Source organism: Eucalyptus grandis, chromosome 11 (assembly GCF_016545825.1).
Source record: "Eucalyptus grandis isolate ANBG69807.140 chromosome 11, ASM1654582v1, whole genome shotgun sequence".
NCBI classification, from domain to species: Eukaryota; Viridiplantae; Streptophyta; class Magnoliopsida; order Myrtales; family Myrtaceae; genus Eucalyptus; species Eucalyptus grandis.
The window spans coordinates 20,243,534-20,315,622 of NC_052622.1; the positions used below are offsets into that span (position 1 = coordinate 20,243,534).

The 72,089-nt window shown below is 41.6% G+C and overlaps 1 protein-coding gene, 1 long non-coding RNA gene and 2 pseudogenes across 2 annotated transcripts; all 4 read left to right on the forward strand.

Annotated features, from left to right (window-relative positions):
- Positions 1 to 1,147: 1,147 nt before the first annotated feature.
- LOC120286423 lies at positions 1,148 to 5,998 on the forward strand (annotated as a pseudogene).
- Positions 5,999 to 18,949: 12,951 nt separating this feature from the next.
- On the forward strand, positions 18,950 to 19,645 carry LOC104427466 (annotated as a pseudogene).
- A 39,321-nt stretch (positions 19,646 to 58,966) lies between these two features.
- LOC104427468 (tropinone reductase-like 1) lies at positions 58,967 to 60,399 on the forward strand. The gene is made up of 2 exons (XM_010040561.3): positions 58,967 to 59,112; positions 59,293 to 60,399. The coding sequence occupies exons 1-2, from the start codon at positions 59,006 to 59,008 to the stop codon at positions 60,113 to 60,115; spliced, it is 930 nt and encodes a 309-aa protein (XP_010038863.2). The 5' UTR covers positions 58,967 to 59,005; the 3' UTR covers positions 60,116 to 60,399.
- Positions 60,400 to 64,389: 3,990 nt separating this feature from the next.
- On the forward strand, positions 64,390 to 65,490 carry LOC120290031. The gene is made up of 2 exons (XR_005547906.1): positions 64,390 to 64,609; positions 64,725 to 65,490. It is a non-coding gene; the product is annotated as an uncharacterized LOC120290031 (long non-coding RNA).
- Positions 65,491 to 72,089: the final 6,599 nt, after the last annotated feature.

Consider the following 72,089-nt stretch of genomic DNA (forward strand, 5'->3'; position numbering starts at 1 on the left):
TTCTAATAAATTCTTTTACAAGTTTATGTCTTCAAAATCCTATGCTGCATGACACATCAACAAATCAACGAGTTTGGACATTATATTCATGATGCGCGCTCTAATTGTGAAAAGTAGAAGGAAAAAATGAACTTTAATAAAAAAACGTAGTAGGTATAAACTGTGGTTGCACAATAACAAAAACACGTCACATGTACATTCTCAAATCCTGGTAAACTCACCAAAAATTGAAATTCCCTACTTTGCTATCCTCTCACGTGGTAGACAAATTTTAAAATTTTTGTCTTCTAGAAGATAAATATCACTCATTTGAATAATATCGACGTGGGGATCGTGAGTAGAACCCATATTGTATATGTTACACACAAAACAAAGCTTTTTCCAACTGTACTTCTCTCCCAATGAAATTCATCTTATGGGGAATATTTATTTCTCACGGGTCTAAAGAGGCAATAAAATGTCGAGATTTGTGCCAAAAGTCAATGATGTTGATATGGATCATTGACAAATACCAAACTAAATACTAAGCCAGATATCAAATCTTCAAAAAGATGTCACGAGATGCTTCCCAATGCTTCTTAATCAACATAATACCACATGCTTCCAAACGTGCCGACCTTGACTGATGGAATACAATCTCTCTTGGAAATGAAGTTCCATGTGCGCGCGCATGACCATCAGACCAAGCTACATACATCGCTGCACAACTGCCACTTCCACATGTTGCCTGCGCATCTTAGAACGTAAGTAACGATTATTTTGATGTAAGCACCCTGATCTCATGATGATGCACGAACAGAAAGTCGTCTTGGAGAGAAATAATTAAAAACTGCAGTTGCACACGTGTAGGGAAGAAGCATCATTTTACATCTACTTCGCAAATGCAGCCTTTGTTTTTACCTTCAGAGCACGATTTCCTTGATTCTTTTTTTCTTTTTTTGTTCAGCGAGACTTCTTGTTGACAGATATCCCCTCTGTCAAACTATTACACATGAAATTGAGCAATTCGTAAGAGATTAAGCTAAATCACCTTCATCTCCTATATAAAAAGAGGCCTCGAGAAGCACCAAAAGCCATCCCTCATATTTATATTCATACTCTCACCTCCACCTTCTATATAAAGAGAGGCCTCGAGGAGCACCAAAAGCCATCCCTCATATTTATATTCAGTCTCTCTCTCTCTCTCTCTCTCTCTCTCTCTCTCTCTCTCTCTCTCTCTCTCTCTCTCTCTCGACATGGCTTCGGCGGAAACTCCATTTAAAAGGTATTGAATTCTGATGTTTTTCAATGTTTGTTTGTGGACATGTATATTTATGTGATTGTGCATGGTTATATCTTGACATTCATCCATGCACATGTACAGATTGCATGTTTTGCTCGTCTCCTTTGCAAAATTTTGATCGTTGACCAGATCATCCTATAAGCATATGTAGCCAGTAAAAGAGAAATCACATCTTCTACCTATGTAATTGATATTATCCAATGTATATATGTTTCCTTGATCACTTAATAATGCAAAACCTTCTAATCACGAGATTACTCGATAATATATAAAGGGAGATCAACTTTCCTTTGCATGGTTGGCATACCGAAAAGAGAAAAGCAAAAAGAGGTTTTACTTACAAAAAGAGGTTTTAACCCATGATCTTTATTGATGTCATTTCACCTACTTCCTATAGTCTTTTTACTTACATGTTTTACCTACCGATATTATTTGGAGACACGAGCGTGGAGATTGGGCTATTTATAGGCCCATCAAATATCCTACAAATCCCCCGAACCGGTTAAGCCTTTTGATATGTGGGTAACTCTAAATAAAAGTAGTTTGCACTCAATCAATAAGATTTGAATTGATGACCTTCAAATTTGATTTGCAAATCTTCTGATAAACTTGCAAAGCGACTGTACACATTTTTCACATACCAATTCTATGTATTGACATAAATAGATGATATATGTTCACATTGTCAAAATAAGAAATATTTCGTATTTTGTCAACTCTTTTCTTCATAGGCCACTTTTCATCACTCTCGAAATGAGTAGTTATACTTCTAGAAATTTAGCCAATATCCAAATCCATGGTGAATAGTATGCTTAGTGGAAAAGATAAAGTGAAATATTACACAATCGAGTTATATGCATATCATATATAAAAATTCTCTTATATGCTTTACACATATTCGACAACTTTTTGAGATGGTATTGTAATTTCTTTTTACTAAATTTAATTAATTATATCGTTTTGAGATAAGATGAGAGTTGCCATATATGAAATATAGGTTACTTGCTATATAATGATATTGGTTTCCCTAAATCGTATGGACACATGAAAACCGAGACGAAATGGTGGTTATGGCAACTGTGCTCTACTTGCCCAGACGTGTTTCATTTCTCTGCCTTTCTTTGGGAGGCAAAAATGACAGGGTTTGGTCTCTCTCTCTCTCTCTCTCTCTCTCTCTCTCTCTCTCTCTCTCTCTCTCTCTCTCTCTCTCATAAACGTAGGACGGGAAAAACACATTCATATGGCATATTCTCAAAAGTTGTCTAAGTGGCATCTCCTTTCTTAGGGGGGCAAAAGGACAAGGGTTGATATCTTGCATGAAAGCAGGAAGAGAAAGCATTCCTATGGCAATGAATCTGATGACCCTATTGTTGTCCCAGATCTTAAAAATAAGGAAGTACATCAATACTCATAGACGTATATAGTTATTGTTTGGAGTTTTTCTTTTTTGTTTTCGTTCCAATCCAAAGATGACATAGAAGACATGTTTGGATATCAGCAATAAAACCATCAGACTGTGGATGGAAGCTCCCTTCATTCTTTTTAACATCATTTGGCCAATTGGAATGAGGCGAAATGGAAATAGAAATTGAGAATGAAAATTGTTGAAGACATTGTTGCCCCCACATAATTGATCCTAATTTGGATACTAATTCTAATTGATGCTGATTAGTTCATTAATTGGGAATTAGAATATCATGTATTAGGGAATCGATTTTTTTTGTATATTCTTTTCCTTAATTAGTTGCTCCTATGTATTATAAGTAGGACACTAATTGTGCAATATTAAAGTGTTCGATGCCCCTAAATATTATCGATAGATAAAATATAAAAAGACTATAGGCAAGAGCAAAATGACTTTGCAAGTATAAGAGTTTTTGGGTTACATGAGAATCATAATTTATCGTGAGTCCCAAATTTTTAAATGAATAGCCTTATAAAATTTTCTAATTATTTATTATTTGATTTTTTATGGTTTATAATAAATTGTTACTTTCATAATGGGTTAAAAATTAACACCAAATCTTCTTTTTTTTTTTGTGGGGAATAATCAAACCCGATACCATCCATGTTCGGTTCTTCTCTGCTGTGGGGGGACATTTTGTTCACGAGTCGACCTGAGTAATCACCGTCATTTCATGAGGCAATCGAGAAGTTGGAGCCTTTTTTTTATTATTTATTATTATAAAAGTCAGATCTTGATTTGACTCGTTTGCAATGTAGGGGCCCATTTCCATACATAGAATCTTTAAACCTATAAAAACTAATGAAGATTTTACTAGAGCACGGATAACCACCCGGATTGACGTCGGCGCCATTTATGGAAGGTTGGATCTTCAAGATTTGACTTTTCCAATGGACGACTTTAGTCCCCTTTAAAATTGAAATTGACTTCGAAAATGATTTTCCTTTTTCATGTTTTTTCCTTCTTCCTTTAGGAGGAGAGAGAGAGAAAGAGAGATGACTGAGCTAAGCAAAATTTGTGCCCAAACGCGTTGGTCTTGTCACATGAAACAAGGGCATGGCACGAATGTATTTGATTCATGAACGACATAGTTAAGTAAACTCGTCAAACCATCTCGACACAAGCACGGCATGTCTAATAAAGCAGGTCATAATATATAACACAGTTAATACGGTTATTGAACAGGCATATTGTGGTGTCGGATGTCGGCATGACACAATGCATTAACTTATTCTTGTATATATGATACACATGTAAAACACATTTATATATGACAACCCATCTTAACATTTTCAATGTGTTCCTGAACAACATAAGTAATTTCTCTACCCATTGATCTAAATTGTATTGTTGAGTCATTAATTTTTCTTTATGTTTTATCACTTTTGCATCCCTATTAAAGTTTTATATTATCATTTATACTTCTTGATCCGGGTGTTATTCTTCATAAGCTTTTGAAGATAAATAAGTCTCAAATATGTATTAAACATGTTTAAACGTTTCTAGACAAATTGAATGGATCAAGCTCATAAGACATGATTTTTTTAATCACGTCATAAACTGGTTTTGCCAAACATTAGCCTACTTAAACTTGCCGTGTCGTGCAAACGAGTCATATCAAGAATTATTGCCAGCCTTACGATTGATCCACCATTCTAAAAATGCTACATAATATTGTATGTTTTGCATCTTTTTTACACATAATGTTGTATCATACAATGTCCAAGTAGAGATAGAGAGTTTTTCTTTTGATCCGAAAAAGAAAATAATACACCGAAAGGTATGGCCCCGTCCTATACTAGTGATAATAAATGAAGTTTGGTCACGCAAATATTATTTTTCTTTTTTGCTTTTTCTTTAGTTGAGGTGGGCATACATCACTTGGCATTCTCCCTATATATACATGCACCATTATATAGCCCCCCCATAATCAAATCTACAACCTTTATCTTCCTGCTTCTAATCGTCCTGTCGCTGCATATATTTCTAAAGAGATCAAGCATTTTGGCTATGGTGGAAAATTCGCGCAAAACGTATTTAACGTGGCATTTGCTGGAACGTGACCATCCATGCAGTTCGTCCTATCATGTTTACTGGCATTTGCTATATAGTCTCGATCATTTCATGCATGGAATGGGAACGGAGATTTTAGCGTATCTAGTTAGGGTTTTTGGTGCTGTGATAGAGATCTAGAATCTGTGGTTTCCCTTCCAGGTTAGAAGGCAAGGTCGCGATCATCACTGGCGGCGCGAGCGCAGCGACCCTCTTCCACCAGCACGGTGCATGGGTCGTTATCGCCGACATCCAGGATGAGCCGGGCCGGGCCCTGGCTGCGAAGCTGGGCCAGCGGGCATCCTATGCCCGCTGCGACGTTTCCATCGAGGCAGACGTGCGCGACCTCGTGGACGCCACTGTGGCCGAGCATGGCCAGCTCGACGTCATGTAAAACAATGCGGGGGTCCTCGACCACCCCTTCGGGGGCATCCTCGACACGTCCCTCGCCAACCTCGACCGCGTCCTCCGCGTCAACCTCTATGGGGCTTTCCATGGGGCGAAGCACGCGGCGCGGGTCATGGTGCTGCAGTGCCAGGGCTGCATCCTGTTCACGGGGAGCAACTGCACGGCAATTGCGGGGCTGGCGACGCACACGTATGCTGCGTCGAAGCAAGCAGTGGTGGGGCTGGCCCGGGGGCTGGCGGCAGAGCTTGGGGAGCACGGGATAAGGGTGAACTGCGTGTCGCCGCATGCGGTATCGAGGACTGGGATGTCAGGGCTGGGGAAGCTGAGCGAGGACGAGCTGGCGAGGATGGACGAGGGGTTGAAGGTGATCGGCAACCTAAAGGGGCGGGTGCTGGCCCCGGAGAGTGTGGCGAGGGCGGCGCTGTACCTGGCCAGCGACGAGGCGGACTACGTGAGCGGGCTCAACATGGTGGTGGGTGGCGGCTACAGCGTGGTCAACCCCTCTATGGCGATGGCTCGCGCTGCGCGCCGTTCGATTGGGAAGGTTGGTTTGAACGTGTGAGTTGCGCACGTGCGGTCGCCGGGGAAAGAGATTGTGGCCGTCGGTTGTGGGCTGAATAAGGAGGGATCTTGCCATCGTGCGCCCTTGGATTTGTGTTTGTCTATCATCTTTCTATTATGTTTTCAACCACTTTTAAGTGGAATATTTATAATATTAGATACAATAAGGCTACTATTATTTCTAGAGCATACTTTTGTAGAAATATAGCTTAATTCTACATATTGTGAAGTCGAGCTCGATATATATATTAGATTCTACAAAATGAACTGTATCCTTAAGATAGATGCGATTGTTGAATGAATCATATTAATTTTAGGCCCCATTTGATATATAGAAAATGAGGCAATAGGAATAAGAGAAAAGGGTCCGGAATGAATTTATAAGAAGTTGGAATGAAAATTAAATAAAAAAATCATTATATTTGGTGACACATCGAAATTAGAATATACTTTTCATGGTTTGTATTTTATTGTTCGAACAGTTGTATGTAGTAGCAAATAAGGTAAAGTGTACTTTACCCTATAAAATTTTGTAGACAGAAAAAATTACCAAAACCCAAGTTTAAAAAATAATAATCCACTTGTGTGCTTTCTATTTTTCATCTACTCCTTCCCTTTTGTCCTCACTCATTTCCACCTCCCCTCATGGTAATGGAAATGCAAGAATGCGGTAATTTTTGTAAGAGAATTGGATGGTAGAAAGTGATTGGAAATAGGGAAATTGTATATTGCTTTTACGCTTTAATATTGCACAATTAGTGTCCTAACTTAAGGAAAAAAAATATACAGAAAAAATCAATTCCCTAATACATGATATTCGAATTCCCAATTAATGAACTAATCAGCATCAATTAGAATTAGTATCCAAATTAGGATCAATTATGTGAGGCAACAATGTCTTCAAAAATTTTCATTCTCAATTTCTATTTCTATTTCGCCTCATTTCAATTGGCCAAATGATATAAAAAAGAACGGAGGGAGCTTCCATCCGCATTCCGATGGTTTTAATTCTTGATATCCAAACATGTCTTTTATATCATCATTGGATTGGAATGAAAAAAAAAATACTCAAACAATAACTACATACGTCTATGAATATAGATGTACTTCCTTATTTTTAAGATCTGGGACAGCAATAGGTCATCAGATTCATTGCCATAGGAATATTTTCTCATCCTGCCTTCGTGCAAGATATCAACCCTTGTCCTTTTGCCTCCCTAAGAAAGGAGAAGCCACTTAGACAACTTTTGAGAAAATGCCATATGAATGTGTTTTTCCCGTCCTACGTTTATGCGAGAGAGAGAGAGAGAGAGAGAGACCAAACCCTGTCATTTTTGCCTCCCAAAGAAAGGCAGAGAAATGAATTACGTCTGGGCAAGTAGAGCACAGTTGCCATAACCACCATTTCGTCTCGTTTTTCATGAGTGTCCATACGATATAGGGAAACCAATATCATTATATAGCAAGTAACCTATATTTCATATATGGCAAATCTCATCTTATCTCAAAATGATATAATTAATTAAATTTAGTAAAAAGAAATTACAATACCATCTCAAAAAGTAGTCAAATACATGTAAAGCATATAAGAGAATTTTTATATATGATATGCATATAACTCGATTGTGTCATATTTCACTTTATCTTTTCCACTAAGCATACTATTCACCATGGATTTGGATATTGTCTAAATTTCTAGAAATATAACTACTCATTTCTAGAGTGATGAAAAATGGCCTATGAAGAAAAAAGTTGACAAAATACGAAATATTTCTTATTCTAACAACATGAACATGTATAATCTGTTTACTTACCAAAAAAAAAAACATATATAATTTGTTTATGTCAACATATAGAATTGGTATGTGAAAAATGTATATAGTCACTTTGCAAGTTTATTGGAAGATTTGCAAATCAGATTTGAAGGTTATCAATTCAAATTTTGCTAACTGAGTGCAAACTGCTTTTATTCAGAGTCACCCGTGTTGGAGAAATCTTAGTGAAAGTGTTTTGAAGTTGACAAAACGTTTCCATCAGTCTAGTCTGAAGGTCTGCAGACTCTGTTAGTTAAAGTCTGAAGACTTCCGGACAGCCAGACTCAAGACTCAAAGTCTATCCTCATTGACAGTCTCTAATCCGTTGAAGAAAGGTTATCCAGAACTGGATGTTTTGTTCAGGATTTAACCTTATCATCTGGAGAAGATCTCGTGGCTGGAGAAAACGTATAAGAATCCTTTGATTGATCAAGATTGATTCAATGACTGAAGATTCGATGATTGTCTAAATATTATTGGAAGGTTCTACTTATGGAAACCGAGATCCCGATTGTATGGGCGAACGAGGATTGATGGGCTATCAACACGTTCCTTTAATAGCTCGAACAATCTTCCTAATTGATTCCATCCAACGGGTAGATTGGAGGAATTCCTTTGGTAAGTGCCAACGAGTATGATGGCATAAAGGAGTATATAAAGGAAGACGTTCTTAGTTGTTCGAAGGGTGCACGATAGAAGAATTCCAAAGTCTGAAGCTCCTATTTATTTAGATAAATCCTTTGAGCGAATACTTGTATACAAAAGAGAGTCTATATTTGTGAGAGACCTTGAGGAGGTGTGGTAGAACATCTACACTGTGGAATCAAGGCAAAGCTGTGCTATAACTTCTCTTTTGATCATAGTGAAATCCAGCCGGTGGGCTGTCAGTGCGGAAGAGTGGACGTAGGCTTGGAATAAGCCGAACCACTATAAATCCCGTGTTCAATTTTCTCTTCCTTACTCTCTCTACCTCGATCGTATTTCAATTTGTTAAGAATTGCTTCTGTATTTGAGACAAATTGTTTGTGCGCCTATTCACCCCCCCTCTAGGTGTTTATACTAGCAATATCAATTGGTATCAGAGCCTGTGTACTTACTTTATTTGAAGTGTTTTACTTCATAGTAAAAGATCCATGGCTAGTATGCTGGCACCCGGGCTGATGGAAGGTCAAAGCAATACCAGACCACCCTACTTTGATGGAAAGGATTACAACATCTGGAAGAACAAGATGAAAGCTTTCCTACGATCAAAGGATCCTCTGGAATGGGACGTTGTAGAAAAAGGAATTACTCCTACCACTGTATTAGTCTCTGAAAGAGGAAAAGAAACTGAAGAAACCAGCGGAATGTCTCAGGAAGAAATAACCAAGAGACAAACACTTGATGCAAAAGCAATTTACTCCTTATATTGTGCTTTATCACCAACTGAGTATAATAGAATATCTTCTTGTGGTACATCAAAAGAAGTTTGGGACAGATTGCATATCACCTATGAAGGAACAGATCGAGTGAAGGAAACAAGAATCAACATTCTTCTTGGTCAATACGAAGCCTTTAGAATGAAACCATGAGAAACTATATCTGACATGTTTAGTCGTTTTACAGATATTGTAAATGGTCTTGAAAATCAAGGTCAACCAACTTCTGATCCCATGAAGGTAAACAAGCTACTGCGTGGACTCTCCAGGGATTGGAATCACATAAAGACTTCGATAAGAGAGACGCAGAGAATTATGCCACTATCTGTTGACGAGCTGATTGGAACTCTTCAGTCCTATGAAGTGGAAAGGATCAATGAAGATGAAGATCCAAAAGGTAAGAAATCCATTGCATTAAAATCAAATGATGATTCGATGATACAGATTCTCAAGATGATATGGACGATGAGGAGCTTGCTCTCATGATAAGAAGATTCAGAAAACTAAATAGAAAAGGAAGAAGGTTCAACTCAAAGAAACAAAGCTTTCAAAGACAGCAAACCAAGTCTGTTGATGATGAGGAACCAAATAAAGATGTAGTCTGCTTTGAATGCAAGAAAAAGGGACACATTAGACCCAACTGTCCTCTTCTAAAGAAGAAGAAAGGAAAAGCTGAAAAATTTCGAAAAGCTCTCAAAGCTGAAACCTGGAGTGATACTGAGTGTGAAGAAAGTGATAATGAATATGCCAATCTATGTCTAATGGCACAATCAGACTCAAACTCTGGATCAGACTCAGGATCAGACTCAGACAGTGAATTTGAGGCAAGTAATTTTAAAATTCCTGTCAAAGTTTCTAAATACATTGATGAACTATGTTTGAGTCTTAAGACTTCTCTCAAAAGAATTTCCAAACTGAAAAAAGAAAATTCAGCTCTAAAACAAAAAAGAAAATGTTTTAGCAGAAAGAGTTAAAAGTCTAGACTTGTCTGTTTCCAATCTTAAAGAAAATGAAGAAAATCTTTTAAAAGAAAATGCTTTTTTAAAAACAGACTTATCAAATATATCAAAGAAATTTTCTATAGGGTCTGAAAAACTTGAGAAAATTCTTTCAGACAAAGACCTTATTTCAATAAGTCTGGTCTTGGTATGACAGAAGAAACAATTCCCTTGATTGATTTTCCTAAAGTAAAAGAAAGAATTAAGAAAAGGCTTTCAAGTGAGGTTTACAAAAATCACTTCAAGAAAGTTTTTGTAAAACCTGTAGGTAGAAATGCTCTTAGATGTTCTAAGTGCAACAGTCCGGATCACTTTGAAAAAGAGTGTCCTATGGTATGGAAACCTGTTAAGAAAGTATGGGCTAATACTGTTTATCTTACTAACACCAAAGGACCCAAGAAAATTTGGGTACCAAAGAAAGCTTGAGACTTTATTTTAAATGCAGGTCTCCGTCAAGAAACAGTAAAGTGGTATCTTGACAGCGGATGCTTAAGACACATGACGGAGACTCAAATTGCTTTATAAAGCTTGCTCAAGTAAATGGTGGAAAAGTTTCATTTGGAGGAAACAGCAAAGGAAGTATTGTGGGATTTGGAACCGTGAAAATTGGTACTCTCACAATAAGTAATGTTTCCTTAGTGGAAGGACTCAATTACAATCTTCTCAGCATTAGTCATTTGTGTGATACTGGTTTCAAGATCTTCTTTCAAGAAGGAACATGTTTTGGAATCAGTAAAGACTCTACTCAATCTTTCATGGGTCGAAGACATGGAAATATCTATCTTCTGGATGTGAAACCAAATGAATCGCAATGCCTTATCTCAATTCAAGACAAAGCAAGCTTATGGCACAAAAAGCTTGGTCATGTCAACATGAAGCAATTAGCCAAAATCTCATCAAAGCAGCTTGTTCGAGGTCTACCCAAATTTCCATACCAAAAGACTGATTCATGCACTCCATGTATTCTGGGAAAGCAGGTAAGAAATTCTTTTAAGCCAATAAATCATGTCTCTACTAATCATGTACTACAGTTGCTGCATATGGATCTCTTCGGACCAACCGAACTCGAGTATTGGGGGTAGGAAGTATTGCCTAGTAATTGTTGATGATTACTCTCGTTTTACTTGGGTATATTTCCTTTCAAGTAAGTCCGAAACATTTTCGTATTTTGAAAAATTTGCTAAAAAGGTTCAAAATGAAAAAGGATGTGTTATCTCTAGTATAAGAATAGATCATGGAGGTGAATTTGAAAATCAAGATTTTACAAAATTCTGTGATGTATCTGGCTTTAAGCATATGTTCTCCTCTCCATATACTCCTTAGCAAAATGGATTTGTGGAAAGAAAGAACAGATCTCTTCAAGAAATGGCTAGAACTCTTTTAATTGAAAGTAAAATTTCTTCTCGTTTTTGGGCTGAAGCTGTTTCAACAGCATGCTATATCATCAATAGAGTCTTCTTAAGATATATTCTTCGAAAACCCCTTATGAGTTATTCAAAGAAAAGAAGCCTATTGTTTCATACTTTCATGTATTTGGTTGCAAATGTTTTATACTGAAAAATGCAAAAGATCGAGTTGGTAAGTTTGAAGAAAGATCGATGAAGGTATCTTCCTTGGATATTCTACATCAAGCAAAGCCTTTAGAGTCTATAACAAGAAGAGCCAGTCTGTGGAGGAGTCAATGAATGTCAAATTTCAAGACTCAACACAAGATGAATCAAGTCGACTCATCAAGAAGAGTCTCGAACCTGCTCCGCATCTTCCAAAGCTTACAACTCAAGAAGCATCTCAGACTCTGGAAAACCAGAATAAGGATGTTCGTGAAGATTCAAACAAAGAGAGAGATCATCAATCAGACAAATCAACAAGTAACTGGAAGCATAAGTCCAGTCATCCCAAAGATCTTATAATCGGCGAAATGAATGAAGGTATTCGCACCAGATCCAAAAGGCGAGAAGAGTCTAGTGCTGTGGCACTCGTTTCTGAAATTGAACCAAAGAGCATAGAAGAAGCTTTGTCTGATGAAAGCTGGATTGAAGCTATGCAAGAAGAGCTCGAACAGTTCGGTATTAATGATGTCCGGGAATTGACATCCAAACCAAAAGGTAAAACTGTTATTGGAGCTAAATGGGTGTTCGAAACAAGATGAATGAGAAAGGAAAAGTCGTACGAAACAAAGCAAGACTCGTGGCCAAAGGATATACGCAAGAAGAAGGAATAGACTATGATGAGACTTACGCTCCAGTAGCAAGGTTAGAAGCTATTCGACTATTACTTGCGTTTGCTTGTTATAAGAATTTCAGGTTATTCCAAATAGACGTCAAAAGCGCCTTCCTAAATGGATTTATCCATGAGGAATTTTATGTGGAACAACCACCAGGGTTTGAAGACCCAAAGAAGCCGGTTCGGTCTTCGGACTGAAAAGGCTTTGTATGGTTTAAAGCAAGCACCTCGGGCTTGGTACGACAGTTAAGTAAGTTCCTAATACAAAATGGTTTTGTCAAAGGTAAAGTAGATACGACTTTATTTATCAAGAAGGAAAACAAAAGTTACTTACTTGTTCAAATATATGTGGATGATATTATTTTTGGATCCTTTAATGAAAGTCTCAGGCAAGAAATTTTCAAAGTCTATGCGGGATGAGTTTGAAATGAGTATGATGGGAGAGTTAACATTCTTTCTTGGTCTTCAAGTAAAACAATTGAAGGAAGGAACTTTTATTTATCAAGAAAAATATGTTAATGATCTTGTCAAAAGGTTTGGACAGGAAAAGTGTAAAAAGACCGACATACCAATGTCAAGTTCTTTAAAGATAGACAAAGATGGAGAAGGGAAGAAAGTTGATCAAAAGCTGTACATGAGCATTATTGGATCACTTCTTTATCTAAGTGCCTCTAGACCTGATATTTTGTTGAGTGTTTACATCTGTGCTAGGTTTCAATCAGATCCTAGAGAATCTCATCTCAATGCTACGAAACGCATCATTAAATACATCGCCTCATCATCAAGCATCGGTCTTTAGTATCCTAAGAAGGGAGACTTTAAACTTCTGGGATATTCAGACGCAGATCTGGCCGGTTGTAGAGTTGATAGAAAGAGCACTTCAGGAACTTGCTAGTTGCTTGGAAGCAGAACAGTGTCTTGGTTTTCAAGGAAACAAAGCACTGTGTCTCTTTCAACAACAGAAGCAGAGTATGTAGCTCTTGGAAGCTGCTGTTCGCAAATTCTATGGATAAAACAACAGCTAAGAGATTTTGAAATTGAAGACTCATGCACGGAGATTAATTGCGACAACACCAGCGCTATTAACCTCACTAAAAATCCAATTCTCCACTCAAGAGCAAAGCATATAGAGATTCGACATCACTTTATTAGAGATCATGTTCAAAATGGAGATGTTTCAATTCAATTTGTTGACTCAAAGAATCAACTGGCTGATATACTCACAAAGCCTTTGGAGAAAAATCAATTTGAGTCTATACGGACCAGACTTAACATTTTGAGGTATGAGGATATCAAAGTCTAAAGACTTTCAGACTCGGAGCTTACAAGACTTTATCTACGATCTTGGTTCGACCTTCGACCGTAAGTCTTTCTCTCTCCAATCTTATCTTGAAAATGTACGATCATCGACTTGTTTAAATTGTTGCTATATTTAATTAACGTAAATATTGCATCGATTCATTTTCAAAAGGGAAGTTATTTTTGAAATAGCTATTTTTGCGGATAAAGACAGTTATTTTGAAAAGGCATATTTTTATTTCCTTTGTGACGGTTCGTTTACCCTTCTTTTTAACCGAACGAGCACTGTCGATTTCTCTTCACTTTTCTATTCACTTTTTCTCTCAAAAACCCTAGAAAGCATCGATCCTCCATTCCCGTTTGTCTTCTTCACTCAATCTTAAAAAGTTGTCATCTTTTCTAGGAAAGTCAAGCAAGGAATCTTCCAAACACCGAGAAAGATGTCATCTTCGCGAAAGTCCTCAAGAATCGCAAGCGGGGACCACAGAGAATGAGTGAGGGGCCTACGCACTTCGATCTTACGAAGATGAAGTTACTCCCGGATCAGCAACCGAGCCCACAACATTCTCGGCAGCGTCATTCTCCACCATCTAGTCCTCAAGGCGTTGTTCATCAGCATCGGGAAGAAATCATCGAGGATGCGAGATCCCGTAAGAGTTCAAAAGCCCGCTTTTATTTACAAGCTATATCGTGCCTTAAAAGGAATTCGTACTCCTTTGAACTATGTTGATGAGTTTCTTAGAGACAAAGGATATAGGAACGAATATATCTTTCTACGAAAAATGGAAAGTTTGGGAATCGCTCGTAAAGGGGTGGCTGAGGAAACTCTTGCGAATATCCCAAGTGATCCTCGTGATCGGGGACCGAATCAGTAGATGGGAATGACGATGATAATCTGTTCAGTCTATTTCAACCGAAAATGGGTATTGCGGCTGAAATTCAAGGAAAAAGGGGAGATTTGTTCAGATCAAAGGAACAAAAAGATCTGTACTCAAAATTGCTGAAGCGTGGGGTAATAAACCCTAGGAGTGTGGACTTTGATTTTCTGGATGCTGTGAAAGTGAACTTGAGGGAAAAGTTCAGTTATCTTCAACTTGAAAAGTTCTGTTCTGACTCAACTGAGGCTTATGCTGAATTGACTGCATATTTCTATTCAAATCTTAGCTTTTTAGATGCGAATAGATTCTCCTTTAGCGTTAAAGAACAAGACTATGTTGTGGATATGAATATGCTGGCAGATGTGTTAGAAGTTGAGAGAGGCAGATATCAACCAATCAAAGTTTCCATTGCTCGGGCCACACTTGAACTGGTGAAAGACAGGAGAACGGATGAGAAGATCACCTACTCAAGGATGAATGCATTCAACATCTTGCTTCACAAGATTGTGATTAATTGCCTTCGGCCGAAATCAACTTCCAAAACTGATGTTTCAAGCTCTGAGGCAAAGTTGATGTATGCCATCCTTTGTGGAAAGAAGTTTTCTCTCCCTCATACTGTTATGTTTCATATGTATAGAGCAGTGATGAAGGACAGAGGTCAACTCTCTTACCCAAGCCTTGTTACGAAGTTATTCAGACATCTAAATATTCAGCCTCCGCAAATCTTTTGTGTTCGATCATGCGATCATATGGTGGTAGGACTGAAAATGGTGACCAAAATGCGTCTGAAGGAACTGAGCAAGGAATTGGAGAAATTCAAGGAGAAGACTCCTGCCAAATCTCATCAATTCTCTTCTGCTGCTAAGAGAAAAAGGAAGGAGCCCATGGCTGCTCCATCAAAGAGAAGAAGAGCTCTCCTCGTTGAGGATGAAGATGATGATGAAGACATCACCATCTCTGCAATGGCTTTGAAGAACTTAAGTCGTCCTGTTCCACAGAAAGAATCGGAACAGAAGACGAAAGAAGCAGAGGAGAAGGAAGAAGAAGGAAGAAGGAGAAGAAAAGAAGAAAGAGAAGCAACGCAAGAAGCAGAGGAAGAAAGACCTCAAGAAGAAAGAAGAGAAGAAGGAGAACCCGAGGAAATCTCTTCTCCACCCGTAGGCATGGAAACAGGGGGAGATCGGGAAAAGGAGTGACGTCTTCATATCCCGATGCAAGTGAAGGAGTCGAGTCCACTCACCCGCAGACCAAGAAGATGTTTATGCATCTCAATTTCCGGAGGAAGGTCATGAAGCTTCATCGCCAAACCTGCGAGATTATGCTGATCCACCATCGTCTGCTTTTACTCCATTAGATCGAGCCGAAGCAAGTACTCAGACTGATAGTGGAGCAGATTTTCGCAGAATCATGGATATTCTCTTGGAGATGAAAGGTCCGATTTATGCCTTGGGATGCGAAGTTCAAAGCTTGAAGAATGAAAGTCAAGCTTCTTCCTGTTCATTGAATGATAAGATGCAAGCCCTCTCTATTCAAAATCAGGCCAATGCCAAGAGTGAGGAGGTTGTACAGCTGAAGGAAGACTTTAAAAGGCTGGAAGGCATCGTTCAGTCTATGGAAGATATCCAGCTTGTCTACGTTCCCAAGCAATCTTAACTTCATCTCATCCTTTTTAATGATGACAAAAAGGGGGAGAGATGCAAGATTTGATTTGATTTCAAAAACTTTTCATTCATTAAACTTTTTGTTGGATTGTTTTGAGGTTTATGGTTTGAACCTGTTTGACTTTGTTTTGTGTCTGGATAAGAACTGCCTAGACTTGGACTTGACTTGATTGCTTCTATTAATCAATATTGATATCTTATGAATGGCTTAATCATATACTGGACTAACCTATTTTCTGTGGTTGCAGATTCTAGTGTTATTCTATTAGCCATTTATTTCTATAAGATATGCATATGTGTTTGAAAAATGTTTTGCAGGTCAAAGTTATCCAAATCTGAAGGAAGGTTTTGTCACCATCAAAAAGGGGGAAATTGTTGGAGAAATCTCAGTGAAAGTGTTTTGAAGTTGACAAAACGTTTCCATCGCCTAGTCCGAAAGTCCGGACTCGTTAGTTAAAGTCTGAAGACTTCCGGACAGCCAGACTCAAGACTCAAAGTCTATCCTCATTGACAGTCTCTAATCCATTGAAGAAAGGTTATCCAGAACTGGATGTTTTGTTCAGGATTTAACCTTATCATCTGGAGAAGATCTCGTGGCTGGAGAAGACGTATAAGAATCCTTTGATTGATCAAGATTGATTCAATGACTGAAGATTCGATGATTGTCTAAATATTATTGGAAGGTTCTACTTATGGAAACCGAGATCCTGATTGTATGGGCGAACATGATTGATGGGCTATCAACACGTTCCTTTAATAGCTCGAACAATCTTCCTAATTGATTCCGTCCAACGGGTAGATTGGAGGAATTCCTTTGGTAAGTGCCAACAGGTATGATGGCATAAAGGAGTATATAAGGAAGACGTTCTTAGTTGTTCGAAGGGTGCACGATAGAAGAATTCCAAAGTCTGAAGCTCCTATTTGTTTAGATAAATCCGTTGAGCGAATACTTGTATACAAAAGAGAGTCTATATTTGTGAGAGACCTTGAGGAGGTGTGGTAGAACATCTACACTGTGGAATCAAGGCAAAGCTGTGCTGTAACTTCTCTTTTGATCATAGTGAAATCCAGCCGGTGGGTTGTCAATGCGGAAGAGTGGACGTAGGTTTGGAATAAGCCGAACCACTATAAATCCTGTGTTCAATTTTCTCTTCCTTACTCTCTCTACCTCGATCGTATTTCAATTTGTTAAGAATTGCTTCTGTATTTGAGACAAATTGTTTGTGCGCCTATTCACCCCCCCTCTAGGTGTTTATACTAGCAATATCAACCCGCATGTCAAAAGACTTAACTAGTTTAGGGGATTTGTAGGGTATTTGACGGGGCCTATAAATAGCCCAATCTTCACGCTCGTGTCTCAAATGACTCTAATCGAGCACTTTGGTGATTTTAGGGATTATTCAAACCATGATGCCATCCATATATTTAGTTCTGTCTGCTGTGGGGGGTCATTGTTCATGAATCGACGTCATCGACATTCCATTCAAGGCAATCTAAAGTCAGATTTTTTACATGATTTGACTCGTTCGCAATGTAGTAGCCCATCCCCAATTATAAAATCGCTAAACCTAACGAAAATAAATGCTGATTTTACTAAAGTATGTATCTCACCACCCGGATTCAGGGATTGACGTCGACGCCATTTACGGAAGATTGGATCTTCAAAATTTGACTTTTCGAATGGGCGACATTAGTCCCCTTATAAATGGAAATTTACTTGGAAATGATTTCCCTTTTCCTGGTTTTCCCCGTCTTCCATTAGGAGCAAAGGGAGGGAGGGAGAGAGAGATGAATGAGCTAGCAACGGGTGAGGGGCTCTCATCTTATCCCAAAAACGACACGATTAATAAAGCGAGTGACTCGATACGACACGGTTAACATGGTTATCGAACGGACATGTTGTGTTGGGTGTTAGTACGGCATGATGCATTAGCTCATTTACAAATGTCCCATTTATACGGTACACACGTAAAACTTGTTTATAAATGATAACTCACGGCAACACTTTTCCGGACAAGATGAGTAATCTTGCTTCACATTGATCTAAAGTTTACTACTGAGTCAATTTTTCGTTATGTTTGATGACTTTTGTATCCCTAATAAAGTTTCGTTTTATCATTTATTCTTCTTGGGAGTTATTTTTCATAAGCTTTTGAAGATAAACAAGTCTCAAATATGCTTTAAACATGTTAAAACGCTTCTAATTGTATCGTATTAAAACAAATGACGTTTAACACATTAATTTCAACTCATAATTTGTGTTTGGTTGGATCAACAGGTTTAGACAGATCAACTTCATAAGACACGACTTATTTAATCATGTCATAAACGGGTCATGCCAAACATAAGCATATTTAAACGTGTCATGTTATGCAATCGAGTCACATGAAGAATTATTGCCTGCCTTACGATTGACCACCATTCTAAAAATGTCGTATCCTAGTGTATTTCGTGCGTCGTTTATACACATGACGTCGTATCGTACAATGCCCGTGTTGAGGGAGAGATTTATTTTATTCCAGTCTGAAAAAAAAAATACACACGGGCGTGTCCCCCTCCTATACTAGTGATGATAAATTAAGTTTGGTCACGCGAATATTACTTCTTCTTTTTTCTTCTTTTTTTTGTGTGCTTTTTGTCTTTTTCTTTTCTTTTTTTTTGTCAAACGCTTTTGCTTTTCTTTAGTTGAGTCGGGCAAATATCACTTGGTATTCTCCCTACGTATATACATGCGCCGCCGCATATTGGAGATTTGCCAAACAAACACCATAATCAAATCTACAACCTACATCTCCATCTTCAGGCTTCTAATAGTCTTGTCGCTGCACATATTTCCGAAGAGATCAAGCTTTTTGGCTATGGCAGAAAATTAGTGCAAGAGGTATTTAACATGGCATTGCTGGAACGTGACCATGCATGCAGTTCGTCCTTTTTACTGGCCTTTGCTATATAGTCTCTCGATTGTTTCGCGAATGGAATGGGAATGGAGATTTTAGCGTATCTAGTTAGGGCTTTTGGGTAATATAATAGAGATAGAGAAGCTCTGATTTTCCTTCCTGGTTAGATGGCAAGGTTGCAATCATCACCGGCGGCGCGAGCAGGACCAGCATGAGCACGGCAAGCCTCTTCCACCAACACGGCGCATTGGTCATGATTGCCGACATCCAGGACGAGCTCGGCCAGGCCCTAGCTGCGAAGCTGGGCCAGCAGGCCTCCTATGCCCGCTGCGATGTGTCCATCGAGGCCAATGTGCACGACCTCATGGATGCCACTGTGGCCAACCACGGTCGGCTTTTCATCTTGTACAACAACGCCGGGGTCCTCAACCGGCCTTTGGGGGCATCCTCAACACATCTCTCGCCAACCTCGACCGCGTCCTCCGCATCAACCTCTATGGGGCCTTCCATGAGGCAAAGCACGTGGCACGGGTCATGGTGCCGCAGCGCCAAGGCTACATCTTGTTCACGGGAGTAGGTGCACGGCAATCGTGGGGTTGGCGATGCACACGTACGCCGCATCAAAGCATGCAATGGTAGGGTTGGCCCGTGGCTGGCGGCGAAGCTTGGAGAGCATGAGATATGGGTGAATTATTGGAAGTTTGTTTGTAAAACAAACTAAGTGTGTTTTTCCTTGTCTCACATAGGAAAGTTAGGAAAATGTGAGCCGGTTAATAAGTGTAAGACTTCTTTAATGTGTTTGAAGAAAAAGATTTGGTGTGGGCAGACCCCAATATACCCGTGTGCGGATGCGTGATTATTAGATGCACTTTGGAAATTATGAAAATTTGAAATTTTATTTATTAAAAAAACTAATTTTTTGGGTAAAAAAACTATTATTTTTTATTATTTATATTATTCATAATTTTTATATATATTTTTATTATTCAGAATTTTTATATTTATTTCTTTTCAAGACAACCTTTGGAAATGATACTTGTTCAGTTTGCAACTTTTCCCGTTCATTTTCCAACTTCTTTCAAAGGGACACATTCGTTCATTTTGCAACTTCTTCCAAAATGATGTATTCGTTCACTTTGTAACCTTTCACGAAGAGTTGCCTATGTACTTCAAAACTGATTTGTGTGTGTGTATCAGTTTTTGGGTGAACGAGAAGAAAGTCATTTTTTGAGTCTTCTTTCCAAAACTATAGCCATTCTTTCGATTTTTTTTTAAAGAAACCCTGGAGAAATACTATAATTGTTATCTAGTATTATCATTTGAAACTTTGTTGTATCCCAAATGATATTTGCCGATGACCATTAGTAACATTGTGGGGTAAATAAATCCTTAAAGAAAATGATATCATGTTTCAAAATTCGACTTGATTGCTCTATTAATTCGAAATCATATTTTCCAACATGAACTCCGTGTCCCCTTATGTAGTCTTGAGGATGGGGACGTTAGGGCTGGGGAAGATGACGAGCTAGAGAGGATGGACGACTAGATGAGGGCGATGGGCAACGTGAAGGGGCAGGTGCTTGCGCCAAAGAGCGTGGCGAGGGCGGCACTATACCTGGCCAGCGACGAGGCGGCCTACGTGAGCTAGCTCAACATGGCGGTGGATGGCGGCTACAGCATGGTCAATCTGTCTTTGATGATGGCTCTTGCCGCGAGCTGCTCGAACGGGAAGCTCGGTTTGAACGCATGAATTGAGATCGTCGCTGTCGGTTGTGGGCTGAATAAGGAGGGATCGTGCAATTGTGCGCCCTTGGATGCGTTGTTGTTCTTGTTGTTCTTGTGGTGCTTTAGCTTCTCTTTTTGTCCTATTGCAAGTGTTGACACCTCAATTTTAATTAGGTTAATTTTATTTTATTAAGTTTTTATTTTATTTCGGATAAATAAGATAATTAAAAAAACCAAAAACAAACAAAACAAAGCGAAAACAAAAAATTGGCAGCCCCCCCTCTTTTTCTCCCTTTCGCCGGCCCAAGCCCAGTTTTTCTTTTTTCTCTGGCCCGGCCCCTCTCTTCCTTCTTCTTCCTTCTTCTTCTTCCTTCTTCTTCTTCCTTGCGCCTTCCTTCTCCACCTCTGTACTTCACGCGCACAGAAGACGACGACGCACACGAAGGACGGTCTACGGCCGAGGGGAGTAGGCCGACGTCGGCCGAAGAAGATAAGATCGCAAGCGCCATCAATGCCAAGCATGCTTCGCTGGATGAGCTCGGATGGGACGCCGGTTCAACCAAGAAGAACCGCTCGGTGTGCGAAGGGGACCGGCGGTCAAAGCTCCGTCGACCGAATTTCGTCGCCTATAAATAGAGGAGCACCTCCGTCGACGAACGGCATCGCAAGCTTGGAGATCTTCCCACTGAGAGACTTCGGGGGAGGAATCAACGAGCGAGTAAGAGAGAACTCGAGTTGTGAGCTCAGCCCACCCTCCACCGAGAGACTTCGGGGAAGGCCGGCGGCAAGCAACTCGAGAGGGTCGATCCGGCCGGTGAAGGCTCGGATCTGGCCTGAATGAGAGAGAATCAAGGCTGAGGAAGGTCCGTCCGAGAACCGCGTCGCAGATCCGAGGTAACCGAGCCCCTCCACGGCACCGAGCCCCCGACGCTGCTGCTGTGCTGAATCCCGCCGTCTCGAGTCTTGCCGTTTTCCCCCCCGACGTCGTCGCCGCGACTGAGGCGTGCCCCGACACCATCGCTACACCAAGCCGTCGCTCCTCGCCGTCACTGCTCACCACCCGACGAAGACATCCCCACAGCCGCCTTGCCATGCCCTTGTCGCGAATAGGTAATGGCCGTGCTCACCCGTGTTGTCGCTATTGCTCCGCCTTCCTCCCGAGAATCCGGTGGCCGTCCGTCGTCGCCAAAACCCTAGCCGCCGTCGCCGTCTCCCCCTCCGTAGTCCAATCATCGCTACCGTCGCTGTCGCCGTCTCCGCCGCCGTCATCCCCGCCGTTGTGCCTCAGCCCTCTCCCACCTCGGCGCCGTGATTCGGAAACCCTAGGGTTCCCGATTTTCCGGGTCGCGACCCGGGTTGTCGGGTCGGACCCGGATCGGGAACCGAGTAAGGATTCCGCAAATCCCGCGGGCGGGAGTCGGAGTCACGAATCGGAGCCGGGTCTGTAGGTTTCACCGGAGAGCGGGTCGTGGAGCGGGTCGTGGAGCGGGTCGTCGGGTCGGGTCGGGCGTCCCCGAACGCTCGGCCACGACACCGTTTCGATAAATAAAATAATTAAAAAACAAAAAAATCCGAGTCGGGCCCGAGTCGAACCCAACCCGCGGATCCGACCCGGGTCAGTTTTTATATTATTTTAATATAAAATAATATTTTAAATAAATAAATAATTTATTTACCAAAAATATTAAATAATATTTTATTTTCCGAAAAATCAAAAATATAAAAAATATTCCATATTTTCCAAAAATGCCAAAAATTCATGAAAAAGCAAAAAAAATTCAGAAAAAGCCAAAAAGACTTGTATTTTTCCAAAATACCCAAAAAAAAAAAATCCCAAAAAATCCTTTTTGTGTCCAAAAAATTAGAAAAAGACTAAAAAATATTTTTCCTCCCAAAAATGCATGGAAAATCCCTCAAAAATCCAAAAAGCCTTAGGGTTTAAACAAGATTAGGTACCGAAAGGGCATTAGTGATTAACTAGTGTAATCAAGTCCCCGATCCTAATTTCTCTGGTTGCGCAAGAGTGAGTATTTCTCCCGATACTTCACTTGGGTTTCTAATCAACCCACCCCAAATCGATTAGTGGCGACTCCAATTTAAAAATTGATTTACAAAGTTAAAAATCATACTATTAAAGTTGTGAATTGGTGGACTTGGGAGAGTCCGGGCTTAATAAATTCAGCCGAGCCATTAACCTCCTTAGGCGCTCGTACCCGAATGCAGGCGCCGAAAAGAAAAAAAGAGGTCACGACAGCTTGGCGACTCCGCTGGGGAGATTGAGGACTTAGGCCATTTTATCTTTGTTTAAATGCTTTGCTGACTTGGGTTTTTTTTTCTTTTGTGCAGGGTAATAGCTTAGAGTTTTTTTTATTCTGTTAAAATAAATTGTTTTGTGATTATAAACTGCTGTGCATCCTTAAATGTTTTAGCACTACACATGGCACACACAACCCGGCCGCCGGACCTGGGCCGCCATAGGATTTCTAGGATGGTGTTAAGAAAGATACGACCTCGAATGCGAGACTGCGATGTAGAGGTTGCCTTTCTTTTCCCCGAATTTCTTAGCCGAGGTTAGGAGGGTATGCTGCTAACGCGAGACTGCAACGGGCAGATATCCTTTTAATCTCACCAATCCTTCTCAGTTAGAAATCGAGCCGCACGTCCCATACGCATGTCTTTGTGCTTGCCATTTTTCTTTAAAAGCAAAATGATTTATTTATTGTTACTCAATCTTTTTATTTGGCCCATGGCAATTTAGGATAAGCTTTTCAAGTCCCAGTTTATATGCGATGGGGAAAGACGATATCTAGTTCATTCCTACTCCCAAGGCAGAGCTCTTCAGATGGTGGGGTCAATTAGATCAGTTTGCCCAAGAGCGTGTGAAGGCCAAAGTCGGTCATCTCCTATCGTTGATCCAAATCACTGTTTGCCCTGAAGTCATACAAGCCATGGCACATTTCTGGTGCCCGAAGACTGTTACTTTTATATTCAGTAAGTTTGAGCTAACCCCAACCCTGGAAGAATACAGCATCATCACTAGAATGCCTCTTGAGAAAAAGCTCGTCAAACCATCGACAGGCGCCCTCCCGTGGTGCGGGTTGGCGTGACTTTTAGGAGCTGAAATCCATGTTATGAGACAAATTCTTGAAAGCAACCATAATACATGCCTTCTAGAATTCGTGAATGCATGTTTTCAAAACCAGCCTATGACCCAAAAAAGTGAGATTTTCCTCCTGGCCTTTTTCGGACTCATCATTTTCCCTCATCAAAGAAATGCCATAAGTCCTAAGATGGCATGGATAGTTGATCAAATCTTGAGAGGGGGGAATTATGTCAACATGATTTTAACTGAAACATTCTTGTCCTTTAATCGTTTTAAAGACAACTTGGAGAAAATCATGCAAGCCTCTCCTGAAATTTTACAAGTCTAGTTCTTTTCTCACCTAAGCGAATTTCGAGACTTCATGCGATCGTCTGAAACAAATGCTTTCGAAAATCCGTTACAAAAATTTATGGTTCTAGGACCATACATTCCCAATCAAAGCTGTTTAAATTGGGTAAACTTTCTAAGAGACCCAGCTCTTGAGACATTCCAATGATGTGCTGGTTGGTTCTATGAAAAGAGAGCTCGCTTTGCTTTCATACGCACCCACCCAATTCCATTGCTCGGCCTCACCAGCGCCATTCCCTATTACCCGTATCGAGTAGCACGACAATATGGAGCCCTCCAGGAGATCCCAACGCTTTTCAAGAGGATGATCCCTTCAGTTCTTTTCAACACAAGCCGTGACTACGCAATCGAAATTTCTATTGCTGAGGAAACCTGGGACAAGTGCCATCACAAAAGGATCATGGTACCTGAAGGGCTTGTGGGAGAAGAAAAAGCCCACCACGCCTCCATGTCCTACATCCACAACCATCGCATCCTGACAAAATGGAAGCCATCAGTCCCTCACTCAATCAGCGAGAGCAACCAGCACGAGCAAGTAGAGCTCATGGAGAGGGATTTGGGAATGGATTGGATGCACACCTCAGAGCCGGCCCAAGAAAGCAAGCATCCGCGCAAGCGCAAGACTCCCCATCGCATATAAATTAGCAATCATGTGCCCCTTAGTGTTAATAGTGTGAAAGTTTTGTCCCATTGTTTAGGGACTTTTGTTTAATATCTAGCATTTCATCACATCATTTCAATTTCAAGTTTTAAGTGTTAGGAGTTGGCAGTCTACAAATCCTCTTTTGATAAATAAAAAAGCAGTTAGACCATTGCCATGGGTCAATCTTTGTTTACTTCCGTGCTCATTTATTGTTTTCACAACAAGCAGGTAATTATGAATAGCTGGCCACCAATAGCTCGTGAATGGCCTCATGCATTAGGGCCCGATCAGAATGATGTACAAAATCGCCTCATTAACATTAAAGACGGCGTAGGACATATGTTCATTGTCCTTCGACAACTCTCGAGACAAATGAAATCCACTCAAGCTGAGCCCAACTCTGTAGTTGCCGTCATGACACCCGTAAATTTGCTAGAAAATAGCCAGTACCATAGACAGTTTGAAAGGATCATGAAAAAGTTAAGCCAGCTGCAGGAGCAGAATCCCATGGACCTGTCCAATTACGCCGGCATTGAGATCCCTGAAAAACTCAAAGCACCCGAATGCGAAAGGTATGCTGATACCTTTCGCCCAAAGACCTACTTGCAGGCCTACTTGGTCCGAAGGATGATTCAATCGTACCAATCGAGCTTGACTGGCCCTGCCTTGCGATGGTACATTATCAGGAAGATTAGTCCCCTTAAAACCTGGAGGGAACTAATTCATGTTTTTCACCAAGAGTATAATCTTGACATCACCCTGCCCTACGAAGAACTGATGATCGTGGAGCACGAGGAACCGTTAGTCGCTGAGATAGGAGAAAAGCATTTCAATGAAGCCTTGCATGATAAATGGCAGCTGAACAACACCCTGTTACTAGAAAATTTCCCACTAGGAAAGGCAAGGAGCCTTTGTATGAGATCAAAGACACAGAGCTTGTTCAAGACCGGGGCACGACTGGACGACTCCCCAAGCTTACTCCAAGAGCTAGGGTCCAAAAAATACCGAACCCTATCAACGTGGAAAGCGAATCAGACAGTGAAACTCTAATGTCTCTCACTTCCCTTGACATAATCAAGCTAGCAAAACGAAGGGCCTTACTCAAAAGGTCTGGACCAGAAGCCAAGAAAAGAAAGCCTAAGCAGATCAATGCAGCATTTGCCGACGAGCCACCGCACCAAAGCTTCGAGCATTCCCAAGAATACAGCTTTGAAGGCTACCATCCCCTAGAATACCACCCCAAGGACTTCCAGCTTTATTTTGACAATGAAACTGACGATTCATCGTATAACTATTTCCTACTCTCATCCGGGGATGAAGGCCCGTCAGAAGAGGAAGCATACGTCTTTATCCGCTACGATCCTAACGAAGTACTAAGCTCATCCTCTGACCATGAGGATAGCTTCAATACTTCATCCTCATTCGGAAATTTTGACCAATAAGAAAGTAATGGGGTAATCTCGGTAAAATCCAACTTCCCTGAAACAGAAAAATTCACCACTACAACAAATATGCAATGGGAAAACCAGTGGCCTAACCAGGATACATCAAGCCTGTCTTGTGCTCATAGGATCATGACCCCTGGAGAGATGTGGATACCTAATCTCCACAAGTATAATGGCACGACTTGCCCCGTGGCCCACTTGCAGTACCTCCATGCCGAAATGAGTCGGTACTATGGCCCGATGTCATTCACAACTCAAGCCTTCCAAGAGGGTCTTACGGGATCTGCATTACAATGGTTTATCACAGCAAATATCTACCTCATGAGAGATTGGAATGAACTGTCTTCAGCATTCCTGCTTCAGTATCAAAGCCAGATTGGGACTGAATTGCCTTGTCAGAACTTGGTTCACTTCAAAAGAATACCAATGGAGGATTTCCAAGCGTATGCAAGGAGGTGGGAGGCTTTTATGATGCAAACTTACCCTCAACTGGCCGAAGAAGAAATGATAAAGCTGTTCATAGGGGCTTTACCTCGCAAGCATCGTTGTTGGTTGCATGGGTTGCATCTCCATAGCCTCAATGAAGTGGTCCTCTCATGTGAATACTTCGAGTCTACTGGAGGCGAAGAATTCAAAGACGCTTAGCTTCAAGACCAGCACTATCAAAGCGCTCCTTTACACAGGGGTTTTCATGAGTTTTACTTGTTTTTATAATTTCATGTTTCTCATATTGTCTAGTATGCTATTGTTGTATTTTCCATTCCAAGTACTCTATTGTACAGTTATAATATTTTGTTTTAAGAGCATGAGGCGGTACTCCAAACCAGCCCGGTGATGCTATCCAACCATGAAAAAAATGTATCATCCAAGGAGAATACTGAGGGCTGGGCTTCCTCATGCTTTTTCTCCCCCAAAGACGTATTTTGAAAATTAAAAAAAAAATATTTCATCACCCAAAAAGCTTTTGTTAAAACAAGATGATAAATTTAATCATGTTTGTCTTCCTGACTCACTCACTTCATGTCTCAGAAGATCATTCCCATCCCCTTTGACTTAGTGTGACAGGGGGCATTTGAAGCAAGCGCATTAGGTGAACTCGCCAAATTCAAAGACACCATGCCAAGAAAACAGGGGCAAATAGAAAGAATCATCCTACACCAAAAGAGGGACGTAATAGGTACAAGCATACGGTTGGAATCAAGCCGTTCCCAAGAGCTCTATACACTCCACCTTGCTCCTGCCCAACTCCTTCACAAGCCAGAGCAATATCCTTTCCCCACAATGTGCCTGAGCAACCAGATGCTGTGGTTTCATCAACGGGACTTCCAGCTTTGACAAGCCCAGAAGCACAAGGAGGGGATCTTTTCTCTTTCTTTGAATTGGCTACTGTCAACAGGGAAGAAATCCGGACAGTTGAAGCGGTCTCTAGCCCCTATTCAAAATGAGGACCTAGAAACCCGACTTCCTATTCGTACGCATGCTCTCGCAAGAAGTGATTGCCATCGAGAATTGGAGGTTTAGATTGTCCATCTCAGATTCCATAGAAGCTTGAGGTACATGACTTTTGCCCAATGATGCTATAGTTAAAGATAGAAGGAGAAATTCCACAGAAGGAAGGCGTTGAAGATGAATCAACGACCAGCAATCATGCATACATGGTCATAAGTGAGGAAGGCCAATCGAAAGAAATGTCAAACTATGCCAAGACGAAAAGGCTGTCATCAACATTCAGACATCATCAGGAGTCAGCAAATACAAACTTTGGAGAAGAGTAATTTGGTATCGTTTCCAATACTCCCCCTCTTTGAATTCACTTTTGACATATTCCCCTATTGGCGGGAAGCACCAGGGATTCAAGAGCCAAATTTGATGGTTAGGCAAATCAATATTGGCCAAGCTAGTACATGGAAATGACCCACATCAAATTTACTTGGCTTCGTGTAAAAAAACATGTCATCCAGGAGCCAATTCAAAGAATAATTGACCTAACGAAGCAAGGGACATAGGACTTCATGTCCCCCTTCTCACTTCAGGTTCACCCAATCATCTGCAAGCCAATGAAGGGTAAAGTTGTATCGATTCCAGTTATTCGACTCTTGAAAGAGTTCATGACTAAAACATTCCCTCTTGTTTGTTGCAGGATCACCTGACTGTCAAAAGCAAGGATGACGAATCAATGAGAAGCATGTCTTGTTTGTTGCATGATCACCTGACTGTCAAAAGCAATGATGACGAATCAATGAGAAGCATGTCTTGTTTGTTGCAGGATCACCTAATTGTAAAAAACAAAGATAACAAATCAATGAGAGGCATGACAAACTCTCCCAAGCAAAATGGCGTCTCAAGTATTGCCAAAGCAAATGACAAAGATCCTTCAGGCCTCAATTCACCTTTAATTTTGGCCCCGTTGATTGATCCATTTTCATCTTCTCTTCTCGCAGGGGCAAAAATGAGATGCCCGATCGGATCCCCAACCCCGGCCGATCCTTCATGTGTCATATCCCTAATCAATAGGGATAACTATCGACACCCATTTGCAAATAACCCTTTCGATGTTCAAAATTTAACATATTTGGAAACACCATTATGTTAACTCCTAAAGTTGTCAATAGGGTCTTTTTTGAGTCAAAACCATTCACTTGTTTTGAAGAGTTCGAACTCCATCATATTCAAAATGTTGCATGTCACTTCCAGATGAATTCTGCATGATGATTTTGTCTGTCTAAGTCACTGATTCCACTGAGGATTATTAGAATAAATAGCTAAGTGAAGAATACAAGACTGATTGAGCATGCTGGATGAAGCGCGTCAGAATGATGACAAGCAAGCTATAACCTACACACAGTCCCCCCCCATCTATACACTTGTGAGATGAGTGCAGAAGATTCCATGGCTGCAGGGTAAAGAGTTCTCTCGCGAATGGTACGATAACCAAAATAGTGAGAGGCATTCCATCGCTCACCCCATTGAGCCCCATACACTAGTGAAGCTTCTCTCATACCCCCGTCAAGAACCACCCCACATTGGGGCAGAGCGGAGGCAAAGCAACATCACAAGGTGAGGAGATAGAAATTTTCTTGCTCGCACTTGCATCAATCTTTGGGTGTCTTTATTGCATATGAACACTCGCATTAATTTAAGTACCCTAGAATGACGAAGAGCAATTCTTTCTCTATGCACTTGTATTCATTGTACAACCCAAGTGAATCTGTAATTTTACCCTCACATTGAGACAAAACAGAAGTTACTGCCATTTAAGTAGCATAGCCCAAAGCACCTACTGAAGATGAAGACTCAAGAGTCTAATAACGGTGCTTCGATTGAACTTGCCTAGGCCAGTTCCTCCAACGACAAGAATGAAAAAACATGGGCATAAAAAAGCAGTGTACCTGGTAAAAGCAAGGTCAATGCCCATAAATGAAGAACTGGAATAAAAATAAGGGCATGGAAAAAGCAGTGTGCCTGGTAAAAGCAAGATCAATGCCCCCAGTCAAAAATATAGCCAAGAAAGACTAGTGACAAATGCCAAGACAGTCACGAACTCTCACCCTCTTACATGTGAGCCAAGTCTACGTTATATTCCCATTGTAAAAATCTCTTCAGACTAGGGGCACTTCAATTAATGTAGGATTTCATATGTTCATAAGCATCGCTCGAAGAAGTACGAGCAAGATTACTCTATCTCTTTTCACAGGATTCTTGACTTGCAAACCCGGAGATGATCGTGCGGCACTTTGTTCATAAGCCTTAACCTCGACGGTCCCATTTGATGAGCCGTTGACCAAGTCTTCATCACAATTTCAACAAAGACCTCTCACATTGGTAAAGTCGTACCACTTGCGAGAATACTCAGACCCATGTTGACATGATGACAGTGAGATAGTGTGGTCCTTATGAATCCTGCATCAATGGTCAGGATAGCATTTTCCATGAGAGTGAGCGAAAAGTCCTTTCGGACTGAAAGTCCCTCATCTGGCATGCTCAAGACATCTACATTCTAAATGAAGGTTGTCTTTCAAAATCTTCCCCAGTGGAAATCAAAAGATGCAGAACTGACAAAATTATCACGCATGAATCTCATTTGAACTCATGAATTTACAGCATATACAATCATGTGTGCATACTGTGCAAATAACAGACATACTCTTAGAGATCAGAGATATTACCAAGTAAGCATATCTCTATCCCCATTTGTCTTAAGGTACCTATCACTGTCCAGGTACTCTCTTCTTGACACTCGACCTATTCGAGTCATCCCTTGAGTTTGGGTGCTTGCAATTGTCTCAGTATCCCGTTGTCTTTGAGTACCCACCACTTGCCGGGTACTCCCTCTTAATGACACTCGACCTGTCCGAGTTGTCCTCGAAGTATTGATACTTGTGACTGACCAAGTATCCCTTTATCGTTGAATACCTACTGCTGTCTAGGTATCCCAATATCGTCAAGTGCCCACTATTGTTCAGGTACTTCCTTTTCATGACACTCAACTTGCCCGAGTTGTCCCCAAATAATAGCAGTTGTTCAAGGATTCCACTGCTTTGTGTGCCTGCGCCTACCCAGGTATGCTTTCTTACACTTGGACCAACTGAGTGGTCCCAGGTTGTATCATTAAATACTTGTGTTCATCCAAGTATCCCAAAGATTTGTACACCTGTGGCTATCCGTGTTCCACCCTTTTAAGTGCCTCGCAAAGAATCCGGGTAAGCCTCGTGCTACATTCAAATTCCCTTTACTAGGAGGTGAGAGACCTTCACGAATATTCGGGGCACGTCCTCGATATTCCCCATACCAGGAGGTGAGAGACCTTCACGAATATCTCAGGTACGCCATCGATATTCCCAATTACCAGGAGGTAAGAGACCTTCACGAATATCCCAGGTACGTCCTCGATATTCCCTTTACCAGGAGGTGAGAGACCTTCACGAATATTCAGGGCACATCCTCGATATTCCCATTTACTAGGAGGTGAGAGACCTTCATGAATATGCGAGGCATGCCCTCGATATTCCCAATTACCGAGGTGAGAGACCTTCACGAATATCTCGGTGTACGCCCTCGATATTCCCAATTACCGGAGGTGAGAGACCTTGACGAATATCTCGGGCGCCCTCGCTATTCCCAATTACCAGGAGGTGGGAGACCTTCACGAATATCTCAGGTACGCCATCGATATTCCCAATTACCAGGAGGTGAGAGACCTTCACGAATATCCTGTGCACGTCCTCGATATTCCCTTTACCAGGAGGTGAGAGACCTTCACGAATATTCGGGGCATGTCCTCGATATTCCCATTTACCAGGAGGTGAGAGACCTTCATGAATATGCGAGGCATGCCCTCGATATTCCCAATTACCAGGAGGTGAGAGACCTTCACGAATATCTCAGGTACGCCCTCGATATTCCCAATTACCAGGAGGTGAGAGACCTTGACGAATATCTCAGGTACGCCCTCGCTATTCCCAATTACCAGGAGGTGGGAGACCTTCACGAATATCTCAGGTACGCCATCGATATTCCCAATTACCAGGAGGTGAGAGACCTTCACGAATATCCCAGGTACGTCCTCGATATTCCCTTTACCAGGAGGTGAGAGACCTTCACGAATATTCGGGGCACGTCCTCGATATTCCCATTTACCAGGAGGTGAGAGACCTTCATGAATATGCGGGGCACGTCCTCAATATTCCCAATTACCAGGAGGTGAGAGACCTTCACGAATATATGAGGCAGGTCCTCGATATTCCAACTACCAGGAGGTGAGAGACCTTCACGAATATGCGAGATCCATCCTCAATATTCCCACTACCAGGAGGTGAGAGACCTTCACGAATATCCCAGGTATGCCCTCGATATTTCCCAATTGCCAGGAGGTGGGACACCTTCACAAATATTCAAGGTATGTTCTCAGTATTTTCAATTATCAAGTACCCCTTCGATACTTGTGAATGTCTAAGTATCCCTCAAGAATTTATACTTGTAATTATCCAAGTACTCTTTCAACACCTGCAAGCAATCAGGTACTCCTTCGATACCTGCAAATGCTAGGTATCCTTCAAGAGTTTGTACTTGTGATCATTCAAGTACTCTTTCAATACCCGCAAGATATCAGGTATTCCTTTAATGCCTGCGAACATCTAGGTATCCTCCAAGAGTTTATGCTTATGATCAAGCAAATGCCCCTTTTGACGCCTATAAAGGCCCAAATATCCTTCAAGATAGTACTTGTGAATATCCAGGTACTCTTTGATATGCCTGTGAATGTCCAGGTATCTTCCAGAATAGATGCCCTAAGAAAGGTCGGCGCATCCTCCCGAGAAAGGTCGGGTTCCAACTGGTGTCTACGACAGAAGTTAGACACCCCATAAATCGATGCCCTGAGAAAGTTCGGCGCATCCTCCCAAGAAAGGTCAGGTTCCAACCAGTGTCTTTAACAGAAGTCAGACACCCCAACAAAACAGATGCTCTGAGAAAGGTCGACGCATCTCCCGAGAAAGGTCGGGTACCAACTGGTGTCCTCGATACAAATCAGGCACCCACAAATGAGATGCCCTGAGAAAGGTCGGTGCATCTCCCGTCAAGGCGACCGAAGAAAGGTTCGGGTCCTAGACAAATCATGGATTGTTTTAACAGGCGATCGAAGAATGGTTCGGGTCCCGGAGAAGCAACTTCCCATCAAGGCGACCGAAAATGGTTCGGGTCCGAGACAAACCACTGACATCTAACTCCAACGGGCGGCCAAGAATGGTTCGAGTCCCGAAGGAGCAATCTCCGTCAAGGCGACCGAAGAAAGGTTCGGGTCCTAGACAAATCATTGATTGTTTTAACAGCGACCAAAGAATGGTTCGGGTCCTGGAGAAGCAATTTCCCGTCAAGGCGACAAGAAAGGTTCGGGTCCTAGACAAATCATTGATTGTTTTAACAGGCGACCGATGAATGGTTCGGGTCCTGGAGAAGAAATTCCCCGTCACGGCGACCGAAGAATGGTTCGGGTCCGAGACAAACCACTGATTGCTCCAATAGGCGATCGAAGAACGGTTCGAGTCCCGGAGGAGCAATTTCCCGTCAAAGCGACCGAAGAAAGGTTCGGGTCCTAGACAAATCATGGATTGTTTTAACAGGCGACCGAAGAATGGTTCGGGTCCTGGAGAAGCAACTTCCCGTCAAGGCGACCGAAGAATGGTTTGGGTCCGAGACAAACCACTGACATCTAACCAGCGACCGAAGAATGGTTCGGGTCCTGAAGGAGCAATCTCCCCGTCAAGGCGACCGAAGAAAGGTTCGGGTCCTAGACAAATCATTGATTGTTTTAACATGCGGCCCAGAAGAATGGTTCGGGTCCCGGAGAAGCAATTTCCCGTCAAGGCGACCGAAGAAAGGTTCGGGTCCTAGACAAATCATTGATTGTTTTAACAAAGGGCGACCGATGAATGGTTCGGGTCCCGAGAAGAAATTCCCGTCACGGCGACCGAAGAATGGTTCGGGTTCGAGACAAACCACTAATTGCTCCAATAGGCGACCGAAGAACGGTTCGAGTCCCGGAGGAGCAATTTCCGTCAAGGCGACCGAAGAAAGGTTCGGGTCCTAGACAAATCATGGATTGTTTTAACAGGCGACTGAAGAATGGTTCGGGTCCTGGAGAAGCAACTTCCCGTCAAGGCGACCGAAGAATGGTTCGGGTCCTGAAGGAGCAATCTCTCGTCAAGGCGACCGAAGAAAGGTTCGGGTCCTAGACAAATCATTGATTGTTTTAACAGGCGATCGAAGAATGGTTCGGGTCCTAGACAAATCATTGATTATTTTAACAGGCGACCAAAGAATGGTTCGGGTCCTGGAGAAGCAATTCCCCGTCACGGCGACCGAAGAATGGTTCGGGTCCGAGACAAACCACTAATTGCTCCAATAGGTGACCGAAGAATGGTTCGAGTCCTGGAGGAGCAATTTCCCGTCAAGGTGACCGAAGAAAGGTTCGGGTCCTAGACAAATCATTGATTGTTTTAACAGGCGACCGAAGAATGGTTCGAGCCCTGGAAAAGCAACCTCTTCATATCACCAGGTAAGATGACGCCTTGATACTTGCCAAAACTCGGGGTTCACACCCTATCTCACTCACTCCCGGTAAGTAACTATAGGTATCTTCTTATCTGTCTTAGTATATGTAAAGTTATATTGCTCTTTTTCCGCATAGAATAATAAGTCCCAAATAAAATATAATCTACTACGCATGCATGGATAAAATTGAGGTATCAGTCTGTCTTTGAATGCAACCTCTACGAGCTCACCTTCAAAGAGGGGCAGCTGTTGACACCTCAATTTTAATTAGGTTAATTTTATTTTATTAAGTTTTTATTTTATTTCGGATAAATAAGATAATTAAAAAACCAAAAACAAACAAAACAAAGCGAAAACAAAAAATTGGTAGCCCCCCCTCTTTTTCTCCCTTTCGCCGGCCCAAGCCCAATTTTTCTTTTTTCTCTGGCCCGGCCCCTCTCTTCCTTCTTCTTCCTTCTTCTTCTTCCTTGCGCCTTCCTTCTCCGCCTCTATACCTCACGCGCACAGAAGACGACGACGCACACGAAGGACGGCCTACAGCCGAGGGGAGTAGGCCGACGTCGGCCGGAGAAGATAAGATCGCAAGCGCCATCAATGCCAAGCATGCTTCGCTGGATGAGCTCGGATGGGACGCCGGTTCAGCCGAGGAGAACCGCTCGGCGCGCAAAGGGGACCAGCGGTCGAAGCTCCGTCGACCGAATTTCGTCACCTATAAATAGAGGAGCACCTCCGTCGATGAATGGCATCGCAAGCTTGGAGATCTTCCCACTGAGAGACTTCGGGGGAGGAATCGACAAGCGAGTGAGAGAGAACTCGAGTTGTGAGCTCAGCCCACCCTCCACCGAGAGACTTCAAGGAAGGCTGGCGGCGAGCAACTTCGAGAGGGTCAGATCCGGCTGGTGAAGGCTCGGATCTGGCCTGAGTGAGAGAGAATCAAGGCTGAGGAAGGTCCGTCCGAGAACCGCGGCGCTGAGCCCCCCCGACGTTGCTGCTGTGCCGAATCCCGCCGTCTCGAGTCTTGCCGTTTTCCCCCCCGACGTCATCGCCGCGACTGAGGCGTGCCCCGACACCATCGCTACACCAAGCCGTCGCTCCTCGCCGTCACTGCTCACCACCCGACGAAGACGTCCCCACAGCCACCTTCTCGTGCCCTTGTCGCGAACAGGTAATGGCCATGCTCACCCGTGTCGTCACTATTGCTCCGCCTTCCTCCCGAGAATCTAGTGGCCGTCCGTCGTCGCCGAAACCCTAGCCGCCGTCGCCGTCTCCCCCTCCGTAGTCCAATCATCGCTACCATCGCTGTCACCGTCTCCACCGCCGTCATCCCCGCCGTTGTGCCTCGGCCCTCTCCCACCTCGGCGCCGCGATTCGAAACCCTAGGGTTCCCGATTTTCCGGGTTGTCGGGCCGGACCCGGATCGGGAACCGGGTAGGGATTTCGCAAATCCGGGAGCGGAAGTCGGGTCACGAATCGGAGCCGAGTCGAGTAGGTTTCGCCGGAGAGCGGGTCGTCGGGTCGGGCCGGGCGTCCCCGAACACCTGGCCACGTCACCGTTTCAGTAAATAAAATAATTAAAAAACAAAAAAATCCTCATTCGGATCGCCGGCCCGGGTCGGACCCAACCCGCGAATCCGACCCGGGTCAGTTTTTATATTATTTTAATATAAAATAATATTTTAAATAAATAAATAATTTATTTTCAAAAAATATTAAATAATATTTTATTTTCCGAAAAATCAAAAATATAAAAATATTCCATATTTTCCAAAAAATGCCAAAAATTCATGAAAAAGCAAAAAAATTCAGAAAAAGCCAAAAAGACTTGTATTTTTCCAAAAATACCCAAAAAAAAATCCCAAAAATCCTTTTTTGTCCAAAAATTAGAAAAAGACTAAAAATGTTTTTCCTCCCTAAAATGCATGGAAAATCCCTCAAAAATCCAAAAGCCTTAGGGTTTAAACAAGATTAGGTACCGAAAGGGCATTAGTGATTAACTAGTGTAATCAAGTCCCCGATCCTAATTTCTCTTGTTGCGTAGGAGTGAGTATTTCTCCCGATACTTCACTTGGGTTTCTAATCAACCCACCCCAAATCGATTAGTGGTGACTCCAATTTAAAAATTGATTTACAGGTTAAAAACTCAGACTATTAAAGTCGTGAATTGGTGGACTTGGGAGAGTCCAAGCTTAATAAATTCAGCCGAGCCATTAGCCTCCTTAGGTGCTCGTACCCGAATGCGGGCGCCGAAAAGAAAAAAGAGGTCATGACAGCAAGCAATTTGATTAGCTTTTTTGTCTACGTATTTTAATTAAATCGAAGTGTACTAAACATCGTATAGATTGAATTGTTATCCTATTTGATATCCGAAAATCTAAACAATAAAATTCCGATTCTATTCTAACATTTTCTTTTTGACCTAATAAAATGATTAGGGCCATACCCAACCACAGGCAGCGCAGTTGTTGTGCATTCTCCCTTCCACCGCAGAGGTCGGGAGTTCGAGCCGTCTTGTTGCTATAGTGTCTTAAGTGAGGGGTCCTAATGTTAAGGTCCTGGGCTAGCCTCCCCTGAGGTATTGATGTTTGGTCGAAGGTGCACCGTGCACTGTATGGGCCGTGGGTTGCCAATTAGCGTAAGCGAAAGGTGGGCCCGGCGAATCCTCGATTACCAAAAAAAAAATGATTAGAGCCATCATTTCATTTCATTTCATTGTATCATCTATTAACTTAATTCAGTGTTGACCCGCCCTCTACCCTAAACCTAGAATCGCAATTTTCGACCCAAGATTGCTCTAGACATTATGCCCAGATAGCAACCTGTTCAGTTTCCTTTGCAGTTTTGCATTTTGTCGTACGTACTCAACTCTTTTGTCTTGTTCGTTCTTCAAATTGTATAACAAGCTAGATGTATATCTCATGAGATGAACGTGGAAAGTTCACGAATGATTTTTCCATTATGAACATCTGACCTAAAAATCTAAAATTATCAAATGGAGAATCCTATATGAGTATGATATGCATTACGATTCCGTATTTAGTAGAAGGGGACATCATGTTTCCATGGACTTTGTGACCTTTTTTTAAATCTTCCAGTTATGCAACAGATGTTAAGAAGGCACACCCTTCCATCTGTCTTATCAACAATAGTAAATGAGTGCAAATCCCTTTCCCGCCTTCAGTCTAGCAGTTCCAACCCTCCTCTAATAGGTGGGGTTTGAGTCAAGAGTTACGCAAGTCCTCGTGATTGGAATAAATAGATTGAAAAAAGAACATGCAAGAGTCGGAATCTTCAATCCTTTTTCATAACTTTCTTGCTTTCCTATTAAAATTTAAAATATTATTGAAATGTCAAAAGATGCAAAGCAGTTACATATATGGATCTGGGTGTGTCAACATATACATTTTACAAAAATTGTCAGTGTTTTGAAACCGTAAGATTTTGATTAGGCAAAAAATAAACGGTAAAAGTCAGTCTAGATTGACCCTATGTTGGCACCTAAATTTTGACTAGGTTTTTAATTAGGCCTTAGTTTCTCTATTTATGTATTTTTTTTCCTTCTTTTCGGATAAATAAATAATAGATAACAACAAGAGAAAACAACAACAAAACAAACAAAAATAAGAAAACAAAAAAAGAAGCAGCCAAAGGGGGCTGGGCCTACGAGCCCAGCCCCTCCCTTCTTTCTTGAGCAGGCCCCCAAGACCCAACCCGCACGACCCAGCCCTTTTCACCCCAACCCAACTCCCTCTCTCTTCTTCTTCTGCCTTCTTACCTCTTCTTCCCCTCCGCCTCTGCAACTCACGTGCGTAGAAGGAGCTGACGGGCGAAGGACAACCTACGGCCAAGGAGGGTAGGCCGACATTGGCCAGGAGAGACAGATCTCAGGCGCCATTAATGGACACATTCAATGCCAAGCCTGCCTCAGTGGAGGAGAAAGGATGGGACACCGGTTCAGCCGAGGGGGTGCGGTCGACAAGCCAAAGGCCGGCGGCCAAGCCCCTCTGTCGACCAAACCCCCTCACCTATAAATAGCAGAGCACCACCTCCGTCGATGGACACACAAGCCAGCGAGCTCAAAGAGATCCCCTTGAGAGACTTCAGGGGAACTCAAAGAGCGAGCAAGGCAGAGAGGGGTCATGAGCTTAAACGACCTCCCACCAAGAGACATCGGGGGAGGCCGGCACCAAGCGAACCCGAAGAGAGGAGGGAGATTGGAGGGGCTAAGATCCGTGGACTAGATCTGAAGATCCGAGGGTGAGGGTCTGCAGAAGGGCCAGATCTAATTAGATTTGGGAGACGACGCTGCTTTGTCGTCACCTATCGAGCCACCACTGTCATCCCCGACGCTGTTGACCGCCCACGCCAAAGCTCCAGCCAGCCACCATGCCGCTGTCATCCTTCGACACTGTCCGACGTGAGCCGAGATCCTTGTAGAGCCATGCCGCGACCGATCCGCTGACGCCACACCAGATCTGAGAGCTGAGAGGCCGCCGTCGCTGGCCTATCATCGTCACCGCCACCGTTCGCCGCCTCGTCACGTTGTTGCTGCAAACAGGTAACGGTAGCAGCCGCCACCGCTGCCACCGGTCATGTCGTCACCATCACATCCCCCCTCTCGAACCCCAGCCACCAAAGTCGATCATCTTCTATCGTTGTTCCAAATCCCTGTTCGTCCTGAAGTCCTACTGGCCATAGCACATTTCTAGTGCTCAAGAACATCCACTTTTATGTTCAGCCAATTCGAGCTAACCCCAACTCTGAAGAAATACTGCATCATCACTAGAAAATCTCTCGAGAATAGGCTTGTTAGGCCACTAACAGGCATCGACCCGTTGCGTGGGTTAGTGTGATTTTTAGAAACTAAACTCCATGTTATGAGGCAAATTCTTGAAACAATCATAACACTTGCCCACTAGCATTTTCAACGACCTGTTTTGAAAATCAACCCATGACCCAAAATATTGAAATTTTCCTCCTAGCCTTTTTCGGGTTCATCATTTTCCCCCATCAAAGAGATGCCCTAAGTCCCTCAATGGCATAGGTGGTTGATTAGGTCTCAAGGGGGCAAAATTGTGTCAATATAATTTTAGCTGAAACATTCTTGTCCATTGATCGTTTTAAAGAAAACACGGAAAAAATCATGCGAGCCTCCTCAGAAATTTTGCAAGTCTGGTTCTTTTCTCACCTAAGTGAATTTCAACGCCCTATGCAATCGTCTGAAACAAATGATTTCGAAAATCTATTACAGAAATTTGTGGTCCTAAGACCATATATTCCCAACCGACGCTGTTTTAATTGGATAAACTTCCTAAGGAACCCCGCTCCTGAAGCATTCCAATGGTGTGATGATTGGTTCCATGAAAAAAGAGCTCGCTTTGCTTATAAACGTTACAATCCAATCCCGTTGCTTGGCCTCACCGGCGGCGCTCCTTATTACCCGTATAGGGTGACCCGATAGTATGGAGCCCTTTAGGAAATCGTGCCGCTTTTCAAGAGAAAGCTCCACCCGCTCCGTTTCACCCATCAAAGCCGTGACTACGCATTTGAGATTGCCATTATTGAGGAAACATGGAACAAGTGCCATCGTAAGAGAACCGTGGTACCCGAAGACCTTAAGGGACAGGAAAAGACCCATCATGCCTCTGAGTCCTACATCAACAACCATCGCATCCCGACGAAACTGAGGCCATCAATCCCTCATCCAATCAGCGAGATCAGCCTACAAGAGCAGCAAAGTATATGGAAGGGGATTTAGGAATAAGTTGGGTACATGTCTCAGAGCCAGTCCAAGAAAGCAAGCATCCTTGCAAGAACAAGGCTCCCCGTTGCATATAAAATAGCAATTATGTGCCCCATAGTGTTAATATCGTGAAAGTTGTCCCATTGTTTAGGGACTTTTGTTTAATACTTAGTATTTCATTTTGTCATTTTAATTTCAAGTTTTAGATGTCAGAAGTTTGCGGTCTATAAAATCCTCTTTTGATAAATAAAAAACAGTTAAACCATTGCCATGGGTCAATCTTTGTTTACTTTCGTGCTCATTCATTGTTTTTGCCACGCTAGGTAATTGTGAATCACCGGCTACCAGCCACCCGCGAATGGCCTCACGTGATAGGGCCCGATCATAATGATGTACAAAATTGCCCGCCAACATTGAAAACGGCGTAGGACAAATGTCCATTGTCCTTCGACAACTCTCGAGGCAAATGGAATCCACTCAAGCCAAGCCCAACTCCGTAACTGCTTTAAACACCCTCATGATACCCGCGAATTTGCTAGAGGATGATCAACAGGATAGACAGTTTGTAAAGATCATGAAGAAGGTAAGCCAGCTGCAAGGTCAAGATCCCATAGACTTATCTAATTATGCCAGCATTAAGATCCCTGAAGAGCTCAAAGTACTTAAATGCGAAAGGTATGCTGATACCTCTCGCCCACAGACTTATTTGCAGGCCTACCTGGTCCAAAAGATAATTCAATCGTACCAATCAAACTTGACTGGCCCTGCTTTGCGGTGGTACATTATCAGGAGGATTAGTCTCCTTAAGACCTAGGGAGAACTAACTGATGCTTTCCGCCAAAAATATAATGTTGACATCAACGTCAACATTGCCCTGCCCTACGAAGAACCGATGGTTACAGAGCATGAAGAGCCAATAACCACAAAGACGGGAGGTAATATGTTTTTAAGAACACGTGTCGTGTCCGGGAGGAGCCCGATCGCCCATTCTAACCTGCAGCCCACAAAAGAAGATGTCAATGAAGCCTTGCACAATAAATGGGCGATCGAGCAGTATCTTATTACTAAAAAGTTTCCCACTAGGAAAGGCAAGGAGCTCGTAGACGAACTCAACACTACTTAGAACCAAAGCATGACAAGACAGCTTCTCGGGCTTACCGTAAGAGCTAGGGTCCAAAGAATGCCGACCCCCATCAACCTAGGTAGCGAAACCCCACCATCTCCCAGTCCCCTTGACAAAGTCCAACTAGCGAAACGAAGGGCTTTACTCAAAAGGTCCGGACCAAGAGTCAAGAAAAGAAGGCCTAAGCAGTTCGAGTCAACGTCCGCTACTGAATGTAGGAAAAATCCGACAACTAATGAGTCGCCACACCAAGACTTCGAGCATCCCCTAGGGTACAATCCTGAAGGCTACCAATCCCTAAGGTACAATCCTGAGGACTACCAATATTATAAAGAAGAAATCAGCCATTTATCGTATGACTGCCTCCCACCCACACACATGATCCAAGGTCTGTTAGAAGAGGGAACTTTCGTACGTCATGACTTGTCTCCCAATCAACTACTAAGCTTATAACCTGACCATGAAGATGACGTAAATGCCTCATCCTCATTCGGTGATTTCAACCCGGAATAAAGCCATGAGATGATCTCGATAGAGTCTAACTTTCCTGAAGCAGCAAAATTCATAGCCGCAGTAAATATGCAATGGGAAAACCAGTGGCCTAATCAAGACAGAGCAGGCCCGTCTTGCCCTCATCGGATCATGACCCCCAAAGAAATGTGGATACCTAATCTTCGCAAGTATAACGGCACGACTTTCTCCTTAGCCCACTTGCAATATTTCCATGCAAAAATGAGTCAGCACTACAGCCCGATGTCATTCACAACTCGGGCTTTCCAGGAAAGTCTTACAAGATCTGCATTGCAATGGTTCATCACAACCAATATCTATCTCGTGAGGGATTGGAATGAGCTATCTTCCGCATTCCTGCATCAGTATCAAAGCTAGATTGGAACTGAACTACTTTGCAAGAACTTGGTTCACTTCAAAAGAAGACCAATGGAAGATTTCTAAGCATATTCAAGGAGGTGGGAGGCTTTTATGATGCAAACCTACCCTCAACTAGTCGAAGAAGAAATGATAAAGTTGTTCATAGGGGCTTTACCTCGCAAGCATCGTTGTTGGTTGCATGGGTTGCACTTCTGTAGTTTCAATGAAGTCGTCCTCTCATGCGAATACTTCGAGTCTATTGGAGGCGAGGAACTCAAAAGCGCTTGATTTCAGAACCAGCACTATCAAAGGGCTCCTTTTCATAGGAGTTTTCATGGGTTTTGCTTGTTCTTATAATTTCATGTTTTTTTATCCTGTCTAGTGTGCTACTGTTGCATTTTCCATTCCAATAATCTAATGTACAGTTCTAATATTTTGTTTTGAAAGCATGAGGCGGTATCTCAAACTAGTTCGGTGATGCTATTCATCCATGAGAAGACACCCTTCCAAGAAAGCAGGGGCAAATAGAAAGGATCATCCTGCTTCAAAAAAGGTAAGTCTTATTCCTTGAACATAATTTTGGAAATAACATCCTCTCTCTTCTATTTACAGGAGACAAAAGATAGGATGTAATAGGCATAGGCATACGGTTAAATTCGACGCATGCACACCATGGTAGCTCAAGGCAAGATAGCCTCCTCCATGTTGCCTTCAGCCTTCACCATTTCTCCGACGAGCCAAGAAGCACAAGGAAGAAATTTCTTCAATCCCTTTGAATTGGCTACTGTCAATAGTAAAAATCTAGATAGTCGAAGCGGTCTCTAGCCCCCTATTTCAGATGATGACATTAGGGCTTGGAAACCTCACTTCTTGCTCCAAACGCATGCTCTCCCCAAGAAGTGATTACCATAAGAGAATTAGAGGTTTTAATTGTCCATCTTAGATTCCATGAAAGCTTGAGGTACATGACTTTACCTAATGCTGCTAATGATCATATAGTCAAAGATAGAAGGAAAAATTCCACAGAAGGAAGGCGTTGAAAATAAATCAATGACCATCAATTGTGCACACATTGCCACAAATGAGGAAGGCCCATCAAAGGAGATGTTGAACTGTGTCGAGACAAAGAGACCGTCATCGACATTCAAATATCCCTAGGAGTCAATGAATACAAACTCTGGGGAAGGGTAATTTGGTATTGTTTCCAATACTCCCACTATTTGAACCCGCTTTTGACATATTTTCCCTATTGACAGGAAGCATCCGGATTCAAGAACCAAGCTTAATGGTTAATTTGGGCGAATCAAATAACCCGTATCGAATCCACCTAACCAGGGTGTAAAAAGACATATCATCCAGGAGCTGATTCGATTAAATGAAAAAAGAAACCCCCTACGGACACCACTAGCGCCTTAGCCTAGTGGTATAGGGGATGAAGTGGTCCAGACGCGACCGGGATCAATCCTCGGGAGCGGCAACTAGTTGCCATATGTAAAAACTAATATAAAATTTTTTGCTTCTCCTGCAATTGCAAAAGCGGGAGAATAATTTACCTAACGAAGCAAGAGAAGTAGGACTTCATGTCCCACTCACACTTCAAGTCCATCCAATTATCTGCAAATTAGTGAAGGGTAATGTTGTATCGCTCCCAGTTGTTTAACTCTTGAGAGAGTTCGTGACTAACACGTTTTTTCCTATCTTTTGTAGGATCACCTAACTGTCAAAAACAAGGATTACAAATCAATGAGAGGCATGAAAAACTCTCCTAAGAGAAATGGCATCCTGAGTAAGTGCTAAAGCAAATGACAGAAACCTTTCAGGCCTCAAATCACGTGTGATCTTGGCTCTACTGATTGATTTATTTCCACATCTTCTCTTCTGCAGGGACAAAAGCATAAAGGCTTGTCAAATCAATTATCAGATCCCCAACCCCGGCCAATCCTTCATGTGTCATTTCCCTACTTAATAGGAATAATCCATCGACACGTATTTGTAAATAACCCTTTTGATATTCAAAATTTAACATATTTGGAAACACCATTCTATTAACCCCTAAAGCTGCCAATAAGGTCTTTTTTGAGCAAAACCATTTGCTTTGAGAGTACAAGCTCCATCATATTTAAAATGCTGCATGCCATTTCCAAATGAATTTTGCATGATGATTTTGCCTGTCTAAATCACTGATTTCACTAAGGATTATCATAATAGACAGCTAAATGAAAAATACAAGATTGACTGAGCATGCTGGATGAGGCGCGTCAGAATGATGAAAGGCAAGCCATATCCTACACACAGTTCCCCATCTACACACTTGTGAGATGAGTGCAGAAGATTCCATGGCTGTAGGGTAAACAGTTCTCTCGCAAATGGTACAATAACCAAAACAGTGAGAGGCATTTCATTGCTCACCCCCTTTGAGCCCTATACACTAGTGAAGTTTTTCTCCTACCCCCCGTCAAGAACCACCCCACACTGGGGCAAATTGGAAGCGAGACAGCATCGCAAGGTGAGAAGAGGGATATAAATTTTCTTACTTGCACTTGCATCAATCTCCGAGTGTCTTTATTGCGTATGAACACTCGCATTAATTTAAGTGCCCTAGAATCACGAAGAGCAATTCACTGTACAACCCAATTGAGTTTGTAATTTCACCCTCACATTGAGGCAAAACAGAAGTTACTGCCATTCAAGTAGTATAGCCCGAAATGCCGGCTGAAGATGAAGACTCAAAAGTCTAACAACAATGTTGTGCTTGAACATGCCTAGGCCAGTTCCTCTAACAACAATAATGAAAAACAAGGACATGAAAAAAAAAAAAATGTACCTGGTAAAAGCTAGGTCAATGCCTATAAATGAAAAAAAAATTAAATTAAAAGGATTCGGGGCATGAAAAAGCAGTATGCCTGGTAAAAGTAAAGCCGATGCCCCCAGACAAAAAATACAGCTAGGAAAAGTTGTTGTTGTGGTTCAATTAATAGAGCCTCCATCTTGCAGTGAGAAGAAGGACTGGTGACAATGCCAAGGCAGTCACCAACTCTCATCCTTTCACACATGAATCAAGCCTACATTGCGTCTCATTGTAAAAGTCTCTTCAGACTATGGCACTTTAATTAACGTATGATTTCATATGTTTATAAACATTGCTCGAAGAAGTATGAGCAAGATTATTCTATCTCTTTATGCAGAATTCTTGACTTGTAAACCTGGAGATGATCGTGCGGCATTTTTTTCACAAAGTCGTGACCTTGATGGTCCCCTTGGATGAGCCGTCGACCGAGCCTACATTACGGTCCCGACAAAAACTTCTCATATTGGTAAAGTCATACTGCTTGCGAGAATACTCGAACCCCTGCTGACATGATGACAGTGAGATAGTGTGGTCCTTATAAATCCTACATCAATGGTCAGGATAGAACAGTCTTTCCTATGAGAGTGAGCGGAAAGTCATTTCAGACTGAAAGTCCCTCATCTAACATGTTCAAGACATCTACATTCTGAATGAAGATTATTTGTCAAATTTTTCTCTAGTGGAACTTAGATAATACAAAACTGACAAAATTATCATGCATGAATCACATTTGAACTCATGAATTTACGGCATATACAATCATGTGTGCATATTGTGCAAATAGTAGACATACTCTTAGAAATCAGAGACATCGCCAGTACCTGCCGCCGTCCAGGTACTCCATTTTCATGATACTCAACCTGCCCAAGTTGTCCCCAAATAATATTAATAGCTATTCAAGCATTCCACTACTTTGTGTGCCTGCGGCTACCCAGGTGTTCCAACCCTTCTATGTGCCTGCAGCCATCTAGGTAAATCTCGCACTGCATTCGAAGTTACATTACCAGGAGGTGAGAGACATTCACGAATATCCCAGGTACGTCCTCGATATTCCTATTACCAGGAGGTGAGAGACCTTCATGAATATGCGAGGCACGTTCTCGATATTCCAACTACCAAAAGGTGGGAGACCTTCACGAATATCCCAAGTGAGTCCTCAATATTCCCATTACCAGGAGGTGAGAGACCTTCACGAATATGCGAGGTGCGTCCTCGATATTCCCTTTACTAGGAGGTGAGAGACCTTTACGAATATGCGGGGCATGTCCTTGATATTTCCTTTACCAAGAGGTAAGAGACCTTCATAAAAATGCGGGCCATGTCCTCGATATTTCACATACCAGGAGGTGGGAGACCTTCATGAATATGCAAGGTGTTTCCTCGATATTCCATCTACCAAGAGACCTTCAAAAACGACCAGATATCCTCCAAGAGTTTGTACTTGTGATCATTCAAGCACCCCTTCGATGCCTGCGAACGCCCAAGCACCCTTCATAATTCCGTACTTGTGATCATCCAAATACTCTTCCGACACCTACAAACAACCAGGTACCCTCCAGGATAGTATTTGTGAATATATAGGTACTCTTTCAATGCCTGTGAATGTCCAGGTATCATCCAAAACAGATACCCTGAGAAAGGTCGGCTCATCCCCCGAGAAAAGTCGGGTAACCAATTGGTGTCCTTGACGGAGGATCAGGCACCCCACAATTGGTGTCCTTGATAGAGGATCAGGCACCCCACAATCGGTGTCATTGACAGAGGATCAGGCACCCCACAACTGGTGTCCTTGACAGCGGATCAGGCACCCCACAACTGATGTCCTTGACAGAGGATTAGGCACCCCACAATCGGTGTCATTGACAAAGGATCAGGCACCCCATAACCGGTGTCCTTGACAGAGGATCAAACACCCCACAACTAGTGTCATTGACAGAGGATCAGGCACCCCACAACCGGTGTCCCTGACAGAGGATCAGGCACCCAATAAACAAATACGCTAAGAAAGGTCGGCGGATCCCCCGAGAAAGTCCGGGTACAACTTATTGCTCTAATAGGCAACCGAAGAATGGTTTGGGTTCTAGAAAAGCAATTCCCCGTCAAAGCGACCGAAGAAAGGTTTGGGTCCTAGACAAACTACTTATTGCTCCAACAGGCGACCGAAGAATGGTTCGAGTCTTGGAAAAGCAATTCCCCGTCAAGGCGACCGAAGAAATATTCGAGTCCTAGACAAACCACTTATTGTTCCAACAGGCGACCAAAGAATGGTTCGGGTCTTAGAAAAGCAACTTCCTTACGTTACCAAGTAAGATGGTGCCCTGATACTTGCCAAACTCGGGGTTCGTACCCTATCTCACTCATTCCCAGTAAATAACTGCAAATATCTTCTTATTTGTCTTAGTATTTGTAATATATTGATATTTTTCCACATAGGACATTACGTCCCAAATAAGGTATAATCTACTACACAAGCATGGACAAAATTTATGTATCAGTTTGTCTTTGAATGCAACCTCTACGAGCTCACCTTCAAAGAGGGGCAGCTGTTGACACCTATTTTTTTATTAAGTTTTTAATTAGGCCTTAGTTTCTCTATTTATGTATTTTTCCTTTTTTCAGATAATAAATAATAGATAATAACAAGAGAAAACAACAAAAGAACAAACAAAAACAAGAAAACAAAAAAGGAAGCAGCTAAAGGGGGTTGGGCTTACGAGCCCAACCCTTCCTTTCTTTCTTGCCCGTGCCCCCAAGACCCAACCCGCGCGACTCAGCCCTTTTCACCCCTAGCCCGGCCCCCTCTCTCTTATTCTTCTTCCTTCTTCCCTCTTCTTCCCCTCCGCCTCTGCAACTCACGCGCGCAGAAGGAGCCGACGCGCAAAGGACAACCTACGGCTGAGGAGGGTAGGTCAACGTCGGCCGAAAGAGACAGATCTCAGACGCCATTAACGGCCGCATTCAATGCCAAAGGCCGATGGCCGAGCCCCTCCGTCGACTGGACCCCATCGCCTATAAAAAGTGGGGCACCACCTTCGTCGATGGACACACAAGCCAACGAGCTCAAAGAGATCCCCTTGAGAGACTTCAAGGGAACTCAAAGAGCGAGCAAGGCAGAGAGGGGTTGTGAGCTTAAACAACCTCCCACCGAGAGACATCGGGGGAGGTCGGCGGCAAGCGAACCCAGAGAGAGGAGGGAGACTGGAGGAGCTGAGATCCACGGACCAGATCTGAAGATCCAAGGGCGAGGGTCTGCAGAAGGGCCAAATCTGATAAGATCTGGGAGACAACACTGCTTCGCCGTCTCCTACCGAGCCACCACTGCCATCCCCGACGTTGTTGACCACCCACGCTGAAGCTTCAGCCAGCCACCGTGCCACCGTCATCCTCCGACGTTGTCCAACGCAAGCCGAGATCCCTACAGAGCCGTGCCGCGACTGATCCGTCGACGCCACGCCAGATTTGAGAGCTGAGGGGCCGCCGTCACTGCCCTATTGTTGTCACCACCATCGTTCACCGTCTTATCATGCCATTGCTGCAGATAGGTAATAGCAGCCGCCGCCGCCGATCACGTCGTCACCATCGCGTCCCCCCTTTCGAACCCCAGCCACCACCAAGTCTCGGTCTTAGTGGGCAAGAGCCTTCCTCGCATCTCCTGCGGCCATGCCACGGGTGCCGTCGCCGATCCAGTTGAGCAGCCAATTGCCAACTACTACATCGCCGCCACTAGACGGCACGCCGCCGCCGCCGGTCGAGTTGTCGTCGTTGCATCCCCCCTCTCGAACCCCAGCAACCACCAAGTCTGGGTCTCAGCGGGCAAGAGCCTTCCCTGTGTCTCTTGTTGCCACACCACGAGTCCCGTTGCCGATCCAATTGAGCTGCCAGTTGTCGGCTGCTACATTGCCGCCATTAGACACTGGGCGGCCGCCCGATTGACCCCCTAGAACCTTCAATCAGTGCCACAGTTAAACAGGGGGAGAGAGGGTCGTGAAACCGAGTTGAGCCCGGGTTGGGCATGTGACCCAGTGCTCTAGGGTTTTGTCAAGCCGGGTTGAGTCATCGAGCCGAGTTCAGAACTCAGGTCGGGTGTTTGTCCTGTGGGCTAGCCTCGCATGGGCCTAGTAGTGGTTGGCCCTTTTGTCTTTTTGTGGGCATGATTAAAACACCAAAAAGAAAGGGGAGCTCGGGCTAGGCTCGCGCTTCGGGCCCACCCGGGCCTACTGCCGTCGTTTCGAGTCGGACCCAACTCGAGCGTCCGACCCGGTACGTTTTTATAATATTATAATAATAAATAATATTTTAATAAAATAAAATAAAATCAAAAATGATTTATTTTCCAAAAAAATCAAAATATCACATATTTTCCCAAAAAAACCAAAAAATGATTTATATTTTCATAAAAAGATCAAAAATAAAAAAAAATGCTTTTTTTTTTTGTAACGGTAAGAATATATTACTAAGCTTACAAATGTACAAACGGCGCCAAAAACTTACACTCTAGCTGCATAAAAAACAGGAAGAGTGGAAGGGGCCACATACAAGCCAGACGGCAGTACAAGAAAAGAAAACCACAAAGCAACAGGCACAACAACTCCAACCGAACCTCCATGCACGCCAAGGGAAGACTGCTGAAAAGTGCAACTCTCGACAGCTCAAAACACCGGAGGATTAGCGAAAACTGACGGGTCAAAACCCCATCCTCTCTGAAGGCAACGATTCCTTGGAGTGTCATGGACATTCTTATATGTAATGGCCTTATCTTTAACCACCTTAAACAGGTGGTTCTTAAGGGCAGGAATAGCTAAGGTATCTCCTCAAAATATCATGTCATTCATTTTCTTCCAGATTAGATGACACAAAGCTCCAAAGGAAAACCGAGCGATGCTATGAAAGAAATCCTTACCCGCAAGAAACTTCATAACCCAGTAAAGGTTGGCCACCCAGGTGCCATTTCTCCATGGCAAATTGCATCTAGAAGCCCAAAAGTAAACTAAAGTAGCCAAGGTATTGCATTCGAAGAAAAGGTGGTCAATAGAGTCCAGCTGGGACTTGCAGAAGATACAGACCGAGTGATCAATCCTGCCAAAAGCAAGAAGATGCACTTGTGTCGGCAGTCGGTTCTTGATGATGAGCCACATCAAAAATTGAAAACGAGGAGCCAAGGCCCCATCCCATACAAAAGGAGCCCAGGGGACTCGAATCTTCCTGACTCTGATGGAGTTCCAAGCAGAGGCCACAGAGAACGATCCCAAAGGGTCTACGCACCAAACAAACCGGTCATAGGCCGAAAAGAGGGTCAGAAATGAGAGACCCCATTCCTCCAGTCGTAATCTGGTGGAAGTAGCTACATGAGAGTAGAGAGTCGCCACAACCGCATGCACAGGAAGGTCAGGGTCATTCAAGAAGGAGTCAAGGACCAGTGAATAGAGAGGGCCACAAGGCATCCAATTGTCGAACCATAATGAGATTGACTGCCCATTCCCAACTTCCCAGCCAAACGACTACCTAAAACCACTACGAAGTTGAAGAATTTTCTTCCAGCCCCAAGAGCAAACAGACGGTTGAGGGGCTACCCAAAAATTATGTTTTTTTAAGAAATTCGAATGGATCCACCGACACCACAAAGATTCTTTGTCTGTAAAGAGGATCTAAATATATTTAAGCATAGAGGCTTTGTTGCAGTCCTTCACAAGCCGTATACCCAATCCTCCTTCATCCATAGGCACACAAACATCCAACCAAGAAACTTTAGCACCCCCCCCCCCTTAGCGAGGGAGGAGCCCTTCCACAAAAACCAGCGAAGAATGCTTTCAATACCTAAAATGACCAAGGACGGCAAAGTAAACACACTAGCCCAAAAGGCTTGAATCGAGTGGAGAACTGACCTTATAAGCTGGAGCCTCCCAGCAAACGATAAAAATCTATGAGCCCAAGAATGAACTCTAGCCGTAATACGGTTAATCAACTGAAGGCAATCTGCCTTTCCCAACCTTGATGAGATTATCGGCACCCCTAGGTAACAAACCGGAAGTTTGCCTTCTCGAAAACCAAACTCCAAAAGGATACTATTTCGCAACGATGGCGTCCCACCTGACAAGAAGATATCAGATTTACTCTTGTTGGGAATCACCACTCCATGATGAAAAAATGTCCAAGCTTCTCTTGAGAATTACCGCCGAATTCCAATCCGCTTGGCAAAAGGAAAACATCATCAAGCAAAAAACAGATGAGAAAGCTTAGGAGCCTTGCACCTCCAATAGAACTTGAACTCCTTGACAGAAGTCTTTAGGTTCAAAATCCCAGAGAAGATTTCCAAAACTAAGGTAAAGAGATATGGTGACATCGGGTCTCCCTGCCGAAGACCTCTACCTCCAGGATAGAATTCGTGGAGCTCTCCATTAATAGAGATCGAGAACCTGGGTGTACGCACACAGACCATAATCAACCGGATAATCCACTGAGGAAAACATAAAGCTTCAAGAGTAAGTTCCAAGAAATCCCAATCAACTGTATCATAAGCCTTGCGAAAATCTACTCTGACCGCACATTTTGGAAGATATGGGTCAAGGTGGAATCCGATAAACAGTTCTTGAAAATCTACTTTGACCGGACATAAAAAAAAATGCTTTTTATGTCCAAAAAAATAGAAAAAATGTCCAAAAAATGTTTTTCCTCCACAAATGCATGGAAAACCCCTCAAAAATCCAAAAAGCCTTAGGGTTTAAACAAAATTAGGTACCGGAAGGGTATTAGTGATTAACTAGTATAATCAAGTCCCCAAACCTAGCTTCTCTGGTTGCGCAGAAGTGAATATTCCTTCCAATATTTCGCTTGAGTTTCTAATCGGCCCACCCCAAATTAATTAGTGGCGACTCCTTTTAAAATTAACTCATAGGTTAAAAATATCAAATAATTAAGTCATAAATTGGTGGGCTTGGGAGAGCCTGAGCTAAGCCTAATAGACCTAGCCAAACCATTAGCCTCTGCAAGCGCCCCTCCCTAATTGGGACGCCGAAAAAAGAGGTCGCAACGCCCTAGAACAAGAATCCTGTGAACAAATAGTAGTTTTGTGCTTAAGTCATCAATTGGCCCATTTGATCATCACTCATCTCATGCAGGAAGCGCCTTGTGGGGACTTTATCGCTCATTTTTTCTGCCATCTCTGTGCAATTTGTCAAGAATATAGGGAAATCCGTGACCGATCTGGTGATGCAAACCCTGCTGATCTTACATAAAGTGTGGTCACTGGTCACGGCTCCGCCAGTGCGGACGATGGACTCTCCTCCAAAACAGTAGAATTATCTCTTAAACCAGTCCTGCAGCACAACACTTCCTCCTGAATTGACGTCACTTTTGGGGTGTCTCTTGATACATCTGTATGGCGCACTGTTGATTGAATCCTTAGGTTAGAACTAACATGAATAAGCGACGCTTGATGGATCCTTGTTTACTCTGAAGGCTTCGTTTTCTCGGGCGTTCTCATTATGGCGCTGTCTTCAGCCCTTCGCCAGGAGAGAAAGAAACAGAACCATCAGCACTCTTGTATTTTATAAGTGCCCTTTAGTTCATTTGTACAATGTTTTTGAGTTTTGCTGGATTGTTGCAGGGAGGGAGGATGTACATGATGATTCGGTTCGACTTGTGTCATGGTGTTGTTTGGTTTCATTGAGAGCTTCTAATAAAGTATATTTGATCTTTGAAGCAAGAGTATACTAATTGTTGAGAGATTCGGCTTGCATCTCAACCTTGAAAACAATCTTGCAATTACTTTTCGATCATAGATGTCGTTGGTCTGGCATAAAATGCAGTGTGCTGTTTATGGTTTTTCTTGAAATTCAGCGATGTGAGGCATAGTTTATCGTAACTTGGAAAAAATTTGGTATGACATTTTATTGTATCGTCACATGACATTCGTGTGTTGCGTGAATAAATTCATCTGGGATATTAACTCGTTTGTGAATTGCTCCTTGACACATGAAGATCTGGATAGTAAATAGGGTTAGGCGAAGCGGAAAAAGGTTTTCCGTGAAATGTGAAATGAATGCTAACTTCTGACAAATTCTTTTACAAGTTTATGTCTTGAAAATCCTATGCTGCATGACACATTAACGGATCAACATGGTTGGACATTTTATTCACGATGCGCTCTCTAATTGTGAAAAGTAGAAGGAAAAAATGAACTTCAATAAAAAATAAAAAATAAATGTAGCAGGTATAAATTGTGGTTGCACAATAACAAAAGCACGTCACATGTAAGTTCTCAAATCCTAGTAAACTCACACCAAAAATTGAAATTCCCTACCCTACTATCCTCTCACGCCGTAGACAAATTTTATAATTCTTCTCTTCCAAAAGATAAATATCATTCATTTGAATAATTTCGACATGAGAGCCGTAAATAGAACCCACATTGTATATGTTTACGTACAAAACGAAGCTTTTCCAACTATACTTCTCTCCCAGCGAAATTCACCTTGTGGGGACCATCCATTTTTCATGGATCCATAGAGGCGGTAAAATATCGGGACTAGTGCCAAAAGTCAATGACGAAATAAATACGGATTACCAACAAATACCAAACTAAATACTAAGTCCCAAATGCCAAACTAAATATTAAGCCAGATATCAAATCTTCGAAAAGATCTCACGGGATGCTCCCAATAATTGCGCTTCTTAATCTACATAACACCACATGCTTCCATCCGTTCCTACCTTAACTTACGAAAGACAATCTCCATTGGAAATGAAGTTCCATGTGCGCGTACATGACCATCAGGCCAAGCTACATACATCGCTGTACAATTTCCACTTCCACATGTTGCCCGCGTATTTTTGAACGTACGCAACGATTATTTTTATGTAACCACCCTAATCTCATGATGATGCACGAACAGGAAGTCGTTTTCGAGAGAAATAATTAAGGACTACATTTCCATACGTGCAGGAAAGAAGCTTCATTTCATTTTACGTCTACTTCGCAAATGCAGCCATTTTTTTCTTCTTAAGAGCACGATTTCCGTGATTCCTTTTTTTCTTTTCTGTTCAACAGGACTTCGTGTTGACAGATATCCCCTCTGTCAAACTTTTACACATGAAATTAAGCAATTCGTAAAAGATTAATCTAAATCACTTCCATCTTCTATATAAAAGAGAGGCCTCGAGGAGCACGAAAAGCCATCCCTCATATTTATATTCGTACTCTCTCTCTCTCTCTCTCTCTCTCTCTCTCTCTCTCTCTCTCTCTCTCTCTCTCTCTCTCTCTCTCTCTCTCTCTCGCTCTCAATCGATCGACACATGGCTCCGGCGGAAACTCCATGTAAAGGAATCGAATTCTGATGTCTTTCAATGTGTGTTTGTGATATATATATATATTGACATTCATCCATGCACATGTACAGACTGCATGTCCCTCCTTTCCTTTGGTCGTAGACCAGATCTTCCTACGAGCATCTGTAGCTATTGAAAGAGATATTGTATCTTCTACCCAAGTAAATGATCATATTATTCAATACGGATATGTTTTCTTGATCACTTAATAGTGTAAACCCTCAAATCTCAAGATTACTCAATAATATATAAAGGGAGATTGACTTTCCTTTACAAGGTTGGCATACCAAAAAGAGGAGCCAATTAAGTTTATTAGACCAACTTGCAAGATCAATATAGTATAGTGACATGGCAGACCATCACGCTAAATATGACTCACTTATTTAAATACTTTCTTATAGCCTGTCATGTCACTTAGTTAACTAATTTTGCAAACTAATCATAATATGTGTGTTGCTCTACTAAGAACGTACTAACCTTCGCTTAATGAATGATGTAAAACTCCAAATAACAGTATTTATTGGCCCCTTCATATATGCTCTCTAAACCATAATCACTTTGACCTATCATGGTGTTCAATTTATCCCAATTACACTTACCAAGTACCGAACTTATCATAATCTTGGATACTCGATAATACCCTCTTTCATATGACAGCTTAAACTTTAAAACTGATAACCATTAATATGCTGGCGGAGTCAGATTCTTTTCTACCTGCCCCTTTACTATCTCATGAAGGTGCGCCAATCGTTTGTTTGTTTTATTCTAAACTTCTTGTAAGGCAATGGTAAAGCTTGAATTTTTCATTTTTACATGAGTTTTTAATTGTATTTTCTTTTAACTCCATGCAATTGCTCATCCACATTCATGTAGAAGAAGGGGTCATTGTCTCGTATTGCTTGTTAAGGGGATATCTCCTATGCACTCTTCTCCACTAAACACCAAACTTATGAAATTAGTGATTCATAACCTACTGAAAAGAGCAACCTTAGATGTTGATTCATAACCTACTGAAAAGAGCAACCTTAGATGTAGCAAAAGTAAACTTGGGCATCAGGAGATTCCCACTTTAGAAACTAGAGTCATATGTTCAAAAGTCGCCAGCTGTGTCCGAATTGCTTTGGCCATGGCCAAAGGCTTATATACTTAACCAGTTTTTGAGACTTAAAGAATCTTTCATAAATCTCTAAGGGTGCGTTTGTTTATATTTTTTACCAAAAAGACGCGTTTGGTAAACTTGTTCCGGGAATAAAAAATGAATAGAAAAACGTTTGGTAAATTTGTATTCTTTTTTTTTTTTTTTTAATTTTTTAATATTTTTATTTTATTTTTCCTTTTTTTCTTTATTTTTCTTTTTCTTTTTTTCTTCTTTTGGCCGATTGCCAGCCTCGGGCATGGCCAGCGGCCGCCCAGCCACAGCGAGGCTCGCCGGCCCCCAATGAGGCCGAGCTCACCCAGCCACCGGCGAGGCTCGGCCTCGCCGGGGGCCAGCGACCCTTCGGCAAGGTCGCCGACCATGGCCGAGGCCGGCGGCCAGCCAAAGAAAAAAGAAGAAGAAAAGAAGAAGAAAAAGTGTTTCTTGTGTTTTTGTTCTTTCAATTCTTCAAAAAGAAACACAAACATGCAGGCCCTAAATAACCAAGTCTTTGCTCTGGTATCTCTGTATTATAAAAAAAAATATACCTATCCATGTGTTTCTTAAACAAGTTGAATGGGCTAAGCCTCGGGGTGGAGATGAAGTTGGTAGCTTCAGATTGATCAAAAAAAAAAAAAAAAAAAAAACCCATGGGGTTATTTAAGTCAATCCAACCTTAAATGAGAGCTTCCGGGTGTGTAAGCTGAAAGTCCACAATCGATTCACTTCGACTTTCGGCCCACCCGTGAACACTGTTGACCCTCTCTCGAGTGCGCTTCTTCTATTCCTCTCTCTCTCTCTCTCTCTCTCTCTCATCTTTCCCCTCTCACCCAAAAGAAAACTTAAACAAAGAAGAATAATCCTATTTCTATCACCTTTCTATAATGGTATGCTCTCTTGAAACCCTAGCTACTATTAGCTTCCCTTCCTCAAATTACACCATATATGTTTTCAACTACTTTTCAGTAGAATATTTTTAGATATAATAAGGTCACTATTAATTTTCAAAGCATACCTACGTAGAAATATAGCATGGCTTTACTTGGTGTTACGTATTGTAAAGTCAAGCTCGATATATATTTAGATTATACAAAATGAATTGTATGATGCAATTGTCAACTGAATCACATTAATTTTAGGCCTCATTTGGTATAAATAAAACAATGCAAAAGGAATAAGATAAAAGGACTTGGAATGAATTTATAAGAAGCATGCTTTACCTTGTTTTCCTATTATTACATTGAGTGACACATCTGAATTGTAATTGACTTTTCATAGTTTGTATTTTATTGTTTGAACGGTTGTACATAGTAGGAAAATAAGGTAAAGCATACTTTACCTTATGAAATTTTATAGACAGAAAAAGTTACTAAAACATAAATTTACATAATAATCCATAATCCACTTGTGTGCTTTCCTTCTTTTTTTTTAATCTACTCCTTCCTTTGATCCTCACTCATTTCCACCTCCCCTCATGTTAATGGAAATGCAAGAATCCGGTAATTTTCATTCTCAATTTCTATTTCCATTCCGCCTCATTCGAATTTGCCAATTGATATTAGAATGAAAAAATGAAGGGAGCTTCCGTTCCAATTTCGATGGTTTTGTTCCCGACATCCAAACATGTCTTCTATGTCATATTTGGGAAGAGGTATAAAGGATAGTTGTTTGATTGCCCATCGCTCCCAATCAGGATTGCTAAGACCAAGTCAGCAAGATTTTTTGAGGACAAAAAAGTCAGTGGGGTCTTAGAACCTCGATACATTGTCTTTGAGGAGTTACCAGAACTGGAAGTCGCTTTCAGCTTCCTAGCAAACTGAACTTTCCATATCTAGTGGTACAGCCAAGCGCTGTGGAAACTCAGCCAGTGCTATGAACATGGATCACAGTCATAGCGTTAACCGTAACCCTCACGGTTGTTGTCAATGAATGTTGCGAGGGCTAATAGCGGTGCATAAAGAACAGAAGTAAGAAGAAGATAATGATACGCATGATATTGGGTTTGTTCCATAGAATAGGGCTCCCCTTACGGCTAATAAGATAAGAATAGAAAGCGCAGTTTTCTATAAATAAAAAAAAGGTCTGAACAATAAATATATACGTCCACAAATGTAGATGTACTTTTTATTTAAGATCTAGGACAACAATTAGGCCGTTGGATACATTGTCATATAAATAATGTTTTTGTGGACCTCATACCCCTAATTCCCCTTGTATCTTTATTTGCCCCAAGGGAAGGGAATACCCTCTCATTATTACATCCCAGTAATCCCAAGATTCAGATGAGAATTGAGATAAAGCTTTTTCAGGATTTATTTAGGTCCAATCTCGTCCAACTTCTATGCGAGATATCAATCGTTGTCATTTTGCCTCCGGACAAATTTTGAGAAAAATGCCATATGAATGATGTCTTTCTCATCCTACCTTTATTCAACCAAACCCTGTCCTTTTTTCCTCCCAGAGAAAGGTAGAGCAATTAATCGCCGTCTAAGCAGGTAGAGCACAAGTGTCATAACCACCATTTTGTCTCATTTTTCATGAATGTCAATACGACTTAGGGAAACTGATATCATTATATAGCATGAAACCTATATTTTATATATGGCGGCTCTCATCTATCCCAAAAATGATATCACTAATTAAATTTAGTAAAAAGAAATCACAATATCATCTCAAAGTAGTTGAGCGTGAAAGAGAATTTTTTATATAACTCGTTTGTGTAATATCATTTTTTCTTTTCCACTAACCATACTATTCACCATTGATTTGGATATTTGCTAAATTTCTAGAAACATAACTACTCATTTGAGAGTGATGAAAAATGGCTTATGAAGAAAAGAGTCAACAAAATACAAAATATTTCTTATACTGACGATGCGAACATACATCATGTGCTTATGGCACCCGATAGATTTGGTAAGTGAATATTGTAACTAGTCGCTTTATAGATTTATTGGAAGCTTATCCTCTTAATTCCATTGATTAGACAAGAATATATAGAAGTTTTGGTCATCCGTTCAAATCTCGCTAACCGCGTGCAAATTGCTCCAAATCAGAGTCACCTATATGTCAAATGGCTTAACTGATTCGTGAGACTTGTAGGGTGCTCGATGGGTCTACAATTAGCCCAATCTCCACACTCGTGCCTCTAAATATTATCGATAGATAAAAGAAAAAAAAAACTATAGAAAAAGGCAAAAACACTTTACTAGTATAATGGTTTTTGGATTATCATGAGAATGATAATTTGCCGTAAGTCATAAGTTCTTAAAGGGAATATTTTATTTGATTTTTTGTGATCGATGATAAATTGTTGTTCTCATAATAAATTAAAAATTACCATTCAAATATTTTTCTTCAGGGAATAATCAAACCCGATGCCATCCATGTTCAGTACCGTTTGCCGTGGCGGGACATTTTGTTCGCCGTTCTAAAAATGCTATATCTTAGTGTAATTTGTTCGTCTTTTTTTACGCATAATGTCGTATAATACAATGTCCGGGTAGAGAGAGTGAGCTTTGTTTTTTATCCGAAAACAAAATTTAGACAATGGTGTGGCCCCGTCTTATACTAGTGATGATAAATTAAGTTTGGTCACGCAAATATTACATTTCTTTTTGCTTTTTCTTTAGTCGAGGTGGGCATATATCACTTGGCATTCTCCCTATATATACGTGCACCATTATATAGCCCCCCATGATCAAATGTACATCTCACCTTTTTCCTGCTTCTAATCGTCCTGTCGCTCCATATATTTGTGAAGAGATCAAGTTTTTGGCTATGGCGGAAAATTCGTGCAAAAGGTATTTAACATGGCATTTGCTGGAATGTGACCATGCATGCAGTTCGTCCTTTTACGTTTACGGGCATTTGCTATATAGTCTCGATCGTTTCATGCATGGAATGGGAATGAAGATTTTATCGATCTTGTTAGGGTTTTTGGTGCTCTAATAGAGACCTAGAATCTGTGGTTTCCCTTCCAGGTTAGAAGGCAAGGTCGCGATCATCACCGGCGGTGCGAACGGGATTGGCGCGAGCGCGGCGAGCCTGTTCCACCAGCATGGCGCATGGGTCGTGATTGCCGACATCCAGGACGAGCCAGGCCAGGCCCTGGCCGCGAAGCTGGGCCAGCGGGCCTCCTATGCCCGCTGTGACGTTTCCATCGAGGCCGACGTGCACAACCTCGTGGACGCCACTGTGGCCGAGCATGGCCGGCTCGACGTCATGTACAACAATGCGGGGGTCCTCGACCGGCCCTTCGGCGGCATCCTGGACACGTCCCTTGCCGACCTCGACCGTGTCCTCCGCATCAACCTCTACGGGGCCTTCCATGGGGCAAAGCATGCGGCGCGGGTCATGGTGCCGCAGCGCCGGGGCTGCATCCTGTTCACGGGGAGCAACTGCACGGCAATTGCAGGGGTGGCGACGCACACGTATGCCGCGTCAAAGCAAGCAGTGGCGGGGCTGGCCCGGGGGCTGGCAGCGGAGCTCGGGGAGCACGGGATAAGGGTGAACTGCGTGTCGCCGCACGCGGTATCGAGGACCGGGATGTCAGGGCTGGGGAAGCTGAGCGAGGACGAGCTGGTGAGGCTGGACGATGGGATGAGGGTGATCGGCAACCTGAAGGGGCAGGTGCTGGCGCCGGAGAGCGTGGCGAGGGCGGCGCTGTACCTGGCCAGCGACGAGGCGGACTACGTGAGCGGACTCAACATGGTGGTGGATGGCGGCTACAGCGTGGTCAACCCCTCTATGATGATGGCTCTCGCTGCGAGCCGTTCGATTGGGAAGGTTGGTTTGAACGTGTGAGTTGCGCACGTGCTGTCGTCGGGGAAAGAGATTGTGGCGGTCGGTTGTGGGCTGAATAAAAGGGATCTTGCCATCGTGCGCCCTTGGATTTGTGTTTGTCTATCATCTTTCTATTATGTATGCACTCTTGAAACCCTAGCTACTATTAGCTTCCCTTCCTCAAATTTCACCACATATGTTTTCAACCACTTTTAAGTGGAATATTTATAATATTAGATACAATAAGGCTACTATTAATTTCTAGAGCATACTTTTATAGAAATATAGCATGGCTTTGCTTAGCACTACGTACTGTGAAGTCGAGTTCAATATATATTAAATTCTATAGAATGAACCATATCCTTAAGATAGATGCGATTGTTGAATAAATCACATTAATTTTAGGCCCCATTTGGTATATAGAAAATGAGGCAATAGGAATAAGAGAAAAGGATCTGGAATGAATTTATAAGAAGTTGGAATGAAAATTAAATAAATAAATCATTATATTTGGTGACCGTTGAAATTAGAATATACTTTTCATGGTTTGTATTTTATTGTTCGAATGGTTGTATGTAGTAGCAAATAAGGTAAAGTGTACTTTACCCTATAAAATTGTTTAGACAGAAAAAATTACCAAAACCCAAGTTTAAAAAATAATAATCCACTTGTGTGCTTTCTATTTTTTATCTACTCCTTCCCTTTTATCCTCACTCATTTCCACCTCCCCTCATGGTAATGGAAATGCAAGAATGCGGTTATTTTTGTAAGAGAATTGGATGGTAGAAAGTGATTGGGAATAGGGAAATTGTATATTGCTTTTACACTTTAATATTCCACAATTAGTGTCCTACTTATAATACATAGGAGCAACTAATTAAGGAAAAATATATACAAAAAAAAAATCAATTCCCTAATACATGATATTCTAATTCCCAATCAATGAACTAATCAGCATCAATTAGAATTAGTATCCAAATTAGGATCAATTATGTGAGGCGACAATGTCTTCAAAAATTTTCATTCTCAATTTCTATTTCCATTTCGCCTCATTTCAATTGGCCAAATGATATAAAACGAACGAAGGGAGCTTCCATCCGCATTCCGATGGTTTTATTCCTGATATCCAAACATGTCTTTTATGTCATCTTTGGATTGGAATGAAAAAAAAAAAACTCCGAACAATAACTACATACGTCTATGAATATAGATGTACTTCCTTATTTTTAAGATCTGGGACAACACTAGGTCATCAGATTCATTGCCATAGGAATATTTTCTTATCCTGCCTTCGTGCAAGATATCAACCCTTGTCCTTTTGCCTCCCTAAGAAAGGAGATGCCACTTTGACAACTTTTGAGAAAATGCCATAAGAATGTGTTTTTCCCGTCCTACGTTTATGCCAGAGAGAGAGAGAGAGAGAGAGAGAGACCAAACCCTGTCATTTTTGCCTCCCAAAGAAAGGCAGAGAAATGAATTACGTCTGGGCAAGTAGAGCACAGTTGCCATAACCACCATCGTCTCGTTTTTCATGAGTGTCCATACGATTTAGGGAAACCAATATCGTTATATGGCAAGTAACCTATATTTCATATATGGCAACTCTCATCTTATCTCAAAATGATATAATTAATTAAATTTAGTAAAAAGAAATTACAATACCATCTCAAAAAGTAGTCAAATATGCATAAAGCATATAAGAGAATTTTTATATATGATATGCATATAACTCGATTGTGTAATATTTCGCTTTATCTTTTTCACTAAGCATACTATTCACCATGGATTTGGATATTGTCTAAAGATCTAGAAACATAACTACTCATTTCGAGAGTGATGAAAAATGGCCTATGAAGAAAAGAGTTGACAAAATACGAAATATTTCCTATTCTGACAACATGAACATATATCATCTGTTTATGTCAACATATAGAATTGGTATGTGAAAAATGTATATAGTCACTTTGCAAGTTTATCGGAAGACTTGCAATTTTGCTAACTGAGTGCAAATTGCTTTTATTCAGAGTCATCTGCATGTCAAAAGGCTTAACCGGTTTAGGGGATTTGTAGGGTATTTGATGGGCCTATAAATAACCCAATCTCCACGCTCGTGTCTCTAAATAGAATCGATAGGTAAAACGTGTAAGTAAAAAGACTATAGGAAGCAGGCGAAATGACATCAATAAAGATCACAGGTTAAAACCGCTTTTTGCAAATTCTTAAGTGTGGAGCCCAGACATACCACCTGCTCAATAAATATAAAAATATCATTGAGGAGACAATGTCACAAGAAGAAGGAGTAGTCACTTGATGATTCATGGATTCTACCACTCTAAAAAATTCGATATAACTCCACCAAGCTCTCCAAGAGCAACACAAGAAGAGAGTCTACTCAGAGTCTCCGATACTAAGGAAAAAAAGCCCTTAGAAGAATTTACGACACATGCAACTTTGCTATTTTAGAACCTGAAAACTATGAACAAGCATCCAAAGAAAGTTTGGATAAAGCTATGGAGGAAGAGATCAAGATGATCGAGAAAAATGAAACTTGGGAGCTTGTCGATCGACCCGAAGACAAAGAGATCATTGGCGTCAAGTGGGTCTACAAGACGAAGCTCAATGCGGATGGATCAATCCAAAAGCATAAAGCAAGGCTTGTGGCGAAATGATACTTGCAACAACTAGGTATCGACTATACTGAAACTTTTGCTCCCGTCGCTCGCCTTGATACTATTCGAGCACTTATAGCCTTAGCGGCACAAAAAGATTGGAAGATTTATCAACTAGATGTAAAATCAGCATTTCTAAATGGATACCTTCAAGAAGAAATATATGTAGCTCAACCAGAAGGCTTTATTGTCAAAGGCAATGAAGAAAAAGTCTTAAAGCTTAAGAAGGCCCTATATGGGTTAAAACAAGCACCACGTGCGTGGTATAGTAGAATCGATGAATACTTTATCAAGCAAGGATTCAGGAGGAGTATGAGTGAGCCAACACTCTACATCAAGACCCAAGGTAAGTCCGACACTCTCATTGTCTCTCTATATGTAGATGATCTCATATATACAGGAAACAATGAGACAATGATCCGAGAATTTAAAGAAGAAATGATGAAGACATTTGAAATGACGGACTTGGGCTTGATGAACTATTTCCTCGGTATTGAAGTTAATCAAGATAAAGGAATTTTTATCTCACAAAGAAATATGCAGAAAAGCTCCTTGAAAAATTCAAAATGAGTAATTGCAAAATAGTGGCAACACCACTTGTGATGAATGAGAAATTATTGAAAAATGATGGAGCTGAAAAAGCCGATGCCTCCCTCTATAGAAGCTTAATTGGGAGTCTACTATATCTTACTGCTACACGGCCAGATATTATGTATGCGACAAGTTTACTATCACGATTTATGCAGAGTTCAAGCCAAATTCATTTTGGAGCAGCCAAGAGAATTCTAAGATATTTACGAGAACTACAGATTATGGCATTTGGTATCGCCCAAGTGCAAATGCTAAGCTCATCGGCTACACTGATAGCGATTGGGCTGGATCATCTGATGATAGGAGGAGCACCACTGGTTATGCATTCACATTAGGTTCTGGAATATTTTCATGGATATCTAAAAAACAAGACTCAGTGGCACAGTCTACTGCAGAAGCTGAATACATCGCAGCTGCTACAACTACTAGTCATGCAATATGGCTTGAAGAATTTTAGAAGACATTGGAGAACCACAAATGGAATCAACGCCAATATTTTGTGACAACAAGTCCGCAATAGCAATATCAAAAAATCCAGTCTTTCATGGAAGAACGAAAACATATTGATATAAAATATCACTTCATCCGTGAAGTGCAAAGTAAAGGAGAGATCGAGCTAAAGTATTGTAAGACTGAAGATCAAATTGCGGACATATTCACTAAAGCACTACCAACAGCAAAATTTGAGACATTGAGAAGCATGCTTGGAGTATCACAAAAATGGATCAAGGAGGAGTGTTAAAATATGATCCATTTTGTGAAAACTCTAGAACACTCATGCTTAATGGAGAAGGAGCAAAATCGGCAGCATCAAGCTTCGAAGACTCTCAAAGGCTGAAGAAATTTCTGGTACGTGGGCAGCAGAACACGTGGACAGCAAATAGGCCAAAGAAAAGTCAACAAAAGTGGCTGAGAGTTGGAGAGAATAGAAAAATGCAGAAAAATGGAGGAGAGACCAGAAGAATCGGGAGAAGCCGCATGGATGAAGAAGCAAGCTGAAATTTTTATATTTCTTGTACTCAATGTCGGTGAAGAAGAGGCGGTGCTCACGCCTATAAATAGAGGTGTGGTGTCTGTTTTAGTTGGCTGAAAAAACCAAAACCACTCCTTCCTTTGTAATACTTACTTTCATAATAAAAGTTCTGTTTTTTTTTAATCCATACACCCTTGCCTTTGTAGCCCATATTTCACACATACACACTTGCACACACACACGCTTCCGCAAAAACACCAACAATATCCCTCCAAATCCCAAGTAAGTTGGTTATTACTGCTCAGTTAACCTCATTCCTTTATGAAAATGGCAAATCTCATTCACGAAGTTCCAATAGTCTCACAAGTTATTCATTCCTCACTGATGTTTTTGGCAGCTTGAGAGTCTACCCACTAGTCATTGCAACACATCCGTCTCAACCTAACCAGTTTGCACTAGGGCTTACTGACGGCAGTGTCTATGTGCTTGAGCCATTGGACTCTGAAGGAGAGTGGGCTGGTTCCCCTTCTGTTGAAAATGGTGCTGAGCCAAGCACGACATCTGGCGCAACCAGTTCAGATCAACCCCAAAGGTAGTGCAGGCCATGTCTCTCCCTGTGAAACTTTGAGCATTGAATGCTGAGCTGGCTTTCCTTTGCCGCACTTGATTCAAGTTTTGAGGGATGCTGCAGAGGATAGATTTTACAGCCTCAGGGTCTTCTTCTGGACATTGTTTGGTACAGTCTGTCTTAAGTGGTACAATTAGCATCCAAGTCAATTTCTGCTCAAGTCCAGTGGCGATAATTTGTTTTATTATATTCATTTAGGCTGACTGAAAGTAAAAAAGAAGAACATGGGATTAGAGTGTTGCGAAGAAGGCATTGTAAAGGCAAGTTTATCTGATTTTAGTTAGCAAGCTAAAGGATCATAGGAGCAGGGTTTAGTTTTCGTATGTGGCTTCTTTTCTTGTTTCTTCTGCGTCATGCTGAAAGGACTTCTCTTATGTATTTTATTTATTCTTTTAATTTGCTGAAGTAGCACTTGTTAGCACTTAGCAGGTTCTCCTTTCTTGTTCTTTCGCCGCCAAAGTAAAACTTCTTCTTCTTCCTGCGTTCCTTTTATGAATGCAATTTGAGTGCAACAGCACTCAGACCTTGGATGAAAGTAAATACTTCACTACAGTCTATCTCGACGTTTTGCTTATTAGACTGCAATTTTTAGGAGTTGTTCCATCTTTTTGAGGATGATAGGAAGTAGGTTAAACACTGTATCGTTGGGGACAGAACTATTTCCGGAGCTTCTATAGTTTGTTTGACAACTTGATTTTTTCACTTACAAATGAACAGGAGCAGTTAGGAGCATGACGATAAGCCTCTCTTGATCTCATCTATATTCCTATCACCCTACCCTTACTATGCTATCGGCCACCAAAGGGTACTTTCTCTCAGCACATGAGGCTATATTGTCATCGCAAAGCGCTTGCACTTTAAACAAATGCAGAAGTTGGATGTGCAATCCAAGAATGTCTGATTTTATTCGTATACAGTGCGGTTAAATCCTTGGCAATTTTGGATGTTGCACCTTTAAAGGCACATTCTGCTAAACAACTGAATTTGCAGAATCAATAGCGAAGTTAAACTAGCGGACACGTTTTCTCTGGACATTTTCACAAAATTCGGAATTAGTTCCACTTACAAATGGGAACGATACTTGGTTTTTCCCCCTTATGAACAGATGTTCTTGACCTGTGAGTTCAGTGGGGAATAAGAGCCACTTAAAAGCTGTTGTATTTTTGGAGATGGTATCAAAGGACCTCTCAAAAAAGTACTCTCGGTACGCCTAACATTAATTATTTTGACCTTTTACGAAATCATTCATATATATTTGGACAGTCATAGAATAAATAGTTACATAGCAATTTCTACAAAAGTCAAATTGTTAATTCAAATCCTTCAAGAAAAGAACAAGAAAAGGTGATTGCCAATGCCATTGGGAGGCAACATGGCAAAGCAAGTATGTGAGGTATAACAAGTCAGAACTTAACAAAATATGGATCTAAGTGTTTAATCACGAATATAGTAGTAATACCACCATCACATTGAGGACAGTTGGTATAATCGACATTTCATTTAAAACTACGGTTGGTATACAAACTTGTTATTTTGTTCCAAAGACAAAAAATTATAAATATATTAGCATAATAGAACAACATATAGAAGAACTGAAGCAAAGAGCTAGACCTTTTTTAATTTTGAGGAGAAAAAAAGTAGTTTCTACAATAAGTTTTTAAAGTATTACTTTCAAGAATGCTTTGGTTTGATCGGTGGAACAGTAACAACTAAGCGGTGATGGTCTTTCTTTAATTTTCAGCGTCTGGCCGAGTATATATTTACGATATCAATAAGCGCTTGACACTGAGACTCAATTGAAGAGGAGGCTTGGGGCAAGTCGGGGAATTGCACAATTCACAACCCCTAGTAGAGAGGTTCTACAGAACGCTGGGGCAGTGAAATACCACCCTCAGCCTCCCGTTGCATTTGCAAATGCCGCTAACAATAGTTTTCCTTCTTATTTACAACGAATGTCAATATAATGGAAAAATTAACTACATTCATTTGCCATTCTCAATTTACTTACCAAGCGTATGCACACAAGGTGACACCTGCCTATTTCCGTCTTCGACCGGGCTTCTTGCTCTCTCTGGCTAGGGTTGACTGCTCCAAAGGTACTGGCAATAGGGTTCCTCCTTTGATGCCATCTTTATCATTCATCTTATCGAGGGCTCCAATGTATACCTTCATGAAGGATGACAAAAGATATACTACTATCAACACACTCTGCCCGGACACGCGCAAAGTTTTCGCAATATTATATCAAAACCCTACAAATTATTACAGTTTTAAGATTAAAAAATATACCTTTTCTTCCAATTTAAGTATCTGTTCATCCTTGGACTTCACTAACAGAGTTGTCCTGCAGATGCACATAACCGTAGTATTATTTATTCATGTCAAATCAAAAGGGAAGACTTAAGTTCCATTGACAAATGTAAAATTGACTGGACTCATCTATTGTGGAAGTGTCGATCTTGTTGGAGAAATCTTCTTGAAGTGTTTTGAAGTTGACAAAACGTTTCTGCTCGGTCTAGTGCGAAGGCTTGCCGGACTACGCTATTTAAAGTCGAAGACCTCACGGACAGCCGGACTCAAGACTCAAAGTCTATCCTTATTGACAAGTCTCTAATCCGTTGAAGAAAGGTTATCCAGAACTTGGATGTTTCGTTAATGATTTAACCTTATCAACCGGAGAAGATCTCGTGGCTGGAGAAGACATAACGGAGTCCTTTGATTGATCGAAGATTGACTCGATAAATTGAAGATCCGGTGATTGCCTAAATATTATTGGAAGGTTACGCTTATGGAAACCGAGATCCTAATTGTATGGGCGAACATGATTGATGGGCTATCAACACGTTCCTTTAATAGCTTGAACAATCTTCCTAATTGATTCCGTCCAACGGGTAGATTGGAGGAATTCCTTTGGTAAGTGCCAACGAGTATGATGGCATAAAGGAGTATATAAGGAAGACCGTCTTAGTTGTGTAAGGGGTGCGCGATAGAAGAATTCCAAAGTCTGAAGCTCCTATTTGTTTAGATAAATCCTTTGAGCGAATACTTGTATACAAAAGAGAGTCTATATTTGTGAGAAACCTTGAGGAGGTGTGGTAGAACATCTACACTGTGGAATCAAGGCAAAGCTGTGCTGTAACTTCTCTTTTGATCATAGTGAAATCCAGCCGGTGGGCTGTCGGTGCGAAAAAGTGGACGTAGGCTTGGAATAAACCGAACCACTATAAATCCCGTGTTCAATTTTCTCTTCCTCACTCTCTCTACCTCGATCGTATTTCATTTTGTTAATTAAGAGAATTTACTTTCTATCATATGCTAAGAATCGCTTCCGTATTTCGATAAATTGTTTATGCACCTATTCACCCCCTCTAGGTACTCATACTAGCAATATCAATTGGTATCGAGCTGTGTACTTACTTTATTTGAAGTGTTTTACTTCGTAAAAGATCCATGGCTAGTATGCTAGCACCGGGGCTGATGGAAGGGCAAAGCAATACCGACCACCCTACTTTGATGGAAAGGATTACAACATCTCGGAAGAACAAGATGAAAGCTTTCCTACGATCAAAGGATCCTCAGAATGGGACGTTGTAGAAAAGGAATTACTCCTACCACTTGCATCGGTCTTTGAAAGAGGAAAAGAAACTGTGAAACCAAATTTAATGTCTCGGGAAGAAATAATCAAGAGACAAGCACTCGATGCAAAAGCAATTTACTCCTTATATTGTGCTTTATCACCAATTGAATATAATAGAATATCTTCTTGTGGTACATCAAAAGAAGTTTGGGACAGATTGCATATCACTTATGAAGGAACAGTCAGTGAAGGAAACAAGAATCAACATTCTTCTCGGTCAATACGAAGCCTTGAGAATGAAACCGGAGAATCAATATCGACATGTTTAGTCGTTTACGAGATATTGTGAATGGTCTTGAAAATCAAGGTCAACCAACTGATCCCATGAAGGTAAACAAGCTCTTGCGTGGACTCTCCAGGATTGGAATCACATAAAGACTTCGATAAGAGAAACGCAGAGAATTATGCCACTATCTGTCGACGAGCTAATTGGAACTCTTCAGTCTTATGAAGTGGAAATGATCAATGAAGATGAAGATCCAAAAGGTAAGAAAATCCATTGCGTTAAAATCAAATGATGATTACGATGATACAGATTCTGAAGATGATATGGACGATGAGGAGCTTGCTCTCATGATAAGAAGATTCAGAAAACTAAATAGAAAAGGAAGAAGGTTCAACACAAAGAAACAAAGCTTTCAAAGACAGCAGACCAAGTCTGTTGATGATGAGGAACCAAACAAAGACGTGAGTACTCGCTTTGAATGTAAGAAAAGGGACACATCGGACCCAACTTGTCTACTTAGAAGAAGAAGAGGAAAAGCTGAAAAATTTCGAAAAGCTCTCAAAGCCGAAACACGGGTGACACGAGTGTGAAGAAAGTGATAATGAATATGCCAATCTATGTATGATGGCACTGATCGTACTCGACTGAGAATCGAGACTCGGACGGTGAATTTGAGGCAAGTAATTTTAAAATTCCTGTCAAAGTTTCTAAATATATTGATGAACTATGCTTTAGTCTTAAGACTTCTCTCAAAAAGAATTTCCGAACTGAAAAGGAAAACTCAGCTCTAAAACAAAAGGAAGCTGTTTTAGCGAAAGAGTTAAAAGTCTAGACTTGTCTGTTTCCAATCTTAAAGAAAATGAAGACAATCTTTTAAAAGAAAATGCTTTATTAAAAACAGACTTATCAAATATATCAAAGAAATTTTCAATAGGGTCTAAAAAACTTGAGAAAATTCTTTGGCAGCAAAGACCTTACTTCAATAAGTCCGGTCTAGGTATGACAAGAAACAATTCCCTTGATTGATTTTCCTAAAGTGAAAGAAAGAATTAAGAAAAGACTCTCGAGTGAGGTTTACAAAAATCACTTCAAGAAAGTTTTTGTAAAATCTGTAGGTAGAAATGCTCTAAAATGTTCAAAATGCAACAGGGATCACTTTGAAAAAGAGTGTCCTATGGTTTGGAAGCCTGTTAAGAAAATATGGGCTAATACTGCTTATGTTACTAACACCAAAGGACCCAAGAAAGTTTGGGTACCAAAGAAAGCTTGAGACTCTTTTTTTTTTAAATGCAGGTCACCGTCAAGAAAAAGGTAAAGTGGTATCTTGACAAAGGATGCTCAAGACACATGACGGGAGACTCAAATGTTTCATAAAGCTTGCTCAAGTAAATGGTGGAAAAGTTTCATTTGGAGGAAACAGCAAAGGAAGCATTGTGGGATTTGGAATTGTGAAAATTGGAAATCTCACAATAAGTAATGTTTCCTTAGTGGAAGGACTCAATTACAATCTTCTCGGCATTAGTCAACTGTGTGAATCTGGTTTCAAGATCTTCTTTCAAGAAGGAATATTTTACGGAATCGAAAGACTCTACTCGCCCCTTTCATGGGTCGTAGACATGGAAACATCTATCTTCGGATGTGAAACCAAATGAATCGCAATGTTTTATCTCAATTCAAGACGAAGCAAGCTTATGGCACAGAAAGCTTGGTCATGTCAACATGAAGCAATTAGCCAAAATCTCATCAAAACAGCTTGTTCGAGGACTACCCAAATTGCCTTATCAAAAGACCGATCCATGCACTCCCTGTATTCTGGGAAAACAGTTGCTGCATATGGATCTCTTCGGACCAACCAGAACACAGAGTATTGGAGGTAAGAAATATTGCCTAGTAATTGTGGACGATTACTCCCGTTTTACCTGGGTATATTTCCTTGCAAGTAAGTCAGAAACCTTCTCGTATTTTGAAAAGTTTGCTAAGAAGGTTCAAAATGAAAAAGGATGTGTTATCTCTAGTATAAGAACAGATCATGGAGGTGAATTTGAAAATCAAGATTTTACAAAATTTTGTGATGAATCGCTTTAATCATCTGTTCTCTTCTCCATATACTCCTCAGCAAATGGAGTTGTGGAAAGAAAGAGCAGTCTCTTCAAGAAATGGCTAGAACTCTTTTAATTGAAAGCAAGATTTCTTCACGATTTTGGGCTGAAGCTGTTTCAACAGCTTGTTATATCATCAATAGAGTCTTTTTAAGACCTATTCTAGAGAAAACCCTTTATGAGTTGTTCAAAGATAAGAAGCTTATTGTTTCATACTTTCATGTATTCGGTTGCAAATGTTTCATATTGAAAAATGCAAAAGATCGAGTTGGTAAGTTTAGGAGAAGATCAGATGAAGGTATCTTCCTTGGATACTCTACATCAAGCAAAGCCTTCAGAGTCTATAACAAGAAGAGCCAATCTGTGGAGGAGTCAATGAATGTCAAATTTCAAGACTCAACGCAAGATGAATCAAGTCAGACTCATCAAGAAAAGTCTGAACCTGCTCGAGACCTTCCAAAGCTTACAACTCAAGAAGCATCTCAGACTGGAAAACCAGCATCGGGATGTTCGTGAAGAACCAAACAAAGAGAGAGATCATCAACCGAGACAAATCAACAAGTAACTGGAAGCATAAGTCCGGTCATCCCAAAGATCTTATAATCGGCGAAATTAATGAAGGAATTCGCACTAGATCCAAAAGGCAAGAAGAGTCTAGTCTTTGTGGCTCTTGTTTCTGAAATTGAACCAAAAAGCATAGAAGAAGCTTTGTCGATGAAAGCTGGATTGAAGCTATGCAAGAAGAGCTTAGACGGTTCAACATTAATGATGTCTCGAATTGACATCCAAACCAAAAAAGGTAAAACTGTTATTGGAGCTAAATGGGTGTTTAGAAACAATATGAATGAGAAAGGAAAAGTCGTACGAAACAAAGCAAGACTCGTGGCCAAGGGATATACACAAGAAGAAGGAATAGACTATGATGAGAGTTACGCTCCGGTAGCAAGGTTAGAAGCTATTTGACTATTACTTGCGTTTGCTTGTTATAAAATTTCAGGTTATTCCAAATGGACGTCAAAAAGCGCCTTCCTAAATGGATTTATCCATGAGGAAGTTTATGTGGAACAACCACCAGGGTTTGAAGACCCAAAGAAGCCGGACTCGGTCTTGGGCGAAAAGGCTTTGTATGGTTTAAAGCAAGCACCTCGAGCTTGGTATGACAATTAAGTAAG

Coding starts and splice junctions, on each gene's coding strand:
- LOC104427468 (XM_010040561.3), top strand. CDS start 59,006: ATGATCAAATGTACATCTCACCTTTTTCCTGCTTCTAATCGTCCTGTC. Junction 59,113..59,292: donor GCGGAAAATTCGTGCAAAAG/GTATTTAACATG, acceptor TTTCCCTTCCAG/GTTAGAAGGCAAGGTCGCGA.